The 72,089-nt window shown below is 43.6% G+C and overlaps 2 protein-coding genes across 4 annotated transcripts in view; one reads left to right on the top strand and one right to left on the bottom strand.

The window, feature by feature from the left end:
* Window positions 1–12,978: 12,978 nt before the first annotated feature.
* On the bottom strand, window positions 12,979–48,561 carry HDX (highly divergent homeobox). Of its 3 annotated transcripts, none has more exons than XM_075261058.1 (11): window positions 48,472–48,561; window positions 47,700–47,809; window positions 46,811–46,957; window positions 43,995–45,107; window positions 42,642–42,695; window positions 39,037–39,183; window positions 35,335–35,536; window positions 28,528–28,610; window positions 21,887–21,970; window positions 14,827–14,949; window positions 12,979–13,264 (listed from the first exon to the last, which is right to left on the bottom strand). In XM_075261058.1, exons 2-11 carry the CDS (start codon window positions 47,766–47,768, stop codon window positions 13,139–13,141), a joined length of 2,148 nt encoding a protein of 715 aa, XP_075117159.1. In that variant the 5' UTR covers window positions 47,769–47,809; window positions 48,472–48,561; the 3' UTR covers window positions 12,979–13,138. The 3 variants fall into 3 exon arrangements, with proteins under 3 accessions (XP_075117159.1, XP_075117160.1, XP_075117161.1); XM_075261059.1 differs by having other exon boundaries at window positions 28,528–28,607; XM_075261060.1 differs by lacking the exon at window positions 46,811–46,957.
* Window positions 48,562–68,153: 19,592 nt separating this feature from the next.
* LOC142184425 (connector enhancer of kinase suppressor of ras 2-like) overlaps window positions 68,154–72,089 on the top strand; it is a 193,780-nt gene continuing 189,844 nt past the window's right edge. The window contains exon 1 of the mRNA XM_075259286.1: window positions 68,154–68,671. Coding sequence (XP_075115387.1) covers window positions 68,608–68,671 — 64 coding nt within the window. The 5' untranslated portion in view covers window positions 68,154–68,607. The remainder of the gene's footprint in view (window positions 68,672–72,089) is intronic.

Genomic DNA, 72,089 nt, shown 5'->3' with positions numbered 1-72,089 from the left:
CTATAAGTAGAGCTAGAAAGTGCGATCTCTGTAAGTATAGATAATGTGTTCCTGGCCTCATCCTCATTCCTGTCATTCTTATCATTTCCTGGTGCTTTTATTTCAAAACAACATAATGAGAAACATCTGGAAAATCAGGAAAAAGTGAATATTCTCTGACAGATAGAAGGATGTCTTCCAGCTACACAGCAGCCTCTGGGGACAGGACAGGGATCTTTCAGCCTTCAAATTTTTTAATACATTTTCTCTCTATTGTTTATAGACATAACACTCTTTACATATCACAGTTATGACACAACGATCGCCTGGACTAGCTTAGAGTGTGGACAGATCTTATGAGCATGGCAGCTTATTTGGGAAATCTGGAAATATATCTTTCCAGGGATCAGAGACACATATTTTTGATACAGAGAAACAAATCTCCTGCTTTCGATTACACGGTGATTGGGCTACATGGTAAAAGTCTGTCTGCGTGCAGCTACCACTAGAGAGCGCTAAATACCACTAGTATTGTACTCCTTGGGAGCTTTATGTAGTGCGCTCCCTCTAGTGGACTCTGTATCTAGCAGCACACTGAAACAACCTGTCGGCACTATCCATAACTTAGTAACAACTGATCTTGAAAGCCAACCACTTTCATAACACTGCTGGGGCCGAGATTACTCCATGGCGGTTTTTACAATCTACAGGCAGCTAGTACAAATTTGTCATCTCAAGGGATAAGGGAACTGGGTTAATTAGGAGTTCTCTAAAACTTTAAGGTTTGGCTGAATCAGAAATGTTTCGGGGTTTGCCACCCATGGATGTAATTGAAGGCCCCAGGGAGGTGATTAAAAATAGCCACAGAAATATTTAGGAGACTAATCTTGCACGGTTCACCCATCAGTAGTTATCAGCAGAACCATCAACATCTCCTGGAGGTATCATCCCTACCGAACCATTGTAACATCTCTCGGACGTATCAGACCTATAGAACCATTATAACAGCTCCTTTAGGTACCAAACCTACAGAACCATTGTAACATTTTCTGGAGGTATCAGATCTATTGAACCCTTATAACATCTAGACCAGTGGTTCTTAACCAGGGTTCGATCGAACCCTAGGCCCTATGCACGGTTCATTTTGTGTACCAGTAAAAAAACATATACCTATGTCTTGAATTTGGAAAAAAAATCATATTTGATTTATCACTAAAGAAGGGTTCGGTGAATGTGCATATGAAACTGGTGGGTTCGGTACCTCAAACAAGGTTAAGAACCACTGCTCTATAGGTATCAGACCTGCAGAACCATGGACAGCAGCTTCACCTTCTTTATTCATGAAAGTCACAGCTGAGGGGAAACTACTGGAGCTCAATGTGTCTGACACTGCTTGTGGGAAGCCTAACACACAGATCCCTGACCCTGCTTAGAGCTAATTCACACATGGCATTTACTGCAGATACCTCTGTGATTGTTTTGCACCATCATGACAAAGTCTTCAAAATCCCTATACTTGCTGCAGAAACAGCCCCATCCAGGTAAACAGAACTGATCTACAGTCACAGAAATGTCTGCAACAAATCTGACACATGTGAATTTTCCCTTTAGGCAGCTGTAGATGTGAATTTGTGAATTTGTATATTATAAGTTTGCATCAGAAGCCTGAAATCCACGTCCTGACTTGGTACCTCTCACATCTGAGATTTTACACAGTTCCATCAAGTATAAACACTGCACTTATATGTGCACTACAAATAGCTCTGCTATCCTGATTGATACAGTGTATCAGGGCAGGTAACATGCATCAGTATAGAGATCAGACTATGTGTTTAACTCACAGCAGTTTATCTAATGGTAAGTTCACATGGTAGGTTATGCGGCAGGATTGGCCATGAAAAATTCCAAAAAATGAAGTGTCTGCCACCCAATGAATGGGAGCTGGCAGATCCAGTTTGGTGAATAGGACTAGATCTAGATGGGTTTTTTCAATGGCTGAATGTGATCAAATATTTTACTACTCTACTTCTGAAAGCAAGCAGAGCTCTAGAACTGCTGCAAACACGTAGGACAAAGTCTATGAGGAGGTTGCAGAACTTAAAGGAAGTCCACCACCTTCTTCTTCTCCCCTGATCTGCTCTTATTGGGGCAGTTAGTGGCATAATTGTTACTTGAATGTCTGAGCTTCTACTAGGGGTCCAAAAGATCCTGGCACTTGGACTGGCACTGCCTCAGCTCCACGCAGCATCTCATTATTAATAGCTGTTGTTGAGCGGTCCAAGTGACAATAACTGAAGCTACCTCTCCTAATTGCAACCCTAACCAACCTGGTTTGATATGGGCACAGGGGGTGGTGCCTAAAACTCCATATATTTTAGAAAGCACCTTGGATATGCAGATGTACGGTTTGGTGCAACCAGGCATTTGCTGCACCCACTTAAGCCTCTTTTTTGCCTCTTGCTGCCACCCAGTCCCCCCCAACACAAAGTTTGATAGGTTCCTATGTCTGGACACTGCAGTTACACTGGCCATCTAATTTGCATATGATTAAAAGTTGATTATCTTGGGGTAGTGCTTAGCAGCCGATATGGATGGACATGTGAGCTTGGCCCTCCGGCACTAAGCTGCTGATTGCAGTGACTTTTCTCAGCTTTATTAGCAAAAACCACCCACATTTGATGAAGCCAGCTGTCTAGAACATCTTACGATGACTAAGAACAGGAAACAAGCCCAGACAATTACTTGATTTTTTTCTTATCACAAGACTTGGAGAAAATCCAAGATGGCACCATCGGACAGTCATCATTACCTTTGAGAGCTTCTGGCTCACCTGTCAGGTCTCCTGCACAAGATGCTGATCTTCACCCACAGAGAATCTTATCATCAGCTCCTTCTCTGGGCCCCTGAGATGGTCCTCCTGTTCCTTCTTTTCCTGCTTCTTCTGCAGCTCCCAATAAGTATTTCTCAATCTTTTCAATCCAAGTACCCCCTCATGAAAACAAGAGTACTCTACTATGGACACTGGGGTGTCTGTCATATGACAGATCCTGCTCCTACTCTCCGCACCTATGGCAAATACACAAAAATTCTGAGGGTCTTTTGGATTCCGACCAGCTTTTCACTCATCAGATCTACTCTGCACAGACCACTTCCTACACCTTGACCCGATTTCTTTTGATGCCTGCCTCTGCTTGGTGGCCCCTGTGCCCCAGTATTGAATATGTTGAGGTGTTTGGGTGGTCCTAGCCCCCGAGAAGCCTCAGAACCTGAGTAATCACTCTAGAGTAGTGATTCCCAGTCATGGTGCGTACCCCTGAGACTGTTTGGCGTAAACCCTGGGATGCATGTACTGCAGGTTAAGAATTACTGACCTACACACAGATTGATCAAAGCCGAGAATTCAGAGGTGAGACCAGATGTAATATTTTCCCAACAAGACCACATAGCCTTTCTTGCTGATCATGCTTCATCTAATAACCACCTTACAAAGACTTCTATGAAGGACAATCTAACCGAGACAATAGTCTTTTATGACATCCACTTCACCAGGACATTCAAGATATAGAGGGTAGAACCCATTGTATTGAAACCAAGATAGCTAAATGTTCTGCATCTCATAATGAGTTAATAGACACCCACTATGAGCTAGAATTGGATGCAACCTACCTTAAGGCAAATGTTACAGACCTGGAAGATACAAAAAAATTTGAGGGATCTTAGAAACAGCTTCTCTCTAAGACCTAACTAGTTGTCTGCAGAAGTTGATTCTTACCTTGTTACCTAATTGTTCATCTCTCTACTTGACTATAGACAGAGCCCCCAGACCATCTAGATTGGCTGATACAGTGCCCGGGGATGTGTTAGCCAGAATTCATTTTTACCGAATTAAAGATCAACTGATGACATGACGCAAGATTTAGCAACTTCCTGCGTAATACCAACCTATATTGCTCTTTTTGGATTTATTAGTGGCTACTCTTCAACTGATCCCCTCAACCATCAAAGAGCTCTCCTCCGCCTGATGACTGGACCTATGTGATCGGCTCGCTAAAACACTCAGTTGGAGCTAGTGCTCTACTCAGTTACTTTCTGTAAAACTGGCTCTTAAAGAGAATTTTTCAGGTCCTCTGACATTGGCGGTATTATATACGGCTAGAAAGCTGGCATTGAACTGAATTCAGCTTTGCCAGTATGTGCCCCGATTGCAGAGATATTTGTGCTGTTAGTTTTGGCACTGATATCCCTCCTTTCTCAGAAGAGACGGCCTTACAGCTCAGCATCATTGCTGGGAGGTGAGAAATAACCCCCTGGTGGTATACTCTTCTGTAGCCTTGTACTTTAGGGGCGTTCCTCACAGCCAAGAGATAAAGCTGAGATGTAAGGCCTGCTCTTCTGACAGTGGAGGGTAATCAATGGCAAAACTAACAGCACCCTTATATCTTTGGCAGTGGGGTGCACACTGTGTGTGCATTTGATACACTGCTCTGTAATATTTTCCATATGTTACTATTTTGGCATTTAGCACCGATAAAGCCTCTAGGAGCAGTCCAGGTGTTGTATTGCTTAGCATCTTTATTATGTATATTAGCATCTGCCTGCGACTTCATCTGCGGGTTGGTGTAGGCGCTGAGCTGCGTATATTTAGGCAATTGCTGTTGAGTATGATGCGCCTGCTGCCGCGTCTCGGCTATGTTACATCCCCGCGCTCCCCCAGCCTCCCCACCGCCCCAACCCTGCCCCAATCCTGTGCCACCTGCAACCACACAGAGGCAGCATGTTTGCCACTCGGCTACTCAGACACCATGTTCAGCTGCTCGCTCTGTGTCCGGCCGCTATAGCACTGCCCACAGTAGCGCGCGATCCAATTGGTGAACGGATCAAGGACCTGAGATGACGTCATTTCGGGTCCTTTAGCCTACACCGAGCATACATTCATAGCACGCGGTTGGGAAGCCCAGGGACTGACGGGGATGGTAGGTAGCCTATGTTCTAATCCGGGTGCCATTCTATCTATGTGTGAAATTTGACCGAAATCCGTTCGGCTGTTTTGGCGTGATTGAGGAACAAACATCCAAACACAATTATTCACATTGCTTATCAAGTTGGCCCCTCAAAAAAGTCTTCTATGCGTTCAGTGTCATGTGATTTTTGGAGTACAGGAGTCGCAGATTGTGGCAAAAGATGCTTTTTACATTAAATGCCCTCTTTTCCCTATATATTTCAGTTGATTATGGAAACTGTGTATGTTCCTAAACTACTAAGAATCAGTATAAGTAATGTAAACTGCTTTTAGAGGCCATTTCAATACCACACAACCATTAGTTGAGCAAGACCAGACATCAATCAAATAACACTGTGTCACACAATATTTTATGGAAGCAGGAATTGTGTCATATCTGGAGAGCTTGACATGTTCTATTTGTGGGTCCAAATTACTTCTCCTATTAACTGCTTCAAGCCACACAGCCGGTGTTCTTATCCTGCCAGAGACTTATATCCAAAGAAAACATTTGGGGAAACAACACGTATGTCCCACCCAAAATATAAAGCTTTTGCTGGACAGACCTGCAAGAACATTGTCAAATCCAGTGACATTCTGGATCATCCACAAGACATTTATAAAATTAGGCCACATAGATAGGACATCCAGATTTCTCAATTGTCATCAGATATACAAAAACCTGAAAATCTAAATAAGCTTAAACAATGTAACACAATAGAAAAGCAACTTGTTAAACTTCGTCCCCAGCTCAGATAAGTGTGAGAGTTTTTTCACTTGTGGCCTATTACAAAGCCAGCAATCGGCTGAAGGCTAAACCCACCAGATCTAGGACCCCATATTTGCTTCATCCGCAAAGGCAGAGAAACTTTACAATCCTAAAGGGATCGTGACAGTTTCTAATCATTTCACGAACCCCTTTATAATAATATCCACTTGTTTTCCAAACCCTCCCAATTGGACATACAAACATTTTTATCTTCAGCTAATCCCCCTAAATGTTCTGCCTCACAGTTAGAGAGTCTCATCGCTCCTGTTAGTCCACATGAAATACTGACGGTCATAAAAACTCTTCCCCTCATAAATCACCAGGACCAGAAGGTCTTACAAATCAATATCATAAAACTTTCTCAGCTCTCCTGATTCCTGCACAATCCTTTCTGCCAGTTCTATCAAATGACAGTAAACTCTGTCGAAAAAAAAAAACAGGCAGCAATAGTGGTCAAAGCTGGGTGAGCCCTCTTAAGTCCCATAAAACCTTCGACCCATTTTCTTCCTTTAAAACACATTTAAAATTGTATGTAAAACTCTTTGTGCTTAGCTACATGTCTGCCTTCCATGATATTGTAAAGGGCTGCCAGAGTGCATCATATGAGGACGCCTGGTACAGTTGCAGTGCTGCTGACGGATCCTAATCATATTAAATACTAGCTATAACCTGCGTCTTCGTCCGCGGCCCCCTCACGCTTGCGCGAACCACCTGCAGCGTGGGCCATGGGCCCCCACGCACCTCTACTTGCGGCCGGCACAGGCCCCTCCCACATCATTGTGGGCCGGGACCCCACAGCCCCTCTGCTGCGCTTTCGGCCCTCTCCTCTCCGCGCCCCCGGACCCCCCCCCCCCTTACCCCCACCCGCGTCCCCGGCCCCCTTTTCCCCCTTAGAGATTACAGTCACCTCCTACATCTACCCCTTCCCCCCCACCACCACCCAAATGTGATCCCAGTTACCTTCCCCCCCCCCCTTTCCGCATGTGCAATCCGGCCCCCCCCATTTACCTTCTGCCCTCTGGTCCTAACTCCCCAAAGCCCCCCCCCCCCCGGCCCCCTCCCTAATCCCCAGCACCTCCTCCAAACCACCAACACCCCCCCCCCCCCCTACCCATGACCTCTTTCCCCCCTCCCTTATGCATCCCGCCGATTACTGGACCTGCAGCACTCACCATGTAGATGCTGGGGAGGTCTGTGTGGTCCTTGCCGAGATGTCGGGTTTCCCGGCCGCACAGTACGTGTGTTCGTGCGACTGGGCACGTTAGGCCTGGGCATGCTGCTGCTTGCTACACTGGCATGAGGACCTGTTTGCATATCAGCGGCGTTGGGAAACTTGCGGGTAGCCGCCATGTTGAGCAGAGTGTCCTCGCGCGCTGGGCACGCCCACAATTCGGCGCAAACTTATGGGGCCATTGTGCTGGCTCTCTATCCCACCCACACACAGCCATGCACCAATAGCAGCTGCGTGTAACTCTCAGTGCTGACGTGATGCCCGGGCTGACATTGGAACAGGAGACAACTTTTGAGGGTCGTGGTGGCGTTTTGGGGTGAGTGAGACACATGTAAAGTAGCCTATTTATCCTTCCTGGGCAATATGTAGGTGTGTGTGAAATTTCAAAGAAATCCATTTAGCCGTTCGGGTGTGATTGAGGAACAAACATCCAAACATATTAATTAATTAATAGGATTAAGCCATTAACCTCCCCACGACCCATCCCGATATACATTTAATTGGTATAAAGATAAGATCCAACATTTGTGTATACAGTCGTCCTCTAATTCTGAACTCCTGAGACTCATCTCATGGATTGGTAGAGTGGCAGCTCTTAAGATGATCTTGGTACTTAACTCTTATATTTGTGTAGAGCTCTCCCCATTGCTTTGCCAAGAGCATTTGTTGAATTTCTTCGATGTATAATATCTGTATTTATTTGGGCTTATAAGAGGCCCCTTGTATAGACACAAATGGGTCGGGTGCCTAACATGCTCCATTATTATTTGGTAACTCTGAGATCACAAGATGGTGGTGAGGTGACCTAGTTGTGAATTGGATTAATATAAAATGGTTGTTATTTGCCCCTGTAGATTTGGGCTTCCTGCTACGGCTTTCATTCTGGGGCCTTCCTGTGCCCTGTTCACATACACCAGTTATACAGGCATTCCTTTTTCAATGGTTAAACAAAAGAAAAAAAATCCACTCCATGTAAAGGAATTCTATCATTAAAATGCAATTTTTTCTGGGTACCATGTTGGAATAGCCTTAAGAAAAGCTATTCTTCTCCTACCTTTAGATGTCTTCTCCGGGCCGCTGTTTGGTATAAATCCCGTTTTTCGTCGGAATGCAAATGAGTTCTCTCGCAGCACTGGGGGTGGGCCCCAGCACTCAAACAGCACTGGGGGCGTCTCCAGTGCTGCGAGAGAACATCTTCTTCTGGAACACCCTCTCTGTGTGTCTTCTTCCGTCCTGGGTTTCAATCTTCTAGGCCTCGGACAGAGTCGACTGCACATGCCCGGCCCACAAGAAAATGGCTGCTTACAATACTGTGTAAGCGGCCATTTTCTTTTGGCCGGCAGACATGCGCAGTCGGCTTTGCCTTAGGCCCAAGGCCTAGAAGTTTGAAGCCAGCGCCCGAAGAAGATGCGAAGAGAGAACGTTCCAGAAGAAGATGGAGGTCGCGCTGGAGAGTTCTCTTGCAGCATTGGGGACGCCCCCAGTGCTGTTTGAGTGCTGGGGCCTGCCCCCAGTGCTGCGAGAGAACTCATTTGCATACAGAAGAAAATCGGATTATATACTGAACGGCGGCGTGGAGAAGACATCTAAAAGTAGGAGACAAATAGCCTTTCTTAAGGATATTCCTACCTGTTAGGGAGCCTTCACACGATGTAACGCTGCGCTCATTCTGATCGTAAAAACACGTTCAGAATGAGCGCGTTAAAAGCAGCTCCCATTGACTTGAATGGGAGTCGGCATACGTGCGCTCCCCATTGAAATCAATGGGAGGATTTTTTTCCCTATGCTTTCAATGTATTACGCGCGTATCACATTGAAAGCATAGGGAAAAAAGCCTCCCATTGATTTCAATGGGGAGCGCACGTATGTTGGCTCCCATTCGAATCAATGGGAGCTGCTTTTTACGCGCTCATTCTGAACGTGTTTTTACGATCAGAATGAGCGCAGCGTTACATCGTGTGAAGGCTCCCTTAGTTAGAAAAAATTGCACTTTAATGATAGAATCCCTTTAATCTCAATGTGTGGCATGGATGTCAGGATGGGTTTTATACCTGTTTTTTTGTTTTTAACCATTCTCTGGCTATAAGGTCTTTAAGATAAGACTTAAAACAAAATATTTTCAAACATTCCAAGTGTTTCCATCTTTTCCTGATACTGATCCATTGTGCAGGTGTGAATAAGGCTTCTGTTACTTGAGTTTTCTTAGCTCGTGACTCACTAACCGCTCCACGATGGGAACATTTGGGCGAGGTTTCTGCCCCAGATCACCGCGTCTCACACATTCTTTTCCATTAGATTCCCCAAGTAAAGACAGAATCTGATGCTGCGGCGATGACCATATGCTCTGAAATCTGTTGCTGTCAGGAAATATTGATATGTAACACTGTCATCTTCACATAATATTTTCCTGGTTGGAACGAAACACCAGATACAGGAACTGAGCACAGAGAGGGGATAAGATGAAAAGATGGTTGGGGGCTATTAATACTAGAGGGGGGAGGTAAGGAGGCAACTTAAGGACTTATAGGTAAGTTCTTATATACTTTGAGGAGAACAGTTGCAAAAGATGCTCCAGGATTGTGCATGTTCAGGTCTGGATTGCATACGGATGATAACCAGGGACACATATAGTTTATGAATGAATAAATACGAGTAGGACCTGTCCCGAGTTTTGCTTTTGGGCCACAGTCCCTCTTTTGGAGTGTATGGAGCAATAGATTGACCCAGTGGCGTAACTACCATGGTAGCAATGGTAGCAGCTGCCACAGGGCCTGACACATTAGGGGGCCCGGGCCCCCTCACTAGTTAATACACCAAAAAAAAAAAAAAAATAAATAATTTACTTTGTGAGGCCCGGAGAGCCTCAGCATGCAATGGGGGAGGGGTGGAGACATAGTTCAAGAAGAAGATAGTGGCGGGGGATTCATCTTATGCAGTGAGCAGTGCAGCGCTGAAGTCTTCTGAAGAGTGAGTGCAGACTAATCAATTTAACCCATGTGTGCAGGGCAGGCTGTCAGCACACAGTACTGTGCTGCCTGGGGAAGAAGGGGTTACAATGTCGCCTTTAGTGCTGTAACCCCTTCTTCCCCAGGCAGCAAACTTATTACAGTATTATGTATTACAGTACATAATGAAGTGTGCAGCGGCCACTATAGGGCATAATACTGTGCACAGGGGCCACTATGGGGCATAATACTGTGTGCAGGGGCCACTATGGGGTATAATGCTGTGCGCAGAGGCCACTATGGGGTATAATACTGTGTGCAGAGGCCATTATGGGGTATAATACTGTGCACAGGGGCCACTATGGGGTATAATACTGTGCGCAGAGGCCACTATGGGGTATAATACTGTGCGCAGGGGCCACTATGGGGTATAATACTGTGTACAGGGGCCACTATGGGGCATATTAGTACGTGTGCAGGAAAGCAGCAGAGGGGAGGCGTTCAGTCAGGGTCTTTGGGGGGAGGGGGGGCATGTTAAAAGGTCGCCACGGGGCCCTGCCATTCCTAGTTACGACACTGGATGGACTTGTGTCCTACCCATTAAAAACACAGCTAGCACACTGACAAAGTATATGGTGGTGGGCATGGAGCTTAAGACCAGTATATGAATCCATTGTTAAGATCAAGTCCTTGTCACACAGTTGAGGGTTTGTTATAAGGTACAAAGAGCTAAGTACAGCAGCAGCACAAATCTCTCTCCTGCCCTCAATCCTAGACTGATACATTTTACCTGCACTGCTACATTCTAACAAATCCTCTGCAGGCCTAAATGTTGACGAGTATGTTCACAGTCACATAGTGCTTGAGTAGGATTCGTTTGGGGCAAGGTTTTCAGTCTCTAAAGACAGTTCAGATTTTGGTCAAGTAATGCTTGAGATTGTTTTTTCTTGTGTTTTTCCCAATATCTGGAAATTTTCGACTAAATGTTTCTTGCAAAAATGAGATGTTTAGAGCAGTGGTGGTGGAGGGCGGCCTGCAGTGCGGTCTGCTGAGCCCCACGCCTCGTCTCAATGGAGATTGTTTTGTAGAATGTATGGACTTCTAGTAAGTTCTTACTTTGGGTGGATCCAGTAGGTGGCGCTACCTCAGCTCCAGAGTGTTAGCTGCATGGTCCACCAACCCATCATCCCTAAGACATCCTCCACCTTGGCATTTGTTGTCGCAGTGTGGTCCAAATCGTAACAAAATATAATTACAATCCTAACGTGGAAACGGAGTGGTAGTTAATATTAACCCCATAAAGAGAGCCTTTCATGTCCTTATGCACATGCGGTTTTATGTACTGCTAGAAAGCCGACAGTGAGCTTTCTCAGTTTGTGCCTGAGGCCTGGAGATATCGGTGCTGTTAATTTTAGAAGGGCGTTCCTCATAGGCTAGTGTCATTGCTGGGCAGTGACAAACGCCCCCTTCTGGCAGTACTCGTCCATTGTCTTGTACAAGGGAGGCGTTCCTCACAATTCAGTGTCATCACAGGGCGGGAAGAAGTGGTTACCTAAGGAAACCCGCGGACCTCATAGACTATAATGGGGTCCGTGTGGTTTCTACTTGGTTTCCACACGGAAAATGCGGAGAAACGTTCTGCTTGCACATGCGGATAGTCGAATGGAATGGCCTGAACGCAGATGTGAACCAGGCCTTACACTGTCAGCTCCTCCCGGGCCTGACATGAATGGGGGTCATTTATTATTTGTTTTGCATCAGGTTTCTGATGGGTGACAATTTGGAGCATATTTGGCGCAAGATCTTTTTATGCACCATAACTCCTATTCTGCGCCTCCATGAACGTGGGTGGAGAGAGAAGGCCCAACATCTCTGTACGGTGCAGCTGAATATGTTGGAGATACAGAAGATAAAGAAATAAATAACAATGCATATAATAAATTTGGAGAATCCCTTTAGATAAGATCCTTTCAGGGAATAGTCCGGAGGGTCTGATCACTACGACCAATATGTTCATTACAAGGACCGATGACGTCGTCAATAACTGGATTCTCCTGAACCCTGGAAAGAAACTGCAGCGTGTAACACACAGGACAAACTAAGAAAGAGATGGGAACTGCCTCTGCCTGCACTGAGCCTCAAAGCTGCAGTATAAAGTATGGAGGCAGACAGGCAGCAGCCTGAACCTCTACTGTGACAGGGCAGCTAAGGCCTCGTTCACATCAGCGTTCATTTTCCGTCCGTGGGAGTCCGCATACCGAACGCAACTGTAAGCAGTGTGCCAGTGAAAGCACAGGGACCCCATAGAATATAATGGGGTCCATGTGCTTGCCGCCAGATCTCTGCAGGGATCATGCGAACAGGAGAGTAGTTCACAATCTACTTTCCTGCCCGCATGTGCAGCACACGGACCCCATTATAGTCTATGGGGTTTGTGTGCTTTCACGGCAAAGCGCTTTCAATTGCGTTCAGTATTCCGTTCGGGGGGGATCTCCCACGCGGACTCCCCGAACTGAGCACCGAACGCAGATGTGAACAAAGCATAAGCTGAAGAGTCCAATTATAGCAGTCTCCTAATAGGTGCAGAGCTGTAGTGTAAAGCATGGGAGCAAAGAGCGCAGCATTGCAGGTTATCCGTAATCCTAGCAGCCTATAGCAGTGTCGGAGAATACCATACAAACATGAAGTATGGCAGATCTTCGCTGGCATGGGAAAATAGTTGTCATAGAGAAAAACCACCATAAACTGCGGCAGCGTAGAAAGCAGAGACCAAGGACGTTACTGGAGATTATAAGATGAAACCCTGCCCCCTGCAGGAGGATCTATAAGGGCAAAGCTTGTCATTCAAGACTCTCAGAAAGCTAGGTGACTAGTTGTTTCAGTTGTCATCCAGCTTTCTTTGAACCAGATAAATACATAGAAAGGAGGAGGAGGATGGAAAGACATATAGGAGCATGAACACTCTTAAAGGGCTCAGTCACAAATACAATTGAATCCAGGGAGTCTGCACCTAAAACCCAGATCCGTGTGTAAATCTGAAAAGTCGATTCCTGGTTGTTACACATTTATTTCCTCTGCAATTATATTTCCATGATGCAAAATAGATTCTATTCCACTTGATGAAAATAATTTAAGGGTTTTTAATTTGTTTTTTTTTATTTCTTCTTTTTTCATTTTTGTAAAATCCATCAGTCCTCTTGGCCTGGTTTGGCCACTCACACACTATCCGGGTTGTTCTTCTCGGACATGGAGGAGATGCTGTATGAGGTATCGTCAGGGTCGGGAGACGTGTGGCTGTACTCCATCTCCTCCAGCTCCAGAGGCGGCTCCAAGATCAGAATCTGAACAAATACAGAAGCATTACCTCCATTAATGGTGTCAGATATTACCCAGCTTTCTACAGACCCTATATGGCCTATAAATCTGCACATTCCTCACCCTGGGTGTGTTAGTTTTCACTCTAGTTCTAGTATTCTATTCTCATGTATCAGGCGGCTTAGGCAGAACCAGATAACAATACTGCAGAGCAGGGAATAGTGGGAGGTCACAGCACCTAAATTATAGTATAATACAAGACATGACACAGGATCAGTACAGGATAAGTAATGTAATGTATGTACACAGTGACTGCACCAGCAGAATAGTGAGCACAGCTCTGGAGTATAATACAGGATGTAACTCAGGATCTTTACAGGATAAGTAATGTAATGTATGTACACAGTGACTGCACCAGCAGAATAGTGAGTGCAGCTCTGGAGTATAATACAGGATGTAACTCAGGATCTTTACAGGATAAGTAATGTAATGTATGTACACAGTGACTGTACCAGCAGAATAGTGAGCGCAGCTCTGGAGTATAATACAGGATGTAACTCAGGATCAGTACAGGATAAGTAATGTAATGTATGTACACAGTGACTGTACCAGCAGAATAGTGAGCACAGCTCTGGAGTATAATACAGGATGTAACTCAGGATCAGTACAGGATAAGTAATGTAATGTATGTACACAGTGACTGCACCAGCAGAATAGTGAGTGCAGCTCTGGAGTATAATACAGGATGTAACTCAGGATCAGTACAGGATAAGTAATGTAATGTATGTACACAGTGACTGCACCAGCAGAATAGTGAGTGCAGCTCTGGAGTATAATACAGGATGTAACTCAGGATCAGTACAGGATAAGTAATGTAATGTATGTACACAGTGACTGTACCAGCAGAATAGTGAGCGCAGCTCTGCAGTATAATCCAGGATGTAACTCAGGATCAGTACAGGATAAGTAATGTAATGTATGTACACAGTGACTGCACCAGCAGAATAGTGAGCGCAGCTCTGGAGTATAATACAGGATGTAACTCAGGATCAGTAATGTAATGTATGTACACAGTGACTGTACCAGCAGAATAGTGAGCGCAGCTCTGGAGTATAATACAGGATGTAACTCAGGATCAGTACAAGATAAGTAATGTAATGTATGTACACAGTGACTGCACCAGCAGAATAGTGAGCACAGCTCTGGAGTATAATACAGGATAAGTAATGTAATGTATGTACACAGTGACTGTACCAGCAGAATAGTGAGTGCAGCTCTGGAGTATAATACAGGATATAACTCAGGATCAGTACAGGATAAGTAATGTAATGTATGTACACAGTGTCTGCACCAGCAGAATAGTGAGCACAGCTCTGGAGTATAATACAGGATAAGTAATGTAATGTATGTACACAGTGACTGTACCAGCAGAATAGTGAGCGCAGCTCTGGAGTATAATACAGGATATAACTCAGGATCAGTACAGTAAACAGTTTAATTCTATATGGGACCTATAAGATAAGGTGAATATAGCAGACTCAGAACATTAGGGATATATCCGGGGCTCGCCTGTAGTTTCTGTTCTTACCTGCTGTTGGTCCCGATCATTTGTTCTCACAGAGTGTATCAGGTTCCTGGTGAAGGATTGCAGCTCCGCATACTTCTGCTTGTATCTTTCCAGCTCGCTCTCCATGTATCTCACTTCTTCATTCTGCATTAACAGATTATGCTTAGTGTAAAAACAGAGATAACCCACAACATAAAAAAGGTTAAAGGTTGGTGACCGACCCGACTGCTACTAATAGAAATCTTATCCCCATCTAATAGTCTCTATATTCTATGCCCGTTGTCCCATTAGGTCGACCGTAGTAGATTGCACTGCAGGGCTCACTGTGTCAGTTCTTCTCTTTGATTCCACAATTTTCTTTTATTTGTCAATTCATTCATTATAACTAAATTATCAGCCCAGAAATGCCGTCACTTCTCTTGAAGATTTTTTTTTTTGGTCAGGTCTGTTCATGTAAAAACACTGAAATGTTTCAGTGCTGACACCTAGTGGCCAAATAGTTCACTTGACAGATTCTGTGCTGTAGAATTATCTCATCACGCTTTACAGTCTACAGTGAAATTCCTGTTATAAACCTCCTCGTGCTCCTCGTCCTGCTACTTCCGGAACTTGGAGGATCCAATGTGTCGAACTTTGGTTTCCATGGAAACCGGAACAACATTCCTGTTTTTTCCCATAGACTATAATGTTATTCGATCGAATACTACTCGCTCATCTCTAGTTATTACCCGTCACTCAAGAAAATCCTATTTGGGTTATTGGGGGAGCAGAGGGGCCCCAGGAGGCTGGATATTACTACTTGGAACAACTGCATTACATTGACATGTGATGGTTTCACTAGAGGGAATTCACACTGAGGGGTTCAGTCTATAGGGGCAGAATGGTGGATAAGGGACCCCAATACTGAACGAGATGAGAGTCACAGGCAAAAGATTTCTCTCCAGGAAATTCACAATCTCATCATTATCACCCACAAACCCATCCAGAGAAAATATTCAACAATTTACAATTAATCTCATTATCACATATAAGAAGAGAACAGCAAAGGAACAGCCAAAGTGTAAAACCAGGGGTTAGAGGGAGCAAGGAGCAACTATATACACAATATATGGTAAGCAGTGGAGTAACTAGGAATGGTGGGGCCCCGTGGTGAACTGTTGACACCGACGCTGAAGACCTCGACTCCCTCCTACGCATTCCTGCATGTTCCATTATGCCCCATAGTGGCCCCTTCACACAGTATTATCCCCCATAGTGGCCCCTGCAAACAGTACTATCCCCAATAGTGGCTCCTGCACACAGTATTATGTCCCTTAGTGGCCCCTGCACACAGTATTATCCCCCATAGTGGCCCCTGCAAACAGTATTATCCCCAGCAGTGGCCCCTGCACCCAGTATTATGTCCCCATAGTGGCCCCTGCACACAGTATTATGTCCCCATAGTGGCCCCTGCACACAGTATTATGTCCCCATAGTGGGCCCTGCACACAGTATTATCCCCCATAGTGGCCCCTGCACACAGTATTATCCCCAGCAGTGGCCCCTGCACCCAGTATTATGTCCCCATAGTGGCCCCAGCACACAGTATTATGTCCCCATAGTGGGCCCTGCACACAGTATTATCCCCCATAGTGGCCCCTGCACACAGTATTATCCCTCATAGTGGCCCCTGCAAACAGTATTATCCCCAGCAGTGGCCCCTGCACCCAGTATTATGTCCCCATAGTGGCCCCTGCACCCAGTATTATGTCCCATAGTGGGCCCTGCACACAGTATTATGTCCCATAGTGGCCCCTGCACACAGTATTATGTCCCATAGTGGCCCCTGCAAACAGTATTATCCCCAGCAGTGGCCCCTTCACCCAGTATTATGTCCCCATAGTGGCCCCTGCACACAGTATTATGTCCCACTGTGGACACCCATAAACAATTATTACACTCTGGGGTCTTTTCAGACCCCAGAGTATAATAATCGTAGACCCGGGGGAATAAAAACATAAAAAAAAACTACTGTTTGTTACCTGTCCCCGGCTCCTACGCGGTCTTCTCTGCTGCCGTCCCTCATCAATGACGTCGGACGTCACATGACCCGGGACGTAGGCTGGGTTCATGTGACGTCAGAGACGTCAGTCACCTAGGGATGATGCCTGGCAGGATCGTGGAGAGGTAAGTAACAGTGTTTTTTACGTTCCCTTACCTTTCCCGGTCCGCCAATCATTATACTCGGGGGTCCGAAAAGACCCCCGAGTATAATGGTAGCGGCTGTCACCAGGCCCCTAATGTCCCAGGCCCTGTGGCAGCTGCCTCTGCTGCTATGGCGGTAGTTACGCCACTGATGGTGAGATAGTGTGACGTGTCCAAGACACAGGGGAGCAGTAATATAGTAGTTATATTCTTGTACATAGGAGCAGTATTATAGTAGTTATATTCTTGTATATAGGAGTAGTATTATAGTAGTTATATTCTTGTACATAGGAGGTAGTATTATAGTAGTTATATTCTTGTACATAGGAGCAGTATTATAGTAGTTATATTCTTGTACATAGGAGCAGTATTATAGTAGTTATATTCTTGTACATAGGAGCCGTATTATAGTAGTTATATTCTTGTACATAGGAGCAGTATTATAGTAGTTATATTCTTGTACATAGAAGCAGTATTATAGTAGTTATATTCTTGTACATAGGAGGTAGTATTATAGTAGTTATGTTCTTGTACATAGGAGCAGTATTATAGCAGTTATATTCTTGTACATAGGGTAGTATTATAGTAGTTATATTCTTGTACATAGGAGGTAGTATTATAGTAGTTATGTTCTTGTACATAGGAGCAGTATTATAGTAGTTATATTCTTGTACATAGGGTAGTATTATAGTAGTTATATTCTTGTACATAGGAGCAGTATTATAGTAGTTATATTCTTGTACATAGGAGCAGTATTATAGTAGTTATATTCTTGTACATAGGGTAGTATTATAGTAGTTATGTTCTTGTACATAGGAGCAGTATTATAGTAGTTATATTCTTGTACATAGGAGTAGTATTATAGTAGTTATGTTCTTGTACATAGGAGCAGTATTATAGTAGTTATATTCTTGTACATAGGGTAGTATTATAGTAGTTATATTCTTGTACATAGGAGGTAGTATTATAGTAGTTATATTCTTGTATATAGGAGCAGTATTATAGTAGTTATATTCTTGTACATAGGAGTAGTATTATAGTAGTTATATTCTTGTACATAGGAGCAGTATTATAGTAGTTATATTCTTGTACATAGGGTAGTATTATAGTAGTTATGTTCTTGTACATAGGAGCAGTATTATAGTAGTTATATTCTTGTACATAGGAGTAGTATTATAGTAGTTATGTTCTTGTACATAGGAGCAGTATTATAGTAGTTATATTCTTGTACATAGGGTAGTATTATAGTAGTTATATTCTTGTACATAGGAGGTAGTATTATAGTAGTTATATTCTTGTATATAGGAGCAGTATTATAGTAGTTATATTCTTGTACATAGGAGTAGTATTATAGTAGTTATATTCTTGTACATAGGAGGTAGTATTATAGTAGTTATATTCCTGTACATAGGAGCAGTATTATAGTAGTTATATTCTTGTACATAGGAGCCGAATTATAGTAGTTATATTCTTGTACATAGGAGCAGTATTACAGTAGTTATATTCTTGTACATAGGAGCAGTATTATAGTAGTTATATTCTTGTACATAGGAGCAGTATTATAGTAGTTATATCCTTGTACATAGGAGCAGTATTATAGTAGTTATATTCTTGTACATAGGAGCAGTATTATAGTAGTTATATTCTTGTACATAGGAGTAGTATTATAGTAGTTATATTCTTGTACATAGGAGCAGTATTATAGTAGTTATATCCTTGTACATAGGAGCAGTATTATAGTAGTTATATTCTTGTACATAGGAGCAGTATTATAGTAGTTATATTCTTGTACATAGGAGTAGTATTATAGTAGTTATATTCTTGTACATAGGAGTAGTATTATAGTAGTTATATTCTTGTACATAGGAGTAGTATTATAGTAGTTATATTCTTGTACATAGGAGCAGTATTATAGTAGTTATATCCTTGTACATAGGAGCAGTATTATAGTAGTTATATTCTTGTACATAGGAGCAGTATTATAGTAGTTATATTCTTGTACATAGGGGCAGTATTATAGTAGTTATATCCTTGTACATAGGAGCAGTATTATAGTAGTTATATTCTTGTACATAGGAGCAGTATTATAGTAGTTATATTCTTGTACATAGGAGCAGTATTATAGTAGTTATATTCTTGTACATAGGAGCAGGATTATAGTAGTTATATTTTAGAAGTTAATATGTTAACTCCTGCTCCTTCCTGACTTATGACGGTATACAATATGCATATATATACTGGAGTTTGTCAATAATATTGTTATGATGGGTTAGAACAGGTAACAGAGGATTCTATTGGGTCATTGACAGGTTTTGTGTCTCTGTTTCCTTTGCTATCTGAACCTGTAATGAGTCACTTTGAGCTCGCTGGCATTTCACGACGAGCGACCAGGAGCTTGCGGTGGCATTATGGAGGAGATTTCACCACCCCATCAGCAGGCTGGCAGCTCAGATTTCTCTGCTGTTTCCATGGCTTCCATTTCACTTGGTTTAACAAGGAATGAAAACAGATTCTCCTTGAACGCTCATTATGTAAAAATTTCATCAGAAAAACGCCCAGCAGCCTGGAGCCCAGGAATACCGTAGCCCAATCATACCCAAAGCAGCAGCTATAAGACCAGGTCTCAGAGATTTTATCCCAAGACCAATTTTTTCCTCTTAAGTGTAAATCAGGAAACATCAAATAAATAAATAAATAAGTAAATAAAAATTGTGTTGTGAGACATGAGGGGGTATCTGCTTTTTAAGTAGATAGGGTTTCAGTCTTTTGGGTCCCTAAGCGGAACCCAAGGACAGAAACCTGAACCCTAGTGAGCCAAGCTGTACAATGGTCTACAACATGGAATATCTGAGAAGTGGAGTAAGTTAAGACTTGAGTTAAACCCCTGCCATTGTGCTTGTAGCTTTAGTTATGTCTGGAGTATAAAATATGTTTAACCCAACAATAGAACATAGTAAGTAAGGCAAAACACAAAGGAGCCGATCAGCAACACAAGCAGCGTAAAACAAGAGGTTGTTGAAAGAAGAATTATATTTTAATTAACACTAGAAGAAACGTAAATATATACCGCGCCGGCGACATCATAATCCCATAATCCCGGCTATAAAAGTACAAGATGTTAAGTGTCCTGAGTATGATCTTCACACATTGCAGTCTGCCTGCAGGGAATCCGGACCGTACCATTATAAATCCACTCTGGTTTGGCTCTTCTCAGACAAGGTTAACGCCAGTAGTAGGGATGATCCGTTTCCAGAAATGGGGAAACGGATTGTCACTGGATAATCAGAAAATGTCCCTTGGGATATAGGTAACTATACATTTTTTATTACCAATGTTAATTAGAAAGTAGGATGGGGGAGGGTGTCTAGACTAGTGTAGAGATTTCAAATTATCCTGGACAACCCTTTTAAGGCAGGTGACGTGTTCTTCAGACAAAGGGTTAATGCTCAGCTAACATTTATAATGGTGAGGACATGACGCTCTGCAGGTAACATCACCCAATGGCCATTACTTTCACTTGACATGCCTATCAACTTTAGTATTTTGTATCATTGGGTCATTCCACATCAAGTGGACCAGTTTTTAAAATCGGCCCCACTCGACCTTCTCCGATTTTGCTGAAAATTTATAAGGCTGTACATGTATGTTTGAAACGAGGTTCTGTAAATTTTTAGGGCCAGATATCAAATACCTGGGGCACTGTTGACCTTTCACTGGAGGTTCCACCAAGACCGCGGCTTCAGCTAAGAGAATTTTGCAAACTTTGGCACATAGCCATTAGAGTTCTATACTGGCTATGATGCTGAAATTTGACATACTAGCTCAACTTTTGCTGCTAAACACGATAAAATTATTACCGGCTATCACAAAACAATATATCGGCCGCAATTTTGTGTCAAAGTATCGTATATACTCGAGTATAAGCCGAGTTTTTCAGCTCAGTTTTTGGGCTGAAAAAGTCTGCCTCGGCTTATATTCGGGTCATTACGGTAATACCGTAGTTACAGACCCGGCATACAGACATGGGGGTTGGTGCCGGGCCGCAGCATCGCCACGCTCCTGGCAGAAGTACCGGGGCCTTCTAGTAGAAGTAACGTAAGTACTTATGTAGTTTGTGATGAACAGCATCGCCATGGCGATGCTGTGGGCCCGACACCCGCCCCGGTGTCTGGATGCCGGGTCTGTGCTGCGTAGTCTGTAGCTATAATGGCGACCGCTCTGCTCCAGAGCGGTCGCCATTAGAATCGGCACCTCCACTGTAACTCTTACAGTGGTAATGGCGGAGTTACAGTGGAGATGCCGCCATGCCCCTCTCAAATGCGGCCCTGAAGCGCTGGGGTGATCCCCGGCTGCCAGCAGGAGCGTGTACCTCGGCCACCGGAGCTGAAGGAGAGATCCCCGGCAGGAGCACGTACCTGAAGACCTCGGCATGCAAACAAAAAGCCGGCCGTCAGCAGAAACGCTGAGGGGAAATCCAGGCAGACGAGGATTCCCATCAGCGCTTTTGCCGGTGGCCATCCACAGTTCCCCTTCAGGTCCGGCGGCAGAGGTCTTCCTTCAGGTCCACGCTCCTGCCTGCGTCCGGGGATTCTTGTAAAGGCTCCCCGGCTGCAGTGCTTTTCTTTTGCAGGCTGTTCTATGCAGCCTGCAAAAGAAATGACGATTTTTGCAATGTATTGCAATGCATTAGTATTGTAATGCATTGCATTAGTGATCAGACCCCCTGGGGGTGTAATAAATGCAAAAAAAAAAAAAATTAAGTAAAAAAAATAAATAATAAAGTATAAAAAAATTCAAATCACCCCTCCCCCCTTTCCCTAGAACACATATAAAACTAATACTGCGAAAGGGCCTTTTACATGGCAACCAATAAAATTGGGGCAGTCTGCGTAGTTACCTTATAATCCAGGAGCGATCGCATCTCTTCCACATCAAACTTGCCGATTCTCTCGCTCATCTCCTCCTCTGGAGCTTCCACTTTCTGGAACACAGAAGCAAATCTTCAGGGATCAGGAAACATCAATTAGTGTCCGACCCAAAATGAGGATGTCACTGCAGCTCTGAGCAGGGACTCCAAATTCTGACTACCACAGAGGAGTCTGTGGTAGTCAGAAATACGCCTCATGCCCCAGGAGAGGTTCAGTTCATCCTGGACAACTCCTTTAAGGACACCACAATTTAATTTATTTAGTTTTTTATTGCCACATCCCAGAAATGTGTTATTTTTTTGTTGACATATTTGCATGAGGGCTTGTTTTTTGCGGGATGATTTGGATTTTTCAAAATATTTTATTTTAAATAACTGCCCGAGCAAGATGGAAAAGAAAAAATAAATTAAATAATATATTATTATATTATATAAATTAAATAATATCTAATAATCTATCTATCTATATAAAATTTATACATACGTAGGTTTTAGGCATATTTTTTAAAGTTTTTTGCAATTTTTTAACAACATTTTTATGGGAAAAGTGTTATTTTGTTTAACCCTTTCATTGCCAGGCACGTAGCTATACGTGCTCCCAAGGTGGCACTTCAGTAGTGGAGGACGTAGTTACTACGTCCTCTCTACTAATGCCGATATCTCTGGACTGCATCAACATATCTTGATGCTTTAAAATGCATTTTAAAGAAGAGACTCTCATCTTTAAAATGATACCAGGAACTTGATGATTTTACTTACAGTTTTGGAGTGATTCACTGTTGAAAACACTATTTGGCATTGAGATCCAACTGCAGATCTCAATTCCCGACAGCGTTTCAACAGTGAATCGCTCCAAAACTGTACATCCAATCATCGAGTTCTTGATATCATTTTAAAGATGAGATTCTCCTCTTTAAAATGCAATTGAAAGCATCAAGATATGTTGATGAAGTCCAAAGATATAGAGCTCCAAAGTGTCCCCCCCCCTCCTGTCTAAGCAAGCAATTTGCGATCTTTAACAAGAAAGGAAGAGGGACACGGAGCAGTGCAGCAGAGAGAGAGAGAGAGAGAGAGACAGAGAAACGATCAGACTCTCTGCATAACTTGTATGTAGGAAAATGTTTGTTTTGGTACCGTGTTAGCCAGTGGTTATGAAATATGAAAAAAAAACAGAAAAACTTTTCAAGTCTTCAGTAGGTGATACCTTTTTTAATGGCTAACTCATAATGATGACAGAATATGACGTTTCGAAGCTTCCTCTGAGCTCCTTCTTCAGATATATCTAAAAACACTTTCTAGAGGCTGCATATTTATAACTGGACATAGGGGTAGGGTTACAGGAGGGAGGGGGGAAGAGGCTTATTACTATATACTTATAACAACAAACAATCAATTGCCAGATCCCAGGTTATCTTAATGGCTGTCTTAATGATTTGTATAAAAAGACATAAACCCACGTGAGATGTTAATTCCATTGTCCAGCGTCTGGAATAGGGTCATGGCCTTGTACTCATAAATCAGTCGCTGTTTCCTTGATTTAAAGTTCCCTTTTTAAGATCAAGATTTTCATGTCATTGATGATGCTGTGGTCTTCCTGGCAGAAGTGTTTTGGCACGGGAAGATCAGTTCTCTGTTGTTTGATTGTATGGCGATGTGAATTAATTCTCATTCTGAGTTTCTGTCCGGTCTCTCCAACATACAGATTTTCAGTGGAACATTTGGTGCAAATGATCAAATACACCACATTAGGTGTGTTACAGGTGAACACACCTGGGATTTTATATTCCCTGTTAGAGTTTGGTATCTCTATCCTGTCGGTGGTCAGTATGTGCGGGCAGGTCTTGCACCTCTTCTGTCCACATGGAGATGTTCCTTTGTTATTTGGAGGTGACAGAGAGCTGCTAATAATCATATTCCTGAGGTTTGGTGGTTGTCTGTAGCACAGGAGAGGGGGGTCTGAAAATATGGATTTTAGACGGTGGTCTTTTTGCAGTAGTGGATGTAATTTGCGTGTGATTCCTCTCAGCGTCTCCAGGTGGGGGTTGTATGTGACGACCAGGGGCACCCGATTGTTCTCCTGTTTGGTATTGTATTTTAATAACTCCGATCTTGGTATTCTGGTGGCTCTGGTGATTTGGTTATCAACTGATCTTGGATGGTAACCCTGCCTCAAGAATGTGTTTTTGAGGCCCCCAAGGTGTACGTCTCTGTCTGCAGGGTTTGAACATATGCGATGGTATCTGATGGCCTGGCTGTATACAATAGAGTTCTTTATGTGTTTCGGATGAAAGCTATCCCATCTTAGGTAGGTAGGGTGGTCAATTGGTTTCCGATACAGCGATGTCTCAATTTTGTTGTCCTGTATCTTGATGACTGCATCCAGGAAGTTTATTTCGGAGAAGGAGTGATTGAGCGTCAGGTTGATGGTGGGATGGAACTGGTTGAATAGTTCATGGAAGGTTTTCAGCTGTTCCTCAGACCCGGTACAAATGATTAGGATATCTAAACCCTTAGTGAAGGATACAGCCAGCTACCTTCAGGACACCACAGACCTATTAAATAAACTATCCACTATAGGTCCCCTTCCAGATGGAACCATCCTGGCCACCATGAATGTAGAATCCCTGTACTCCAACATCCCACACCAGGACGGTATAAATGCCTGCCAGTTTTTCATGGAAAAGCGTGGTATGAACGCTGAATCAGTGGTGAAACTCACAAAATTCATCCTCACTCACAATTACTTCTCCTTTGGTGACTGCATCTATTTACAACAGACCGGCACCGCAATGGGGAGCAAAATGGCGCCACAGTACGCTAATCTCTTCATGGCCAAGCTTGAGAGTGACTTCCTATCCACCTGCACCATTAGGCCTCGGGCCTACTATCGCTTCATTGATGATATCCTAATCATTTGGACCGGGTCTGAGGAACAGCTGAAAACCTTCCATGAACTATTCAACCAGTTCCATCCCACCATCAACCTGACGCTCAATCACTCCTTCTCCGAAATAAACTTCCTGGATGCAGTCATCAAGATACAGGACAACAAAATTGAGACATCGCTGTATCGGAAACCAATTGACCGCCCTACCTACCTAAGATGGGATAGCTTTCATCCGAAACACATAAAAAACTCCATTGTATACAGCCAGGCCATCAGATACCATTGCATATGTTCAAACCCTGCAGATAGAGACGTACACCTTGGGGGCCTCAAAAACACATTCTTGAGGCAGGGTTACCATCCAAGATCAGTTGATAACCAAATCACCAGAGCCACCAGAATACCAAGATCAGAGTTATTAAAATACAATACCAAACAGGAGAACAATCGGGTGCCCCTGGTCGTCACATACAACCCCCACCTGGAGACGCTGAGAGGAATCACACGCAAATTACATCCACTACTGCAAAAAGACCACCGTCTAAAATCCATATTTTCAGACCCCGCTCTCCTGTGCTACAGACAACCACCAAACCTCAGGAATATGATTATTAGCAGCTCTCTGTTACCTCCAAATAACAAAGGAACATCTCCATGTGGACAGAAGAGGTGCAAGACCTGCCTGCACATACTGACCACTGACAGGATAGAGATACCAAACTCTAACAGGGAATATAAAATCCCAGGTGTGTTCACCTGTAACACACCTAATGTTGTGTATTTGATCATTTGCACCAAATGTTCCACTGAAAATCTGTATGTTGGAGAGACCGGACAGAAACTCAGAATGAGAATTAATTCACATCGCCATACAATCAACCAACAGAGAACTGATCTTCCCGTGCCAAAACACTTCTGCCAGGAAGACCACAGCATCATCAATGACATGAAAATCTTGATCTTAAAAAGGGAACTTTAAATCAAGGAAACAGCGACTGATTTATGAGTACAAGGCCATGACCCTATTCCAGACGCTGGACAATGGAATTAACGTCTCACGTGGGTTTATGTCTTTTTATACAAATCATTAAGACAGCCATTAAGATAACCTGGGATCTGGCAATTGATTGTTTGTTGTTATAAGTATATAGTAATAAGCCTCTTCCCCCCTCCCTCCTGTAACCCTACCCCTATGTCCAGTTATAAATATGCAGCCTCTAGAAAGTGTTTTTAGTTATATCTGAAGAAGGAGCTCAGAGGAAGCTTCGAAACGTCATATTCTGTCATCATTATGAGTTAGCCATTAAAAAAGGTATCACCTACTGAAGACTTGAAAAGTTTTTTTGTTTTTTTTCATATTTCATAACTTGTATGTGACAGCAGGAGGGGGGTGGCAGGGACTCTATTGTCCCTATTAACCCTTCTCCTGCCAATCAGAGCGTATACTATACATTTGTCTCTGATTGTCACATACAGTTATAATGTAATTCCCCCCTGAGTTTTACTAGTGGGGTATTCTTATGTTATACCTCCTGAACATAACCAGGAAGTTTATTGGCGCTGTGACCCAGGCATTTACCATTGTCCAGGTCGTAGCGCAAAAAAAAAAAAAGTCGCACCAAACACTCACACAACATATACATAAAGTCGCAAATAAAGTTTACATTTCACCCAATCCCTGTCCTGTCTATACCTGAGCTTTCTACAGTAAAATACGTCTCTAGTGATGTCCGCTACACACTAAAATAATAGTAATAACGATTATCACTAGAGATGAACGTATAGATTGCTAAAATTATTATAGGGGGATGGAAAATAACATTTTTATGTAAAGTCCTATTTAATTTGCATGTACAAAATGGGATGGCGCATTTCTGCGATTTTGGCGATTCTTTAACACCCGCTCCTGTAAATATATACATGTTTGGTATGTATAAACTCCTCACATATTGCAGTTTTATGGACAGTACATTATGTTTGCAGAAAGGGATTTCTTGAGCCGCACTTTAGTGGCAAATTTGAAATTTTGCGCAATTTTTGCTAGCAATCTCTGTTTGCCGCAAAGTTGAATGAAGGTGCTTGTATATATAAACTATTAAATTGTGTTTTTATATACGGTATGCTGTGTACTCTGAAAAAAGTTAGATTTTGGTATCACAGTCACAGTTTGGTAGGTGCAGTATAGCTTTTTAACATATTAGTGAACAACAGAAAAATCCTGCTTGTCTTCTGTATTCGTGTTTTTGGGAGTCCGAGCTCTTGTTGTAGTTGATGTTTGCGGTACATATAGTATATTTACACACTGTATACACCTTAAGCTATTATTTTAAAAGTATTTTGTATATGAATGTGAGATTGAACATGAGTTTTAGGTGCAAATATGTGTTTTAGCGTATTTTTTCAAAAAATTATTTGTGTTGGTCGCAAAGTTGCATAAAGGTGGATGTGGCTATCGATGACCCATTAAGACATTTGTAATCTTCAGGTTGTCTACTTTCAAAAAATATATAGGGTTTAGGGGTTCACTTACTTTTCATGGTGTGTATCACTACATTTTATAGGATGATAATTTTTTAACATTTCCAGCTTCAAAGCAGATTTTTGTTCCTTCCAGTTCTAGCGATTTTCTGAAGACACGTGCATGTGGGTTCAGGCCATAGTGATATGTATGAACTCTGCACATGTTGAACTCTTATTTTTAGGAGGTTTGGTGCATTTAATTTTTTGTTTGGTTTCCGCTTTTAACAACTAATATACATTTATTTGCATTTTTTCATAAAACATTCACTTTAAATCAAAATTGCATGAAGGTGCCTGTTCGTATAAAGTACCAAGTGGCATTCTGACAATGCTGCAGCTGTCTACTTTAAGAAAATATATAGGTATGGGGGGGTTGGATGCTTTTTTAATGTTGCAATTTAGGTTTGATTTGTCCATCTCAAAACTGTGAAAATTGCTCTGGCTACTGGAGGTGCAAAATTTCCAGAGACCCTTGGCAGCGAAAAGGTTAAAGATTTGCATTTTATTTTGAATATTTACAAAAAACAAATAATTTTTTTTTATTAACTATATTTTTATTCAGTTACAGCATAAGATTAGAGAGTTAAACTGTTAGACTCTGCCTTTGGCAGGATCTAATGGGTAGGCAAAGATGGTGGTAGACATCCCACTCACTAATATGACTCTGCTGTGGTTATCAATGAGAAAATATCATTGTTGTAACTACTGACAAGGCATCTAACCCCTCGTTCACATCTACATTGGTAATCCGTTCGGAAGAGTCTGCAGGGGACCCCCCGGACGGAATTCCGAACGCATTTGCAAGCTGTGTGCAGTGAAAGCACATGGACCCCATAGACTATATTAGGGTCCATATGCTTGCTGCGAGATCTCCACAGCGAACATGCAGACAGAAAAGTACTTCACAATCTACTTTCCTGCCGCATGTTCTGTATGGAGATTTGGTGGTAAACACATGGACCTCATTATAGTCTATGGGGTCCGTGTGCTTTTACTGCACAGCGCTTGCAAATGCATTAGATAGTCCGTTCAGTGTGTCCCCATGCAGACTCCCCTGAATGGAATACCAATGCAGATGTGAAAGGGGGGTAAGGGGTTGAACACTGACTGCAGACAGCTGCTGCAGGTGTGTGACTGGAGTATCCCTTTAAGGGATTAATAAACATAAGCTTGTATCTGACCGTGAGTCCAATGCACTACTCACCACATTGTGTGGAGGCACCATATCCTGACTGTCTTCCTTGATGGTAATGTCTTCATTTCGTCCGACCTCGTGGACATCATCTGCTGCAGAACAAAAGCAGTGAAAATTTTAAGTATGACTCCTATCATCCATGAAAGCTGGCAATCCCTCTCTGATCTTAGGCCCGATTCACATCAACGTGCGGGTTTCGGTTCGGGAAATCCGCATGTTTCATGCGGGTCTGTGGGTTTCCCATGTAACCACTTTTTAATACATATAGATTTCAGTTCGGGGGGTCCTAAAGCGGACTCCCGGAATGGATGCCCGAACACTAATGTGAACTGAGCCTAACACTTCATTGTATCAGTATAGGTTAGAGCCTAAATTGTCTGATACACTGTAACGAACCCTCAGCTGTTTATTTATTCTATGTATTTATATTATACTAACTTTATTTACATAAAACAGAACAACCCTTTAAGCCCGGCCACACATTTTATATATGTATTACAGCGTACACAGGATTGTCGCCGCCACCATATGATAGCTATGATATCAGCGCCGTTTTTCACATGTATCCTGCCGCTTTAACAGGAAAGACATTTAGCCGCCACTGTAAACAGCAAGAAGCAGAGCGGGGGGGGGGGGGGGAGGAGGAGGAGGATGAGCAGGATGAAAGATGCTGCGCTGAAACAAGGTGTGACACATGTGCACAACACAAGAGAAATCTGCAGAGAAGTCCCCTGGAGTGTGCAGTGACACCTCAGTTACTGCTGTCAGTCACATCAAGGAAACGCCGAGGCACAAAGGAGCTCTCATCTCAGAAATATCCTTAGTTCTGTGATCAGAAGCTGCTGTTAGATCTCTAACACAACACTGTTAGAAAGAATTAGATAAATATTCTCTATTTCCTACTCTTTCATTGTCAGTCTTCACTGCGGTCCTCGAATTCTATTCAAGAAAATCAGAATAAACTAGGGGATAGCTGGAGTGCAAGGGATTGTGGGAGGACACAGAAATGTGGAGTCCGCACATCCAAAGCATAAATCCTGAGCAATGTCTGGCACTCCTCTGTGTGGAGAAAAAAACCCAAAATGTTTACATCACTTTATGAGACACTTCGTTGTTTCTCTCTCAACAATAAACCCTTAAGTCAACAAGTGTGAAGAACTTGAGAAAGTGACATCATTAAACCCCTTCTCAATATTCATTATATCAACATCATTATTACAGTATATCACCAGTGCTCAGCATATGACCCCACCTCTCACTGTGACATCACCAGTGCTCAGCATATGCCCCACCTCTCACTGTGACATCACCAGTGCCCAGCATATGACCCCACCTCTCACTGTGACATCACCAGTGCTCAGCATATGACCCCACCTCTAACTGTGACATCACCAGTGCTCAGCATATGCCCCACCTCTCACTGTGACATCACCAGTGCTCAGCATATGACCCCACCTCTCACTGTGACATCACCAGTGCTCAGCATATGACCCCACCTCTCACTGTGACATCACCAATGCTCAGCATATGACCCCACCTCTCACTGTGACATCACCAATGCTCAGCATATGACCCCACCTCTCACTGGGACGTCACTAGTGCTCACCATATGACCCCACCTCTCACTGTGACATCACCAGTGCTCAGCATATGACCCCACCTCTCACTGTGACATCACCAGTGCTCACCATATGACCCCACCTCTCACTGTGACATCACCAGTGCTCACCATATGACCCCACCTCTCACTGTGACATCACCAGTGCTCAGCATATGACCCCACCTCTCACTGTGACATCACCAGTGCTCAGCATATGACCCCACCTCTCACTGTGACATCACCAGTGCTCACTATATAACCCCACCTCTCACTGTGACATCACCAGTGCTCAGCATATGACCCCACCTCTCACTGTGACATCACCAGTGCTCACTATATAACCCCACCTCTCACTGTGACATCACCAGTGCTCACCATATGACCCCACCTCTCACTGTGACATCACCAGTGCTCAGCATATGACCCCACCTCTCACTGTGACATCACCAGTGCTCAGCATATGACCCCACCTCTCACTGTGACATCACCAGTGCTCAGCATATGACCCCACCTCTCACTGTGACATCACCAGTACCCAGCATATAACCCCAAATCTCACTGTGACATCACCAGTGCTCAGCATATGACCCCACCTCTAACTGTGACATCACCAGTGCTCAGCATATGACCCCACCTCTAACTGTGACATCACCAGTTCTCAACATATGAACCCACCTCTCACTGTGACATCACCAGTGCTCACCATATGATCCCACCTCACTGTGACATCACCAGTGCTCACTATATAACCCCAAATCTCACTGTGACATCATCAATGTTTAACATATGACCCCAACTCTCACTGTGACATCACCAGTGCTCATTATATACAGTCATGGCCAAAAGTTTTGAGAATGATACAAATATTAATTTTTACAAAGTCTACTGCTTCAGTTTTTCTAATGGCAATTTGCATATACTCCAGAATGTTATAGAGAGTGATCAGCTTAACAGCAATTACTTGCAAAGTCAATATTTGCCTAGAAAATGAACTTTATCCCCCAAAACACATTTCAACATCATTGCAGCCCTGCCTTAAAAGAACCAGCTAACATCGTTTCAGTGATTGCTCCATTAACAAAGGTGTGGGTGTTGATGAGGACAGAGCTGGAGATCAATCTGTCATGATTAAGTAAGAATGACACCACTGGACACTTTAAAAGGAGGCTGGTGCTTGGCATCATTGTTTCTCTTCTGTTAACCATGGTTATCTCTAAAGAAACACGTGCAGTCATCATTGCACTGCACAAAAATGGCCTAACAGGGAAGAGTATCGCAGCTAGAAAGATTGCACCTCAGTCAACAATCTATCGCATCATCAAAAACTTCAAGGAGAGAGGTTCCATTGTTGGCAAAAAGGCTCCAGGGCGCCCTAGAAAGACCAGCAAGCGCCAGGACCGTCTCTTAAAAGTGTTTCAGCTGCGGGATCAGGCTACCAGCAGTGCAGAGCTTGCTCAGGAATGGCAGCAGGCAGGTACTGCACGCACTGTGAGGCAGAGACTCTTGGAGCAAGGCCTGGTCTCAAGGAGGGCAGCAAAGAAGCCACTTCTCTCCAGAAAAAACATCAGGGACAGACTGATATTCTGCAAAAGGTACAGGGAGTGGACTGCTGAGGACTGGGGTAAAGTCATTTTCTCTGATGAATCCCCTTTTCGATTGTTTGGGACATCTGGAAAACAGCTTATTCGGAGAAGACGAGGTGAGCGCTACCACCAGTCTTGTCTCATGCCAACTGTAAAGCATCCTGAAACCATTCATGTGTGGGGTTGCTTCTCAGCCAAGGGAATCGGCTCTCTCACAGTCTTGCCTAAGAACACAGCCATGAATAAAGAATGGTACCAGAATGTCCTCCAAGATCAACTTCTCCCAACCGTCCAAGAGCAGTTGGCGATCAACAATGCCTTTTCCAGCATGATGGAGCACCTTGCCATAAAGCAAAGGTGATAACTAAATGGCTCAGGGAACAAAACAGAGAGATTTTGGGTCCATGGCCTGGAAACTCCCCAGATCTTAATCCCATTGAGAACTTGTGGTCAATCATCAAGAAACGGGTGGACAAACAAAAACCTACAAATTCTGACAAAATGCAAGCATTGATTGTGCAAGAATGGACTGCTATCAGTCAGGATTTGGTCCAGAAGTTGATTGAGAGCATGCCAGGGAGAATTGCAGAGGTCCTGAAGAAGAAGGGTCAACACTGCAAATATTGACTTGCTGCATTAACTCATTCTAACTGTCAATATAAGCTTTTATTACTCATAATATGATTGCAATTATATTTCTGTATGTGATAAAAACATCTGACAAACACACAGAAAAACCAGAGGGCAGCAGATCATGTGAAAATAGAAGATATGTGTCATTCTCAAAACTTTTGGCCATGACTGTAACCCCACCATTCACTGTGACATCACCAGTGCTCATTATATAACCCCACCATTCACTGTGACATTACCAGTGCTCACCATATGACCCCACCTCTAACTGTGACATCACCAGTGCTCACCATATGACCCCACCTCTCACTGTGACATCACCAGTGCTCACTATATAACCCCAAATCTCACTGTGACATCATCAATGTTCAACATATGACCCCAACTCTCACTGTGACATCACCAGTACTCATTATATAACCCCACCATTCACTGTGACGTCACCAGGGCTCACTATATAACCCCACCTCTCACTGTGACATCACTGGCACTCCTGTTGTGTCTCTCAGGCCTGAGCTCACTGTGGGTCTTTACCATAGACCTCTGTTCTCTTCTATGGAGAATGCACTTTACTGTAGGCTGTAATCGGAGACGCTTTCTCCTGGAGCGGCCCGAGGATGAGATGGTTTGGCCACTAGATGTCAGCACATGAGAAAACGGTGAATGTATTACTAAATAGAAAGAAGAAGTGGAGAAGGAAAGGTGAGGCCGTAGCAGAAGACAATCGCTGAAACAATCATTAACACCAGGACAAACAACATGGCGGCACCTCTTGGGTTTCCTTGTTTAACCCTTTGCTTGCCTCGGCGCAGCCTCTTTATCTGATACAGTTTATTTTTGGGAAAATATCCAGGAAAAAAAAGGAAATTAATACTCTATCAATCATCCCCCGAGTAATGGCAAATTCAATCATCTGCTGGACGGCGGACAGAAAAATCTGTGCGGCGTAATGAAGAGCGCTCATGTACGAGAACGCCGGAGACATCTGTCATTTTAATTAGTGCCGACTAAGTGATCCGGGCCGCGCCTGATTTCCCAGCACAGAAACGGCCACGACAGTGCCAACAGCAACACTTCATTTACTGAATCAGCCACGTACTGGGCGCAGGTGAAGAGATCTCCCCTCACTGGTGTCCAATCACATGAGACCCCACACACGAGGCACAAAACCTTGGACCAGACCTTGCCTTCTTAGGGTCCATCCACACAGAGTTTTTTGGCAAGGAAAAAATCTGCTTCAGTAATTAGGAAATGGATTTTTCCTCCAGCACAGTGTATGGACCTTGAAAAAAAACGCTAGCGGTTTTTCCCAATTCCACATGGATTTTCCACTGCCCACTGACTGCATTGGTTTTTGCAGGCGGAATCCGCCTGGAGGAAGCTTTTTTTCTGCTATCTGAAAAAAAAAGCTAGTGGAACACATAGAACTCTATGGGGAGGCGTTTATTCCACGTGAATTCTGACACGGATTCAGCGCCAAAATGGACCCTGACCTCATCTCTGATTGCTGTCAGTGACTGGGAAGTTACGGTTTTCTGAATAATTCTCACAGCTGAGGGTTTGTTACAATGTATCAGAGCAGGAAATCCTTCTTGAGGTACATACAGCAGCAACAAAAAATTCTCTCTTGTTCTGTCTGTAAGGGTATGTTCACACAGAGTTTTTTGGCAGAGGATTTTGACGCGGAATCCACCTCAAAATCTGCCTCCAAAAATGGTTCAATGGGAGCCGCTCGCTTTTTTCTTCTGCTAGCTAGTAGTGGAAAAAAGAAGCAAGATGCCCTATCTTATCGCAGAGTCCGTAGCTCAAGACACGCTCCTGTTTAGGCCCATTCATTCAGACCTAAACAGGAGAGGAATGCTGATGCTGCATCGGCATCCCGCCACGGCTTGCTGCACAGTATTGTTCACAAGACAGAAGAGGTTTCTGCAATCTTTTCCTCCATGTGAACATACCCTTATACAGTGCAGGATATTCAGCTCAGTGAAGACTAAACACAATTGTGACAAATCTGCAGATAAATGGAAACAGCAGGAAGACAGATAGATAGATAGATAGATAGATAGATAGATAGATAGATAGGAGATAGATAGATAGATAGATAGATAGATAGATAGATAGATAGGAGATAGATAGATGAGACAGACAGACAGACAGACAGACAGATAGGAGATAGATAGATAGATAGATAGATAGATAGATAGATAGATAGATAGATGAGACAGATAGATAGATACAAGGCAGTACAAGGCATGCTCTGCCGTTGTGCATTATGGGAGATGAAAAATTCCATCATTGTATGGTAGATAAAAGAACTACAACTTCCACAGTGAATAAGAAGAACTAAACTAAACTAAATTAGCATTGAAAGGCATCCAAAATGTGTATGCAAACTGGATGTAACTGGAGTATAAGAATTGTGAATGCAGCTCTGGATGTAACTGGAGTATAAGAATTGTGAATGCAGCTCTGGATGTAACTGGAGTATAAGAATTGTGAATGCAGCTCTGGATGTAACTGGAGTTGTGACCACAGCTGTGGATATGCCCGTAATATATATCACAAATGCAGCTGTGGATGTGAATGGAGTATAATAATTGTGAACGCAGCTCTGGATGTGATTAGAATATAATAATTATGAATACAGCTCTGTATGTACCAGGAGTATTATAACTGTGAATGCAACTGTCACTGCTAAGGATGTGACTATAATACACATTATGAATGCATCTATGGATGTTACTGGACTATTAAGAATTCTGAAAACAGCTCTGGAGGTGACTGGTTTATAGTAAATTCTGAATGCAGGTCCTGATGTGATTGGAGTATAATACATTGTAAATGCAGCTCTATATGTAAGTGGAGTATAATGCATTGTAAAGCCACCGTGGATGTATAATACATTGTGAATGCAGCTTTGGATATGACTGGAGTATAGGAAGTGATGCTACTTAACATTCTGGAGCTTTAGTTTTGCATTTTTGTGGCTGGGCTTCTCACCTTGGGAACTTTCCTCAGAAAGGCAAATAGAGACTTCATCGTGCCGGTCATTTTCTTCCACCACCCCAGCAACAGGATCTTCAGAGGGCGTCAAAGATGAGGCAGATTCTAACTGTTCAGGGAAGTTAGCGGGGCCCCCGCGGGGAGGTGGGACCTCAATACCCATCAACCGATACTTCCTTCTTCTGTTTCCGATCCACGTCTGTAGAAATAAGACAATGAAATGACAAAGAGCAGTGAAAAACATCACAGAGAAGGAATACAGAGGAGGATACTCAGGTGGAAATATATAATCACCCCCCAAATATATCGCTGGTATCAATAGCTGCCTTTAATAGTGACATCAGTGATGGGAGGAGGTGCTTGTGCTGATATCTATAGAGGAAGTATCCAAGCACAACATCGCATGCAAAAGGCGTAATACAGCAAGAAGACATAACCAAGGCCAATAAATACAGAGACCAATAATACTGCACCATCTCCCAGTCACATTAATAGACACGTTTGGTGTGTGCTGAGTGCAGTCTTTTCATGTCCTATAGACGCATGTGATGATAAGCAGTCACTCTGCTGATCGATAAACCCCCCTCACCTGCAGCGAGTGCCTATATATAGCATCACAGACAGGATGAGTAAGTAGATTCCAGGATGGTTATTTATTATAGAAGACAAAAATCTATTTCAGGCCGAAACCTCATCCAATATTAAAGGGATTTCTAGGAGAAAAAATTCACGTTCAGCTACAAATGTGCTTTATGTTCCCTTAACCACAGCCTTGTGAGCAAACCCTGCAATAACTCCTGTATCCAATGAGCCCTGATCTGGACATCAAGCCATTGTGACATAGCAGAGCTGACTGAAAACTTTCCCCTATATACGAGAATATGTACAAGATTACTACTATAATACTGCTCCTATGTACAAGAATATAACTACTATAATACTGCTCCTATGTACAAGAATATAACTACTATAATACTGCTCCTATGTACAAGAATATAACTACTATAATACTGCTCCTATGTACAAGAATATAACTACTATAATACTGCTCCTATGTACAAGAATATAACTACTATAATACTGCTCCTATGTACAAGAATATAACTACTATAATACTGCTCCTATGTACAAGAATATAACTACTATAATACTGCTCCTATGTACAAGAATATAACTACTATAATACTACCTCCTATGTACAAGAATATAACTACTATAATACTGCTCCTATGTACAAGAATATAACAACTATAATCCTGCTCCTATGCACAAGAATATAACTACTATAATACTGCTCCTATGTACAAGAATATAACTACTATAATACTACCTCCTATGTACAAGAATATAACTACTATAATACTGCTCCTATGTACAAGAATATAACTACTATAATACTGCTCCTATGTACAAGAATATAACAACTATAATCCTGCTCCTATGCACAAGAATATAACTACTATAATACTGCTCCTATGTACAAGGATATAACTAATACTACCTCCTATGTACAAGAATATCCTATTAATATTATAAATGTGAAAGTTTGTGAGTTTGGATGTTTGTGGGTTTGTGTGTTTGGATGTTTGGATGTTTGTTCCTCAATCACGCAAAACCCGCTCGACCGATTTGGCTGAAAGTTTCCACAAACATAGTCACTACACTCGATTGCGCAATAGGCTACTTTTCGTCACAACAGCGCACATACGTTTGTGCCAGGACCCCCACAAAACCCAAACTCACACCACCATCTCTGCAATCTCACACACTTTGGACCATAGCAAGCCACACAATTCCTATTGCCCTCTACAGCCTCGCCCCTAACCCCACACAATCACATATACATATACTTTACCACTTTGCCCCTCCCCTTACCGATACTCCAGGAGGCTCTCTTTAACGCTCCGGAGCAGCCATGTTTACCGACCCCCACCGCTCTGACAATCTGCGACACCGCCCACCCATGTCAATACCCCTAGGAAGTCTAATAAATGCAAAAAAAAAAGTTTAAAAAAAAGTAAAAAACATATAAAAACAAATAAAAAGGATTAAAAATTTAAATCACCCCCCTTTCCCTAGAACACATATAAAAGTAGTTAAAAACTGTGAAACACATACATGTTAGGTATCCCCGCGTCCGAAATCGCCCGCTCTACAAAGCTATATAAATATTTTTCCTGTTCGGTAAACGCCGTAGCGGGAAAAATGGTCAAAAGTGCCAAACCGCCGTTTTTTCACTCTTTTGATTCTGATAAAAATTTGAATAAAAAGTGATCAAAGCAATAACATTTCCCGAAAATGGTAGAACTAAAAAGTACACCCGACCCCGCAAAAAAAGACGCCCTATACATCCCCGTACACGCACGTATAAAAAAAGTTATGGCTGTCGGAATATGACGACTTTTAAAAAAAAAATGTTTTAACACAGTTTTGGATTTTTTTAAGGGGTCAAAATGTAAATAAAACCATATAAATTTGGTATCCCCGGAATCGTAACGAAACACAGAATACAGGGGACATGTCATTGTGGCTGCACAGTGAACGCTGTAAAACCAAAGCCCCTAAGAAAGTCGCAGAAATGCATTTTTTTGACAAATCCACCCCATTCAGAATTTTTTCCCTGCTTCCCAGTACATTATACTGAATAAATAATGGTGGCATCATGAAGAAAAATTTGTCCCAAGAAAAATTAAGACCTCATATGACTCTGGGAGCAGAGAAATAAAAAAGTTATGGGGTTTAGAAGGAGGGGAGTCAAAAATGAAAAACCAAAATCAAAAAATGCCATCGACGGGAAAGGGTTAACTTCAAATACTTCTGTCCCAAAGTCACTATGTAAAGTTTCTCACAACACCGTATATATAGCAGCTCAAATACAAAGTAACTTCAACACAAAAGTCTCATGTATTCTCTGAATTACAGCAAAAACAAGATACAAAGTTACATTTCATATCCCATACCTTATACACAGTACGAAAACCTTACCCGCGCCTGTATATACCCACTTCTACAATCACCGCAGACGAAGTCGCGGGTACCAGCTAGTAACTACTATAATACTGCCCCCTATGTACAAGAATATAACTAATATAATACTGCTCCTATGTACAAGAATATAACTACTATAATACTGCCCCCTATGTACAAGAATATAACTACTATAATACTACCTCCTATGTACAAGAATATAACTACTATAATACTGCTCCTATGTACAAGATTATAACTACTATAATACTGCTCCTATGTACAAGAATATAACTACTATAATACTGCTCCTATATACAAGAATATAACTACTATAATACTGCTCCTATGTACAAGAATATAACTACTATAATACTACTACTATGTACAAGAATATAACTACTATAATACTGCTCCTATATACAAGAATATAACTACTATAATACTGCTCCTATGTACAAGAATATAACTACTATAATACTACTACTATGTACAAGAATATAACTACTATAATACTGCTCCTATATACAAGAATATAACTACTATAATACTACTACTATGTACAAGAATATAACTACTATAATACTGCTCCTATGTACAAGAATATAACTACTATAATACTGCAGGTAAGTGAAGTATGCTACATTGTTGGTCTTGCTATGTGTAAAGCTGTAGATGGCAGATGTATTAGGGTCACGTGATCCTCCCCGGTCCTGCACCCCTATCACTCACCCTCACTATTTCACAGTCCACATTAAGCTCGGAGGCCACGGCTTCTATCTTCTCTCTGCACACAGAGCCCAGGCTGGTCATCCCATTGTCCCAATATTTCTTCAGCATTGCGAGGTCATGGTCACTGAACTGAGTGCGGTCCTGGAGCTGAGGAAATCACAAAGCCTTTTATTAGCTACTAATAGGAAATGATACCAACAAACACATCTAGGAAAAGTAACAGATAAAAGAATTAAAATAAAAAAGAGTCGCCGTGTTCTGAGAGAACAGACGATACAATGTATTCAGTCCAGACTGTCCTGTAGAGCTACATTTAATGTATCAGCTTTGGGTATAAATAAGAGTGTTCCCAGTTACTGACAGCAAGCAGAGATTGTGGGAGGAAGGATGACACAAACTACTAGAGACTTGTGAAGCATGTTATGATGGATGTGACAGCAATGAACTGAAGTCTTCCCTGATATCTAAGATATTTGCTCTGCTCTAAGTAATAACATAACCAGGCTCGGTCTGCGCAGCCAGCTCTTGGCCTTAACCTCTCGCTTTCCGTGTTTTTGTACACACCTCTGGCTGGATTTCTTTGCACTCAGCGGAGCGTCTGGCAGGGAAATAAGAGATCCGTGTCTGATTATTCTGTATAATGTGCAGAGCAGCGGGAAGCAATCTTATGTTGTGGAGGAACGAGCTGCGGCACAATGGAAGTCGGCGAGGATTTCTATAACCGCAGACTAATCCGCCTAATAATGTTTTACCTCCCGTCACAGTATTTTCCCTTTTCCACTGTTATTTACACAGATCAGTGGCACATAAAAGACCGCCATTAATTCACGCAGCGTCCTGGGCGCAGCGAGCATAAAGCACGTAAAGAAACCTGCACCGTGCATCCAGCGCAAAACGATACAAAACAGATAGGACCATGGAAAAATCGGCAGAATCCAACGAGATCCTGGAAAAAAGATTTACTTCTCATTTTGGACGGCAGATTGTGCTCTAGATATCCGTCTGTAAATCTCGAGATCTGCAACATCTGTAGAAGTTTCTCCAAAACCTTTTGGATATTTTGTACCTGAAGCACATGTGCCAACATTATACTGGGGGAGGGCAATGGGATCCAGAGGTAGAACAGGAGGTTCCTACCTCCCCACTCCATGTGTCATGTATAATTCTAGAGGTAGGGGGTGCTACATTCTCCACCCCTGACAGTATCAAAACATGGCGTCATCCCTTCCACTCCACTTGCGTATTTTCAGTTTTTCATCTGAATAACGAAAATACTGAAAAAAGTTGGATTCTTGTAAAGTGTCTGGTGATTCATGCGGCGCCCCCTCCTGATAGTCAGAGGCAGTGGGTTGTTGGGATTCATCTGGTATCTCTAGATTTGGTGTGGGTGGAGAGTCTGGCGTTGGCGCCACCTGCATATGTTATCTGTGCGAAAACAAAACCTCAGAAACCTTCACCAGAGTGCAGATGCAACATGGGGTTCTGTACTGACAGCTCCAGGGGCGGCTACAAAGACAGTGGGTGTGGCCTAAGATGCACAGGTCACACTCCAGATAGGGTTAATAACTAGTAGTAAAAGGCCAGCTTTATCAGTCCGCAAAACTTTTTTTTTAAATATGGTGATTAGAGATGAGCGAGTACTGTTTGGATCAGCCGATCCGAACAGCACGCTCACATAGAAATGAATGGACGTAGCCAGCACGCGGGGGGCTAAGCGGCCGGCCGCCGTCAAAGCGGAAGTACCAGGTGCATCCATTCATTTCTATGGAGCGTGCTGTTCGGATCGGCTGATCCCAACAGTACTCGCTCATCGCTAATGGTGATGAGTGGAAGGTGTAGAGTTTGGCAGTCTTACACCAAGCTGCCCCCTCCTCTTCTCAATTCACGTCTAGCATCCCCGGGGCTTTGATCAGTCATGAATCCTCTATACACAGCACTCACCATCAGGATGGACACCATGGGGGTCCATTACAGCCACCTCACACAAAATCAGCCATTTCAAGGAGGTTGCAACTTGTAGAGCAGAAGTGATGAGGAGTGGAGAGCAGTAGACAGAAGATGAGGAGAGATGTACAGAGGCCAAAACAGTGGCACAGACACCAGGGCAGGGTTACGGATACTACTGCAAGGGCACAGACACCAGGAGGGGGTTACAGTGGCCATGGCAGAAGCACAGACACCAAGGTAAGGGTACAGAGGATGATGGTGCAGGGATACTGACACAAGGGCAGAGGTATAGAGGCAGGGGCATAGACATCAGGGCCGAGGTACACAGGCCAATGGAACAGGAGTGTTAGCACTGGGTCATTAATGGCATGGCAGAGGAACAAATGCCAAGGCAAATATTTATTTATGTGGATCTATTTACAGGGGTCAGGACAAAATAACATGAACACACTTATTTTTTATTGTCAACCCACCATCACCTGTAACAACCCCTTATTTTGTCAGCCACATAGCTTATATCTTGGGTCTAAAATTCTGTTTATTTATTATAGGGGTGCAATGTCTGGTGGCTCAGTGGTTAGCACTGCAGCCTTGCAGTGCTGGAGTCCTGGGTTCAAATCCAGCCAAGAACAATATCTGCAAGGAGTTTGTATGTTTTCCCTATGTTTGCATGGATTTCCTCCCATTCTATAAAGACATACTGATAGGACAAAAAAAAATGTACATTGTGATCCCTATATGGGGTTCACAATCTACATAAAAAAAAGAACTGACAGGAATGATTGTTGGTGTTGCTGAGCTGATGGGTGTGTTGAGCTCTGCTGTTTCCGTGATCACATCTCAGTATGTAAAGACCGGCAAAACAGCTGCAGACAGAAGTTGCTGTGATCAAAACTCAAAGCTTACCTTTGATTTGGCTACTGCAGCATTACCAGGGATATCATCTGTATTCAGTGTACACCTGACAGTATTGGCACCCTTAAACTTCCATTCAACTCTGCAGTATTTTGAGGGGCCTGAATTTCGTGTTTTGGGGTTACAGTTTGATAAAGGGATCTTCTGTCCCTTGCAACAAGCTTTGAGTTGCAACCATGATGGATTCTGTCTGCAGATGTTCAGCCAGTTTTGCATACTTAGATGTGATTAGTGGTTGCGGTGACAGGTGTATCAAGAAGTATCGAAGTTTGTGTTATTTTGTTCAGCGCCAGTATAAATATACGTATCTGTGTTTATGGATGTTTTGTGCAAATATATAATTTCTGGATTGTAGAACAGAATTAGTATCGCTGCACTTTCCTTCCATGATGCTTTACACTACAGCTCTCCTTCCTTACACAGACTCAGCAGGAGGTCAGTAACATTACAGGAAGGACACTTACTAAAACTTATAGCAACAAAGGAAAAGAAAAGAATTGGGGAAATGACGCACATACACGGAGGGTGGAGGAGCCTCAATCAGGGGAGGAGCCTCAATATATCTCAACAAGGATAGCTGGAGGTAAAGTAAGAAACCAGTATTCCATTTCTATACGCCAGCTAGTGAGGTCTGTGTAAAGAGAGACCCCACAGGTCATGGGGAGTACTGCATCACACACTACAATAAAATAGGAGTGTAAAATATCTAGGGCCACAAATATTATAGAATTAAACTCACTCACTGTTCTTTTCCGAGAACATTCCGTAATCCAAGGCACGGTGAGGTTTCCTGATATCTGTGAGAGAAAGACACAAGTTACAGACAGTCCGGACACTCTCTGCTCTTAAGCTGTATATATGAGGACTAGAATATTCCAAGAACTTCCTGTGACGATCAAAGACATTTAGGCAAATCTCAGACTCCTCCTCTCCATATCAAGCTGTCCCTAAAATACTGTTAAAGGAGCATGAGTGCAATGATATAATGTGTAAGTCCATACAATGGTTAGATGTAGAGTTCTAAAACTGTCTATGTTATATATTGTGTGTGCTGTGTGCAGAATCTCCAGTGTACCCTATGTAATACAGCTTCACACTGCTCTCCCCTGCCCATCTATGCTGTGTGCAGAATCTCCACTGTATTCTATGAAACGGAGCATTGCCCGGTTCTCAACCAACTCACAGTACCTGTCTATATTATTTGTTACAATACAGAGGACACTCTACACCAGGGGTCCTCAAACTTTTTATACAGTGGGCCGGAGGCAGAGCAGGTCGCACAGACATTGGGAGCAGTGCCCTCCAATAGGTAAAGTGAAGTGCGCTCCATGGCCTGGCCCGAGCTCCCAAGGAGCTTCATTATAAATGCACGCCTGCCAGCATTGTCGGTGGGGCCAGACAGAAGTGCTTGGCGGGCCGCATGTGGCCCTCGGGCCGCAGTTTGAGGACCCCTGCTCTACATACTTACAAATAATACAGACAGTCAGTCAGATGAGAACTGGGTAATGATCCATCTAATAAAATACAGTGGAGACTCTGCATACAGTACTATGAGAAGAGTGGTACACTGCCTACTATATTATCTGTAGGTGTGCTAAGTACAGAATCTCCAGAGTATTTTGTAAGATGGACCTTTACACTGCTCTTCTCTGACTCACACTGCCTGTCTATATTATCTGTGAGTGCTGTATGCAGAATCTCAATTGTATTTCTTTAAAATGTGGCCCCACACTGCCCTCTCTTGCCACCTAATTTTAAGAGCTGATAAAGAAATCCACAAGGCATACACTAGAGACTTTACATTATTTTTCATAACGTATATAACAATAAAATCACAAATTTTCTTCTATGAAACTCTCAGCCTGTGATCAGCACACTTTTCTCCTGAAATACTCTGTGCTCCTAGAGAGCCTGCTCCTACCTCTATGTAACTCTCAGTCTGTAACCTCCCACAAGATCATCCCATTCCACTCCTTAAATATTATGTGCTGCTGTGAATAGTCAGATTTGAAGACCCTACTAAAATCTACCCCACAGTAGTTGAAACACAAGGGTCCCTCCAGCTTTTGGCCCCTGTCTTTATGATAGGGGTTTACCTGGTAGTTGTTTGGGTTGGGCACCATCCCTCCGGGCTGAGTGGCTATGCTGTAATGTCGGTGCATGCTGTTCCGCGCTGCGTTGTGCCCAGGGTATTGTGTGCTGCTTGTGTTGTGCACTGAGGTATTGTGGGACATGTAGTAGTCACTGTTGAGATACACTGGATTCTCTGCTGGGTCTCTTGTGTTGGGTTGAAGCATTTTGGCACTTCCTGTCCTTACAGGGACTGGCGACAGCGCTGACCGGTTTTCGCGTGGTGAATTGTTGCTTTCCCTAAACCTTGAGCAGAGCTGGTTCTGGGCCCCCATGGACGCCAGCTCTTCCTCCCGGGCGTACTCATCATTCACATCTCCAGTCTCCATAGCAATAGAGAAGCAGGTACTTTCAGGCGGTCGAGGTCTCTCCTCTAGTCCTGCAGTCAGGGTCCTTGAGGAGTGTTCCCCAGGCGCCAAGGAAAACACCTCCCGGATCTCCAGGTTCTTCAGACCACAAACAGACTCTCTGGGCCGCTGCCCGCTGGAAAGGTGAGGAATGGGACTTAAATTTGGCTGTTCAGGTTTGTGCAAGCGTTGCCCGCCAGGAGCCTCTGCTACATTTTTCACGGGCCAAGTCATAGTCTTTTGAGGGGCCATTCTCTCGATCATCTGTCCAGACCCCACAAAGGTTTTCTTGGCAGTGTACATGGAGTTGGCTGTGTTTGCCACATTTTGCTGACGAGATAAAATCACAGTCTTATCATCAATGGGCTGCAAGGAGGCTTTGACCACAGGAGGCTGTCGCTGCACCGGAGCCTGCAGCTTGTGATATTCAGCCTCAGTCCTCACTGGCGCCCTCTGCAGGGCAGGCTTCAGTAGATCGGCCTTAGGTGTGGTGGTCTGAGCTGTGGTCCCTTGTCTAGTAGAGGAGTTATTTGGACTGTACACACAAGTCATGATGAGGTCCCCTCCGGAGGAAGTCCTAGGGGGCTGCTGGTTGCGGGGGATATTTGGCACATTTCTAACAGCCGCCTCTTGGGGACGTGACGGTGAATTAGACACAGAGCCGGGTAACTGGCCTCCACTCTCTACGTAGCTCTTACTGCTCATCTTCCTCCTCTTGTTACCTACCCAAGTCTAGAGAGACAATGGAGATGGGTCAGTTATATGATGCTGGATGGCGGGATACAAGATGGAAAACAAAGAGATGAACCATTCTGCTGTAGTGCATTGTGGGAGAAGTGGAAATACTCTTCTGTCTGGTTCTAATCCTACATCAGGCACAATACAATGTAGAAGAGACATACAGCGGCGCCCCCTAGCAATTAATGGAGAGCTGTAGATGTGACTTTTATACACAATTTACAACAAACCACACAAAACAGTATATAGTTAGTGATGTTACAGCTGTGACTAAGGAGCCTGATCCAAAAACCAACTAAACTGATAACTGTGGAAGGGGACCCTGCTCATAAGGAATCACAATTTATAAGGGAAGGTAGTAGGCACAATAGGTTGCTCATATAGTGGCCTTGTGTCAGCAGGATGTGATTGTGGGGGGAAAGTCTTATGAAGTGTGGTAATACATCCCAGAGTATGAGGGAAGCACAGGAGAAGTCTTAGTGGAAGATGAAAGAAGAGCAAAGCAGAGCAGAGCGAAGAACAAGGTCTTGTGCGAATCAGAGATTACGTGTGAGGAGGTATCAGGAGATTAGGTCATGTATGGAGAGGACAGGTTGAATATACAAAGAGCTACTAATATATGATTTAGTGAGTGAAAAGCTAGTTGGAAGCTTAAAGACCCTCAAACCTTGTAGGGGCCCCTACAAGGAAAAGGATGTGCCTGATGTGCATAACGCACCAGTTTTAATTTCCCCTTGTGATCGGGAGCAGGATCTGTCACAGTGTCCATTGGGGAAATAGGTCTGAACTTGTTTCACAAAGGGGGCTTGGAAAGGTTGAGAAACAGGGTGTGGTGTGAAAACAGGGCAGAATAAAAGGTTACCCTGAGGCATAGGACTTGTGAGACTGATAAGTAGGGGGCAATAAGAGATGGGGGAAAGATGATAAATTCAGTTTTATCCATATTGTGTATTAGGCGGGAGGATAAGAAGAGGGCTATGGCTGGCACTATAGATAGCAGAGTGGTAATGTCTGGGCCTGGAACGTCATCATCGTACCATGATTACAATTGTACCCAGTCAGATCAATCCTCTGGACTTCAGGCTGATACAATGTAAGGAACGATGTGGTCAGGAGAGCGATTTGTGCTTGTATCACAGAGGATTGTCTAGACTGGATATTACTGTGAAGTGTTAGGTCAGGATGGGTTACTTGTGGATGCAAACAACTTTTCTAGTCACTAGGGTTAAGCGATCGAGAAAGATCGGATCCCGATCGTCGATGGAGCAAATTTCACGATCGTGATCAGGATCGGCTGGAAAATGATCGGAAATCGGATTTTAAAATCGATCCTGAAATCTCAAGATTGGCTCAACCCTACTGTATATATAATATACAATTAGGGTTGAGCAATCGGGATCAGGAAAGATCGGATCCCGATCGGCGATCGAGCAAATTTCACGATCGTGATCGGCTGGAAAATGATCAGAAATCGGATTTTAAAATCGATCCTAAAATCTCAAGATCGGCTCAGCCTGACCCTACTAGTCACTGATAGCTAGCGGAGATCTTAAGAATAGTAAAGAATGGAACCACAAAGTATATTAAAAAGCCGCAGAATCATGGGGACAGGTTATGTTTATGTGAATTTAATTTTTGAGGCTTTTTTTGCCCCCGACACACTCACAATTGGATGGGATTTGTTTGCGGCCACTCACCCTGACCACACTGAAGTCCAGCTTTGTCTCCTGTGCACACTGTAATATCAGTTGGAAGCAGCTTTTGCTCTGATTCGTCATGCCGTTGTCATAATATCGCTGTAATATTCTCTGCTGCTCGGCAGTGAACACGGAGCGCAGGTTCATCTGCAACAGGAAAATATAGGAAACTGATGGAAGATCCGTAGCAACAACGCGCCAGAAAGTCAACAAACAGCAAGTCGACGGCGGATTTGTACAGAATTATGGAAACTTGGCACATTTTTCCAAAAATATAGAGCCACAAATTGTGTGTGGTATTGCATCTGGGTCTTTAGTCAGTTTATTAGAAGTGTTATATGGGGAGGGAGTTCAGAAGGGCAGTACGCTGACAGTCAGACACTTGTGCTGGGCTCACTACTAAACATACCACGTGTTAGGGCTGACCGAGTGCGGAATAACTGGGAGCGGCTCTGTGGGGCTCATTGGCTGCCATAACATGTACAGGTTTGAGCAAATCTCTCATCCTTATGGAGTTTAGGCAATGGATACACCGCGATACAATGTAACCGTTCCTGATTTCCATTATGACTCTCCTGTGACACTGGAAAGGGCAGTTTTAACCCGTCTACCCCCTTCAGTACACCCCTTTACACCTTATGTGAGTCCTGCTCAGCCTCCAGCCCAGGGCTATACAATCTGACACAGACTGACAACCTCATATCAAGTGTTACGTAGTGTCCATATCAACTAGGCTGTCAGACACAGAATATCCACAGCAACCAGACTGTCAGACAGCAGCTCAGGGCTGACAACAGAGAACAGTGGCGGCAACATGGGCTCAGTCTGGCGGACCGGCTGCAGCGTTATTCAATACACATTATTTTTGTAATTAAGAGAGAACTCCGACCTCCGGCTGATATCCCTGAGACCCGGTAGAGGTGACTTCCCCCACATTCGGGGCCACGGTTCCCTCCATTCTACGACTGGAACAGGATTTGGTGCAGATTTTCTACAGCCCTAATGAAGAAGAAAATCTCAGGTTATTTCTGCAGAATGTTACACAGAATACATTGCTGTGTGTGTGTAATATATATATATATATATATATATATATATATATATATAGTGACTTGTATATACATATATATCTAATCACTGTTAATTATATACATGATGTCACTGTGTATTGATAAATGTCACTTTAGTACAGTAAACTCGTGGATACGTGACGTCACATCCGTACACAGGCACGCCTCCTATGATGGTTCCATGCACACAGCAGCCCCGCCCCCTCCTGGTCACGTGCTCTGTATCAGTGCGGCCTGAGACAGGTGCAGTGCCTGAGAGAGAGCGAGAGGAATACAGTGCGCATGCTCGGGCAGGGGGGGAGGGGAGGAAGAGACGTAGCTCCCCCCTTCTCTCCCGTACACTGAGGCCGGGGAGGGGGGGCCGGATGATTTCTCATTAACCCCTCGGCTGCTGGAAAGCAGCAGGACGCGTGCTAGGCGGTGCAGGGGTTAGAGAAGCCCCGTGTGGCCGAACTCTGCCTGCATAGGCTGTGGGGGAGGGAGTGCTGGCAGCCCCTCGAGTATCCCTAGTGCCCGCGCCCGCTGCCCCAGCCCCCTCCTCCGGCCTACCGACCCTCGCTCTCCTCCCGTTGCCCACAGGCCACCACCTACCTCCCCCCGCCGCTGGGACCCCCGGGCCTGGCCGGCTCTGCTCCGCTCCGGCTCCAGACAATGAAATCAGCGCGTCCGATCATCAATTCTCATCATGATTGTGACGTCACGGCAGACAGCAGCCAATGGGAGGGCGAGATCAGGGGCCTGACATGGGGGGGATGGTGATCTATGAATAATGAATGTGAGTGTGTCTCACACCCAGCCCAGAGTGTCACACACTGTATCGGAGCTCAGCTCTACACACACTGCATATGTGGCCTCTGGGGTCAGTACTGCAGGCAACATATACATGGCCTGTGCTGAGGTCACTATAGGAATGTATATGGCACATCTATGGCTGTGCTGAGGTCACTATAGGAATCTATACCGTGTATATGGCACATCTATGGCTGTGCTGAGGTCACTATAGGAATGTATACAGTGCATATGGCATATATATGGCTGTGCTGAGGTCACTATAGGAATCTATACAGTGTATACGGCATATATATTGCTGTGCTGAGGTCAGTATAGCAACATATACGGTGTATATGGCACATATATGCCTGTGCTGAGGTCACTATAGGAATGTATACGGCATATATATGGCTGTGTTGAGGTCACTGTAGGAATCTACAGTGTATACGGCATATATATTGCTGTGCTGAGGTCACTGTAGGAATCTATACAGTGTATAGGGCACATATATGCCTGTGCTGAGGTCACTATAGGAATGTATACGGTGCATACGGCATATATATGGCTGCGCTGAAGTCAGTATAGCAACATATACGGTGTATATGGCACATATATGGCTGTGCTGAGGTCACTATAGGAATCTATACAGTGCATACGGCACATATATGGCTGTGCTGAGGTCACTATAGGAATGTATACGGTACATAAATGGCTGTACTGAGGTCACTATAGGAACATACAGGATTAGGCAGGGAGGTATGGATCATATGAAATAACAGTTACACACTCATTTTTCAACAAAACTCAAATTTTATTTTTTCAATGTGTAGCTTGGATGTTGCCATTACAAAAATCAAAGAAAAACAAAAGAAAAAAGAAATTAAAACATTGCTTACGGCCGAACGTCCAGGGCTGGCTTTAATTGCTTGACGCACCCTTTTGATGTTTTCGGGGTCCGTACTGCTCAGTCACCTCCTCTTGCAGTTCCGGGTCTCAAAGAACCTGTTCATTGAAAGTGATTCACCCACTTCATTATCGTGACAAACTTCGGAACACGACCATGGCGGCCAACGTAGAAATGATTCCGGAAATGTCTCTGTGTTTGAATGACAGAATGGCCCATTTCAATAAAGGTGTTTACACGAACACACGACGCTCTATCGACCACGTCTCTATTGCTACTGAAATGGCGGCTCCTGACGAGGAGATACCCCCACTCGTTATCCACCAAGGTTATCCCCACCTTGCGTGGCACCTCGTTCATATCATCCATACCTCCCTGCCTAACCCTGTAAATGGCTGTGCTGAGGTCACTATAGAAATATATATATACAGTGTAGATGGCACATATATGGCTATGCTGAGGTCACCATAGTAATATATACACTCACCGGCCACTTTATTAGGTACACCTGTCCAACTGCTCGTTAGCACTTAATTTTTAATCAGCCAATCACATGGCGGCAACTCAGTGCATTTAGGCATGTAGACATGGTCAAGACAATCTCCTGCAGTTCAAACCGAGCATCAGTATGGGGAAGAAAGGTGATTTGAGTGCCTTTGAACGTGGCATGGTTGTTGGTGCGAGAAGGGCTGGTCTGAGTATTTCAGAAACTGCTGATCTACTGGGATTTTCACGCACAACTATCTCTAGGGTTTACAGAGAATGGTCCGAAAAAGAAAAAACATCCAGTGAGCGGCAGTTCTGTGGGCGGAAATGCGTTGTTGATGCCAGAGGTCAGAGGAGAATGGCCAGACTGGTTCGAGCTGATAGAAAGGCAACAGTGACTCAAATAGCCACCCGTTACAACCAAGGTAGCCAGAAGAGCATCTCTGAACGCCGCACAGTACGTCGAACTTTGAGGCAGATGGGCTACAGCAGCAGAAGACCACACCGGGTGCCACTCCTTTCAGCTAAGAACAGGAAACTGAGGCTACAATTTGCACAAGCTCATCGAAATTGGACAATTGAAGATTGGAAAAACGTTGCCTGGTCTGATGAGTCTCGATTTCTGCTGCGACATTCGGATGGTAGGGTCAGAATTTGACGTCAACAACATGAAAGCATGGATCCATCCTGCCTTGTATCAACGGTTCAGGCTGGTGGTGGTGGTGTCATGGTGTGGGGAATATTTTCTTGGCACTCTTTGGGCCCCTTGGTACCAATTGAGCATCGTTGCAATGCCAAAGCCTACCTGAGTATTGTTGCTGACCATGTCCATCCCTTTATGACCACAATGTACCCAACATCTGATGGCTACTTTCAGCAGGATAATGCGCCATGTCATAAAGCTGGAATCATCTCAGACTGGTTTCTTGAACATGACAATGAGTTCACTGTACTCCAATGGCCTCCACAGTCACCAGATCTCAATCCAATAGAGCATCTTTGGGATGTGGTGGAACGGGAGATTCGCATCATGGATGTGCAGCCGACAAATCTGCGGCAACTGTGTGATGCCATCATGTCAATATGGACCAAAATCTCTGAGGAATGCTTCCAGCACCTTGTTGAATCTATGCCACGAAGAATTGAGGCAGTTCTGAAGGCAAAAGGGGGTCCAACCCGTTACTAGCATGGTGTACCTAATAAAGTGGCCGGTGAGTGTACGTTGTATACACATAACTCCCAACTTGTTACCCCACAGTATGATATCCCTCTCCTGGTGCCTTAGTTTAAACTGGTGTAAACTAGAGGCAGACATGACCCCCCCTCCAGCTACCAGACGCCGATAAGTTGATACTGGGACAGGAGCCGGAATCTGGGACGGTTGGTAGGTATCTATACAATATACTGTATATGTCCTGTGCTGAGGTCACTACTGCACATCTGCTAACTTTCAAAGGATATAAAGAGGGAGAAGATGTTTAGCGCCCAATTTCGCTCTACCCATTTTTAGGTTGACTCTGCGCCTTGTCATTCATGTTTCTATGTGCCCCCACACAGTATAATCCTCTTACGGTCACCCTAACATTACATGAACTCACATAATGTTCCCCTCATTATGAAGTCCCTCTACCACTGCTATTAGGGGAAATTAGAGAGGGCAACCAGAGGCAGACAAGTCACCCCCCACCCACTCTGGGGTCCCGGAGCACAGAGGAATGAACCTCACACAGGGCGGTGAAGCAGGGACAGGACCTGTAATCCAGGACGGTTGGTAGGTGTATGCTACTGCTCTTTCATTTTACCGCAGCACAGATATGTAAATATCCATCCGCCTCCATCTTCTTCTATCGTTTAAGGTCTGGCCCATCTGTGGTTTTTTTTTTACAAGTTTTTTTTCTTCATTAAAGGGATTCTACCATTAAAAACCTTTTTTTCTCATTGATACATAGGAATAGCCTTAAGAAAGTCTATTCTTCTCCTACCTTTAGATATCTTCTCCACCTCGCCATTCAGTTAAAATCCCGTTTTTCACCGGTATGCAAATAAGTTCTTGCAGCACTGGGGGTGTCCCCAATGCTGCGAGAGAACTCTCCAGCACCGCCTCCATCTTCTTCAGCAACGGGGTCTTCATGCGGCTTCTTCTGGGGGTTGGATTCAAACTTCTAGGCCTTGAGCAAAGCCAAATGCGCATGCCCACCGGTCACAAGAAAATGGCCACTTGCACAGTATTGTAAGGTGTGTCTGTGAGGGGGCGTGGTCAACTAATTTGGAAGCCTTAAATCCAGCTGGTGTAGCACCTGGAGGCCAGTTGTGCAGGAGAACAGTGGTATGGATAAGTGTGCTGCAGAGGCTTGGAGATCGGCTGGATTTGTATGGTAGATTCCCCCCTTTTACTTGCTCTTAGCTTTGACTTTGGGGCCCCGTGGCAGCTCTGAAGGTGACTGTTCTTATAGTGAGATCTGTGCCTGATCGTTATTAAAGATCTATGCCTTGGCGGGTGTTATAGAGAGCTATGCTTGCCAGTTCTTCTTGAGAGTAGATCCTGATGGGTTTGGCTGTCTGTCATTGTGTTACTGTGATATTTCGGTGGGTTATTACTATAATGCACTGATGGAACCAGCTTCCCTTAGTCCTAATGGCATTAATAGGTCTATCCCATAGTCTGGCGGTCTCTACTGCTTTGTCATTGTGTTGTGTTAATTTGGTGGGTTATTGCTTTAAAGAGGACCTTTCACCATTTTGCCCACAGGCAGTTCTATATACTGCCGGAAAGCTGACTGTGCGCTGAGTTCAGCGCACTGTCGGCTTTCCCGATCTGTGCCCGGTGTGAAGAGCTTACGGTCCGGTACCGTAGCTCTTCTATGGTCAGAAGGGCGTTTCTCACACTCAGTCAGAGACGTCCTTCTTCACAGCACAGCCAAACGCGCTGTGCTGTGAGAGCTGGGAGGAACGCCCGCCTCCCTCCCTGATAATGCTCGTCTATGGACAAGTACTGCGAGCAGAGGGAGGGGGCGTTCGTCCCGGCTCTCACAGTACAGCGCGATTGGCTGTGCTGTGAAGAAGGACGTCTCTGGCTAACTGTCAGAAACGCCCTTCTGACCATAGAAGAGCTACGGTACCGGGACCATAAACTCAGATGTTTTGTATTAAATATTAAGGTTGAACTTAATGAAGGGGGCCCATGAAACTGGGGGGCAAATGGAGGGGGGGGGGAACGGCATGAAACTGGGGACAGATGGAGGGGGCCCAATGAAACTGGGGGGCAAATGAAGGGGAGGGGGGTAAGCATGACACTGGGGCAGATGGGGGTGGGGGGGGTGGAACAGCATGACACTGGGGCAGAGACGGGGGACATGAAACTGTGGGCAGATGAAGGGGGAGAACGGCATGAAACTGGGGACAGAGATGGAGGGGGGGCATGAAACTGGGGGCAGAGGAAGGGTGTATATGAAACTGGGGAAGAGATGGAGGGGGGGCATATAATTTATGGGTGACTGTAGGAGGGTTATACTGTGTGGGAGCACATGATAAATGAATGAGAATGGGCGGGGTCAACATAAGTGGGTGGAGCACATTTTGCCCCACTTTCTGCTCTTTAAAAATTGGGAGGTATGGCGTTGGTGACGCCACACTCCTGCATGACGTCACTCACTTCATCTGCAACGCACAGTGTCTCGACTCCCCCACCTCCTTTACAAGGGGGCCCACTGAGGCTCTGTCGCCCAAGGGCCCATAAAAACCTGGAGCCGGCCCTGGTTGTAATACTACAACTCCCAGCATGCATACTTGCTCTGCTGTAATTGGAACTTCCATGGAAGTGAATGGAGCATGTTGGGAGTTGTAGTTTCACAACAGCTGGAGTGCCGAAGGTTGTTGACCCCTGCCATATAGCAACACGAAGCAACCATAGTGGAGGATCAGAGCAGTATTCAAGAGTCAGATCCAGGTGTGCTTGATCTGGCGTCTGTTTTGTCTGTGACATTCACCGTTCAGGACGCCATACTGAAGCCCTGATATTAGGAAGAAAGAGACTGTGGAGAATAAGTAGCGCTCCTCAGTCTTTGTCATTATTACTTGACTTTGTATTTACTGGTAATGCAGGTTTATTAATTCTCATTCAAGGATGATGCAGATTTTGATAACCCACAGTATATGGAAGTATGAAAAGTGACGTGATGAAATGTCCCCAAGGTGGACATGATTTAATTTCTGTTCTGCTGGTACTTGGACTGATCTGCTGATATTCCCTTTACCACATGGAAACATTGTCCACCCCAGATATATACGAACCGCTAGTGGTGTTGGAAGCTGGTCTGTGCAGCGCCCCTATACTGCCCCGTGTACTACTGTTGAATATAGGTCCTTTTGACGTTGCATCAGCCTGACAGAATAAAGCACCTTCCCCGGGTGCCCTGGAGTTTACAGCAATGGTGCAAATACCGGGGTAGTGGCTGCCACAGAGCCCAGGAGTAATCGCAGCAGGTAACAGGGCCTATTTACTTACCAATCCCTGCTCCTAATCACGGCCTTCTGCAGATGTGGCCGTAATAAGGAGCAGGGATTGGTAAGTGAGGTCGTGGGGCCCGTGAACCCCAACAAAACACTGCTTTCATTATTCTCGGAGAACTTTTCAGACCCTGGAGTATAAGGGGAGGTAAGGGTACAAAAACATTCTCTCCTGCGCTCTGACAGTCTGCTGGCCAAGCTGGCATCATTATGTGTAACAGTATTAGTGTGTGTGGCAATGCGTTTTTGCAGGGGGGCGGGAGGGCTCATTTCAAATGTTGGCCTTAGGGCTGTCCACATAAATAAAATGAGACCCAGAGACCAGACCCAAAAATTCAGACACCACACAGTTAAGTAAATTCTGATCAGATGTGAAAGAGGTACAGACCCTAGAATTTCTGCAGATCCCGGACCAGACCTTAGAATTACTCCATACCCTATAGAAACCTTTAATAACTTCAGACGTGAAAGAAGTATAAATCCCAGATCAGATCCTACAAGACGTACAGACCCCCGCCATCAGCAAGTAGGATCTCAGGGCTCTTCCTATGGCTTGTGTATGGGTTTCCCTCATACATGGATGTCCAGCAGGTCTTTTTGTAATATTAGTATTATCTCGTCCTCTCACATTGAGCCGCTGCTGTATCACCAGCTCATGAAAAGCAAACAAGCGATTAATTAGAAGCGCGGTATTAAAGTGTAATAGGAGTCCAGATCCGCAGCTTCTAGATGATAATGAGCGGCCTGACACTCTGACAACTGTAATTACAATTATTACACCAATTACTCTGTAGGAGAATCACAATGGCCTCTCACAGATGATCCCCGCATACAGCCACTTGCTGGAAAACAGCAGATAGGACCAAAATGTGAACGACCGTCTGTAAGCAGAATCATAAATGTGGATATTGTACGTAGCCTCTCAATTTCTAGGAAAGGAGAGAGTTAATAGTAAAGTCTTGAGATTACAGCAGCCTCTGCAATGTGAGCGGGGTGTGATCACAGGATAACAGAAGTTATAAGGGAGAAGAAAAGAGCAAGGAATGATAAAAGTAATGGCCTTTCACTGGGGTGTAGCTAAACTATATCGCGATCCCTGGTTATATAAGGAGATAATATTTGAGGACTGTATGGCGGTTTTATTTCAGAGCTGCTAAGCGGGATTGTATGACGCTGTCGTATGTGTGTTGTCTAGCAGTGGTTAAGTATTGCATGGTTCTGCTACAGTGCAGTATATAGATCCTATATGATACTGTACGGTTTCATACAGGGCCAATATATTGTAACAGTATGCGAGACCCTGTATGATACTGTACAGTATGTGGGTCCTGTTTGACACCGTACAGTAAGTGGCACTGGGACAGTCCCGGATTGTAGGTCGTATCCCCCTGTCCTGGTTGGCGGGAGGTATTTCCCGGATTCAACTAGCCTGTGTCTGGACTGTCGTTCTGTTTGCTTTGTCAGCCTGTTGGCCTTGTTGTCAGTCTCTACGGCTGTCGATACTGCTTTGTCTTGTTTTCTTTCTTTGCGTTATTTTATAGACGGTTCCTGACAACTCTCCGATACTTTGTCCATAGTCATTAGTTGGATCTTTGCGAAGCTGCAGTTAATGGCACAGAACAAGACGCGTCACTCCCCCCCCCCCTTCCCCCAATGTGTGCTTTACTAACACAGAACATAATATCATATTTTATTATTATATATCCTACTAATATTATAAGTATGAAAGTTTGTGTGTTTGGATGTTTGTGAGTTTGGATGTTTGTTCCTCAATCACGCTAAAACGCCTGGACGGATTTGCGTGCAATTTTCCACAAACATAGTTTTCCCTTAGGATTGAGTCACAGGCTACTTTTGGTGCCACTAAACAACATGGCTTCCTAGAAGGAGACTCACAAAAGCAGGACTCCTAGCCCCAGCTATAGACTCACACACTGCCTGTATTTCCTGCCTCAACCTGCCTGCACACTCCTTACTGTCACCTCAGGAGTAGCCCTCACTCTACTCATTCATATTTACATATAGCCATTGTCTGTATCACTACATACACAATACAACACATCACATTGTCTGTATCACTACATACACAATACAACACATCACATTGTCTGTATCACGACATACACAATACATCACATCACATTTGCTAGCCCACCAAACTTTTTAAAGCACTTTTACAGTTTCACACGTCTGTGTCCGCCCAATTCTCAAATCACCGCAGACGAAGTCGCGGGTAAAAGCTAGTATATATATATATATGTAGAATCAAAGGAGCTGACTACTACTCCTATCATCATGACCACGCACATTATGCAGATCATAATTATGAAGTGTGACGTTTAGGGCAACTCAAAGAAATATAATGTGTAGGACGTGTCAGAATATTCATATATTACTGCCATATAATTGTCACAGTAGTCCTCTGATATTGCCATATGACAGCGCCATGTGACACCTATGCATCATATAAAGTGTAATTTATGGACTCAGTGGCGTAAGTACGACCGTAGTCATTGATGAGGTCCAAAAAACAGCAGGGAGTCGCGCTGGAGCACAGGAGAGGTGAGTTATGTTTTTCATCTCCGCAGAAGTGAGTTTGTAAGGGTTGTACATGAAATTTTTGCCACAATTTCAATGAACACTGTAGGGGCCACCATGGGACATTATACTGTGTGCAGGGCCTACTATCAGTGCTGCACCTCTAATGAGGCGAGGTGAGGCAGCCGCCTCGGGCAGTGGACCGGAGGGGGGCGGCAGCCCGGGCATTTTTTTTTTTTCCTTTGAACCAGCGCAGGCGAGCTGCCACTCTCCTTGCGCTGGTTCAGATGTCTACATATCAGCTTAGGTGGCGTCATCACGCCACCTACGCTGATACGTAGACATCTGACTGCCGAGAGAAGAGTATCACGGAGGCGGAGCAGCAGCAGCAGCGAGATCGGTAAGTATAATAACGTTTTTTGTTTTATAATAGGCCGCTACCTGCTGGAGATACTCCAGCAGGTAGCGGCCTATTTACCAACCTCCCCGGATCTGCTCACTGCCGCCCCCGCTTCCCCTTGTACTATAGGCCGCGGAGGCCAGCAGTGAATAGGCCCGGACCAGGCCGCGATCCCACTGCCGCTATTATTATACTCGGAGGTCTTTTCAGACCCCCGAGTATAATAATCGGAGCCCCAGGGAAGGTGAGGGAACATAACAAACACTGTTACTTACCTCTCCGGGATCCGATGTTAATCCTAGCAGGCTTCGGGCCTATATGGTAATGCCCAGATGTCACGTGGTCTGGGATATTACCATATAGGCCCGAAGCCTGCACTAGCAGTACCATATAGGCCCGAAGCCTGTGCTAGTAGTGATAGCCTGTTACTGCTACCATACAGGCGGGTGAAGAGCTATTGGTGCCGGTACTGTAGCTCTTCACAGTCAGAAGAGCGTTCCTGACAGTCTGTCAGGAACGTTCTTCTTCCCAGCAGCCCCTATAGTGCTGTACAGTGTGAGCGAGGAGGAGGGGGCGTTCCAGCAGTATATAAAACTGCCTGTGCCCCAAACCCATGAAAGGTCCTCTTTACCATCGGATCCCGGAGAGATGAGTAACAGTGTTTATTATGTTCCCTCATTTCCCCTGGGGCTCCGATTATTATACTCTGAAAAGATCCCTGGGTATAATAATAGTTCATGGTTGTGCAACTGTGGGGCATAATAGAGCTCGAAGGGTCCACTGTGGCCCCTGTAACCTCTATTATGCCCCCGCCCCCCTGCAGCCTCTATTATGCCCCACAGTTTATTGTGCCACTGTGGGGCGTAATGTGTGGAGAAGTGAGGAGTCAAAGATGTCTGTGTTGCAAATTTTACAGAGTCAAGTCACAGCTCAAAGAAATGGTCATGGCGGTCCAAAGGGAAGAGATGGGAGATGTGGGGACACGTCTCCTACATTGTATTTATTGTAATGTTCCCCCCCTGCTGTCTGAGGCGGACAGTCAAAAGATGAACAACACCCCCCTCCCCCGAAGTCAATCTGGGGGGGGGGGGCGTCTTTCGTTCGTCCGCCTCAGGCAGCAGAGAGGCTAGGTTCACCACTGGCCTCTAAGGGATATTATACTGTGTGGAGAGGCTACTATGGGACATTATACCGTGTGGTGGGATTGCTATGTGATATTATACTGTCTGGAGGCCACTTCGGTTCATTATAGTGTTTCTAAATGAGGCGCTATACTTTATGGAGACCAGGAAAGGGGGCGCTATGCCAAGGGGATGGCTCAAGTCTAAAGTTTGCTATGGGGCTCAGTATTTGCTAGTTTCACAATGTTCACGGTGCCCATATAATAGTGTAAATTGTGGTGTAGTGTATGGTAGGTATATAGTAGGGGATAGTGTATGGTAGGTATATAGTAGGCTGTAGCATATGGTAGTTCTATATAAGGGCTCCATGCACCTTCCTCTGTATACCTTGGGTATCTCTGTGTATTGTATGATGTGTATACACGTAATATGGACTTTCCTGACCCCCGATGCCTCTAATCTTCCCCTAGTAACCACGGCCACAAGCTGTGGCTGATCAGAGCTATGCGGCTGTGCCCACTGTGCGCGCTGCGCTATCAATGCTCGCTAATAACCGTCTTTATAGCAGAGTGTGGGAGATAACCGCTCCCTAATTCAGCGGCAGCTGTGCGCCATTGCTGCTCCGTTGACTGGCGTGTTAAAAGATTCTTGTCTTAATAACACCTGAAAACCTTGTAATTGTAGAACAGTTTGAGATCCGCAGAATATTGGCGGTAAATGATAGTTATTAGGGCTCCGGCGCTGCGCGCTGATCTAATCGCAGCTCTCTGAACCTCTCAGCGTTCGGTGAATTAGTAGAGTCATTATTGTTTGGGGATCATTCACATACTTGTCATGTGATTGGTGGGATTATAGCTGCCTAGGAAAAAGCCTTCCCCCCTAAAAGTTACAGAGCGCAGCGTTGGAGCAAGCCCCGGCTTCTGTCTGGAGCACATACATACCTCCCAACTTTCAAAGGACAGAAAGAGGGACAAAATACATATAGTGCGCTGTGGATAATTTAGCTCCACCCACTTCTAAATTGACTCTGTCCATTCTGATCCATTTCTCTTTGTGCTCCCCACACAATAACCCTAATAACCCTGGCTCTGGCTGCCTTCAGCATCTTCCTGACGCCTCTGCCAAGGCCTGTGATTGGTCCTCAGTGGTCACGTGGGGGCACACTAACTTCATTTAGGGCAAAGCAAGTCCCACGGATGGCAGAATGTGGTGGGCGACACACTGTCCTATTCGCAGTTTCAGGTCACCACCCATTGGCAGACCTTGTGTGAGATCTAGTCGGGAGGTCATGATGGAGCTGGTACGTCATTCCTTATCTGAAGAAACCTGGCATGGTCACGTGTGCGTTATCCGACTGCTCTGGCGGTAAAGTATAGAGATGAGCAAACACTGTTCGGATCAGCCGATCCGAACAGCATGCACCCATAGAAATGAATGGAAGCACCTGTGACGCTGACTTTGCCGGTGGCCGACGTCACAGGTGCTTCCATTCATTTCTATGGGTGCGTGCTGTTTGGATCGGCTGATCCGAACAGTGTTCGCTCATCTCTAGTAAAGTACCCTTGGAGGAGGCTCTCTTTCTGGACGTTACGATTCATTTATTGATGAGTTTACGTGCCAGAGAAGCATTGGCAAATGTGGCAAAGAAATATCTGGTTGGGTTTTCCTTCATGTTGAAGCTCTTGTTCATTAGTGATGTCCCCAAACAGTTAGCCATTTGTCAAGCTTTGAAAGACTGGAAATAAAAGTCTGTCCAGTGTGAGGCCAGACAATTGTTACAGAGTCTAATGTCCATGTTGTCGTGGTCTGTACAGATAAGATCAGATAATAAGATAAGATAATCCTTTAATAGTCCCACAGTGGGGAAATTTCAGTATGTTACAGCAGCCTAGTAATACAGATACAGGATAATACACAGTAATATAATACAGACGTAGGCACACATATGCTGAGAAGAGAAGATATAGTAGGAGTCCATAGCAGCTAAGGAACAGAGGAAGGAAGACTTTATAATCATTAGTTTTCTGTACAGAGTGATCTTTGCTGGTGAGGTTCGCTTGTTTTGGAGCGTCCTTTGCCTCGGCCTTTTTTGGGGCTCTGCAGATTGGTTAGCCGGTTAGCACCAGCAGTAAAAAAAAAAAAAAAAAAAGTTGGAGGTCTGTCTTCAAAGGATGTGTTGATCGTTGCGCACGAGGTCTGCATTTGCATTCGCGGGTCATAAATTTACATTTTTGGCAGATGGACTTGGCTGACCATTCGTGCATTGGGGGACACCTTCTGCCGGTTGCACTGGTTCAGGAATACACCAGTCACAGGTAATGCTTTAGTGACGCCCTCTTAGCACACAGGTTGGACAGCCTGCTAACTAAGTTCTAACTTATTTCTATCTTTAAGAGGTGTCTTTTGAAGCTGGGGCTGGATCCAAAGATTTTGGTTCCCACTCCTCCTGGATCGGGGCAGTGACTGTTGCCTGTGGTATGGATATGGAGGAAGTGCTGTGCTTCAGGAGATGGAAGTCAGAATGTAATAAATCCTACACCTGTTTTGATTTGTTAACCTCTTAATTTTCCCCTGCAGCCTGGCCCCCACCCCCATTGTAGCAGTTTGGTGCAGCGGGGTCTGTGGTGGCACCAAATTTTGCCATCGGTTGTTTGCATTAGCTGGGATTACAGAGAAATAGAGACTGAGAATTCTGACTTGCTGCTTTGGGATGTGAACCCAATTAAGAATGACATTTTTCACTTGGGGTTGCAGGATGGCTCAGAGAAGGCCCTCTATAAAAGCAGGAGTTTTGGCAGTTTCCTGGTCTGGAGAATTCAGTTGTTTGGTTAACACCATGCCAAGGAGGAAAGACATCATCAATGAATTGTTACTGCCATTAATCTTGGAAAGGATATAAGCTGTTCTCCAAGCAAACTAAACTCCATCATTCAATAGTGAGAAATTGTTCACAAGTGGGAAATATTCAAGACAGTGGTCAATTTTCCCAGCAGTGGACGTCCCAGTAAATTCACCCCAAGGGCAAACCATGCAAATACTGAAGAATAACATCCAGAGGAGTAGCTAGTGTTCATTACAGGGGGAGCAAACAAATCCAAGTGGGCTCCTAACATGAATACTTTCACTATATAGTGACCATATAGTGGTACATGCCAGTTCCACACAGGACTCTGCAGGCAATATAAGTGAATACAATTGTTCGCATTTAGTCTCTTCCTTCTGGACCTGACTGTCAGGATCGACTTCTCCCATCTTCCATCTTTGACTTGTATCTTAAAAGTCTACAGCACAGGTATCTTTGGCTCTTCATTTTGCCAGCCAGTCAGTTTTAATTACCCCTCTTAATACCTATAAGTGCTCGTTCACATCTGTGCCCGGTCTCTGTTCTGCAGGTTTCCGTTTCCTGCACAAAACTGAGCAGGAGACGGAAACCTGCAGGACTTTCATACCGGGGTTTGAAAGATGTCTGGTTGTGAGCGCCGGTGAGTGTTATATGCTCTCCGCCGCGAAACTGATTTTTTAAAATTGGACACAGTCAGACATGCAGTACTCTGTGTCCGGTTTAAAAAACCCGGTTTTGCAGCGGAGAGCATAAAACGCTCACCGGCGCTCACGGCTGGACCTGGTCTGCATGCAGAAGACGGAAAGCTCAGAATGGACTCCAGGCGCTAGTGTGAACCTAGCGTAACTAAGCTTAAAAAAAACTAAATAAATAAAAAGTTATGCTCCCCTTCCTGCGATCCTGACGAATGGAGCTGCCTCCTCCTCCCTGCTCATGCGCAGGAAGTCTATGTCTCAGCACAGGTGGCGTGATGCTATGACGTCATCGGCGTTACTCACCAATCCCCGCTCCTGCGTTCGGGTCTCCACTTTCAGTTTTCGTCTTCTGCATGCAGAAAACGGAAACCTGTCATGCCGAGTCTGCCTGTGAGCGCCGGTGAGTGTTTTATGCTCACCGCTGCGACACTGTTTTTTTTAAACCGGACACAGAGTACTGCATATCTGACTCTGTGTCCGGTTATAAAAAAAACTGTTTCGCCCTGGAGAGCATAAAACGCTCACCGCCGCTCACTTTTCAAACCCATTCAAATGAATGGGTTTGAAAAATGCCTGCAGCTCCCCTGAAACTGGGCAAGAAACCGAAACCTGAAAGTGGAGACCCGGGGCGCAGATGTGAACGAGCTCTTATTGGAACGCCTATGTATTGATATGTGCTGACTTTCACCTTGCAGACCCTTGAGAAAGCAGGGTCAAAATGCATGTTGGGGCTGGAGGTGGAGCTCCTGCACAATCCCTTGGATGAGCTGCCGTATTATTGGTGTTTCTTACTGATGTGTACTTGTTTGGGTCTAGGTGTATCTATTTCTATGTATCTGATATAACTGATTGTTACTTTGCATCATATTGGCATAGCTGTTTACTGATCCCAGTGTAGTTGCCCAGCCTGCCGCCATATGCTTTACGCACTCATGTTCTATTACTCAAATTTGCACTAACACTTTCCCTGGAGACTTCTTATATTTATTAAGTGAATATATTATGTATTTATTTACATCATTAATTATGATTTATGTGCTATGATTTACATCTGTGCGGTATAGTCATCATTTATTTATTATTTATTTACATATCTTATTTATGATATATTATGCTACTCTATGAAGTCGGATCTCTTTTTTGATCAGTGAGATACTTTGTAACTTTTCTTGTGTATTGGATTTGCCATAACCTCCGCCCCCTTTTTGGGTTGCTCACATTCAATTTTTAACTGTTTTTATTCAATTTTTGGCTTTGTAATAATAAACTTGTTTTTGGTATTTTTCTTATGTTATTATTTAGAACAGGGGTGCCCAATACGTCGATCACGATCTACTGGTAGATTGCAAAGGACGTATGGGTCGATCGCGGGATGCAGGGATCCCTGGTGTCTGCTTCTTCACAGTGCAGGCTGAGAATCATCTCCGGACACTGGCAGGCTGGGGATGCGGCAGCCCCGCCTGCCAGTGTCTGTAGATGACTCTCAGCCTGCGCTGAGAAGAAGCAGACACTGGGGATCCCTGGGCAGCCACAGAACGCCGCTGTCTTGCTCTCGCGATCCGCCCGGCCCCGCCCACATGCCTGGCCCCACCCACAGACACACCCGCCCATAAGCCTGCCCAGTCCTGCTCATAGGCCCGCCCTGGCCCCGCCCTAGTAGATCTTTTGCCTTGGTCAGCTAAAAAGTAGCTCACACTCTGAAAAAGTGTGAGCACCCCTGATTTAGAAGATCATCAGTATACCTTATTATTAGTTTATTGTTGTATTTTCGTTACTTTCCATAATTGGATAGAAATGTAGGATTGCTATATAGTCCTAGGAGCCCTGACAGTGTCATACACTATATTTTATAGATATATATAGTCCTAGGAGCCCTGACAGTCTCATACACTGTTTTATAGATATATAGTCCTAGGAGCCCTGACAGTGTCATACACTATGTTTTATAGACATGTAGTCCTAGGAGTCCTGACATCAGTGGTGTGCGTAGGAGCATTATCCCCAACAAATGCTCCTATTGTTCTTGGAGGTCTCTTCAGACCCCAATGTATAATGATCAGGGGTCCAGGATGAGCGAACTTAATAACCAGTGTTACTCATCTCTCCTGGGCTCCAGTGTGATTCCATGCTGTCATCAGGATTCTGTAGTGACGTTACAGACATCACATGGGTCAGATCGGCATCGCGGCACATAATGATGTCGGCATAACACACGTCTGTAATGTCATTGAAGAGCACCAAGATCAGCAGGAAGTCACACTGGAGCCCAGGAGAGGGGAGTACCACTGGCTTTTAATGTTCATCACCTCCCCATGACCTCTAGTCATTATACTCTGGGGTATTCTTATAGGGGCTTTATCATTTAGAAAAGTCATTTTAGAAAGGCATAGCTTTCAGAAAGGCTATTCCACACATACCTTTTGTATGTAAATTCATATGCTAATTAGCCTTCTCCGTGCATCGGAAGTGTCTCTGTGCACCCTCTATTCTCTGTGTGTATGAGAACAGAGAGGCTGCTGTGCTGATGACTCATCTATCTGCTCTCATAGCAGACTACTGAGGCGATTTACATACAAAAGGTATGTGTGAAATAGCCTTTCTACAGGCTATACAAGTATGTGCTTAGCTAAAAATGAATTTTTCCAATGATAAAGCCCCTTTAAACATAGTAGCCAGTATTATAGTAGTTACATTCTTATACCAGAGCAGTATTATACTAGTTATATTCTTGTACATATGATACAGTATTATAGTAGTTATATTCTTGTACATAGGAGAAGTATTATACTAGTTATGTTCTTGTACATAGGAGCAGTATTATAGTAGTTATATTCCTGAACATAGGAGTTAGTATTATAGTAGTTATATTCTTGTACATAGGAGAAGTATTATAGTAGTTATATTCTTGTACATAGGAGCAGTATTATAGTAGTTATATTCTTGTACATAGGAGCAGTAATATAGTAATTATATTCTTGTACATAGGAGCAGTATTATAGTAGTTATATTCTTGTACATAGGAGCAGTATTATAGTAGTTATATTCTTGTACATAGGAGGTAGTATTATAGTAGTTATATTCTTGTACATAGGAGCAGTATTATAGTAGTTATATTCTTGTACATAGGAACAGTATTATAGTAGTTATATTCTTGTATATAGCAGTATTATAGTAGTTATATTCTTGTTCATAGGAGACAGTATTATAGTAGTTATATTCTTGCATATAGCAGCAGTAGTATAGTAGTTATATTCTTGTACATAGGAGGTAGTATTATAGTAGTTATATTCTTGTACATTATAGTAGTATTATAGTAGTTATATTCTTGTACATAGGAGCAGTATTATAGTAGTTATATTCTTGTACATAGGGGCAGTATTATAGTAGTTATATTCTTGTACATAGGAGGTAGTATTATAGTAGTTATATTCTTGTACATTATAGTAGTATTATAGTAGTTATATTCTTGTACATAGGAGCAGTATTATAGTAGTTATATTCTTGTACATAGGAACAGTATTATAGTAGTTATATTCTTGTATATAGCAGTATTATAGTAGTTATATTCTTGTACATAGGAGTAGTATTATAGTAGTTATATTCTTGTTCATAGGAGACAGTATTATAGTAGTTATATTCTTGCATATAGCAGCAGTAGTATAGTAGTTATATTCTTGTACATAGGAGGTAGTATTATAGTAGTTATATTCTTGTACATTATAGTAGTATTATAGTAGTTATATTCTTGTACATAGGAGCAGTATTATAGTAGTTATATTCTTGTACATAGGAGCAGTATTATAGTAGTTATATTCTTGTACATAGGAGCAGTATTATAGTAGTTATATTCTTGTACATAGGAGCAGTATTATAGTAGTTATATTCTTGTACATAGGAGCAGTATTATAGTAGTTATATTCTTGTACATAGGGGCAGTATTATAGTAGTTATATTCTTGTACATAGGAGCAGTATTATAGTAGTTATATTCTTGTACATAGGAGCATTATTATAGTAGTTATATTCTTGTACATAGGAGCAGTATTATAGTAGTTATATTCTTGTACATAGGAGCAGTATTATAGTAGTTATATTCTTGTACATAGGGGCAGTATTATAGTAGTTATATTCTTGTACATAGGAGCAGTATTATAGTAGTTATATTCTTGTACATGGGGGGTAGTATTATAGTAGTTATATTCTTGTACATAGGAGCAGTATTATAGTAGTTATATTCTTGTACATAGGAGTAGTATTATAGTAGTTATATTCTTGTACATAGGAGGTAGTATTATAGTAGTTATATTCTTGTATATAGGAGTAGTATTATAGTAGTTATATTCTTGTACATAGGAGTAGTATTATAGTAGTTATATTCTTGTACATAGGAGTAGTATTATAGTAGTTATATTCTTGTACATAGGAGTAGTATTATAGTAGTTATATTCTTGTACATAGGAGTAGTATTATAGTAGTTATATTCTTGTACATAGGAGCAGTATTATAGTAGTTATATTCTTGTACATAGGAGCATTATTATAGTAGTTATATTCTTGTACATAGGAGCAGTATTATAGTAGTTATATTCTTGTACATAGGAGCAGTATTATAGTAGTTATATTCTTGTACATATGAGGCAGTGTTATATTATTTTTACTTCTGTACATAGGGAGTGTGATTATTGTAGTTATATTCCTTAACATTGGGTATACTTTTGATCATTGCATGTACAGTTCTTAATAGTATTACACATTCAGATATGAGTTTGGAAGATGCATTTTCTGCACAAATGTAGTAATTTACATTGATATTAATTCTTTATATATTGTCCTCCTATCTAATTCACTAAATAGACACTCTATATGGAGTGATATATTGGTCCCAGCTTTTCTTCATTGTATTTAGCCCCATTGCTCCAGTGTGTACTATACCGCCCTTCTCCCTGCAGTCATCTATACAAACATCAGTGACATAATGGCGGGTTTTCTTGAGCTTACTGAATTCCTGCATGGTTCAGTCATAGGAGCCACTGCTACAAGTCACTTACTGAAATTTCTTCTCACCTAGATATCCCACTATCACCTGTGAGCGATATTATGGAGAAGTGGAAGGAGCCGCAACGATGCAGCCAGGCCATGAAAACTTAGAGTATGGACAACACCGGATGACGTGTGTAGTGCAGAAGAGTATCTGGTGGACTGATGGACCTGTCTGACAGTCGGGGGATCGTGACCTGCCTGCCAGTTGTAAAGGTTGGTGGAGGAAGGATTTATTTTTGAGGGGTCAGTCCAGTAAAGGAAATCTTGAATGTTTCAGCAGACCAAGAGATTTTGGATAATTAGTCTTTTCCAATTTTTGGGAATACTTTGGGCCAGGAAGGCTTCTTTTCTGCTCCAGCATGACAGTGCTCAAGCTGTATAAAAAATTGTTGGAAGAAGGAGTTAGGTGCCTTTCACACCTTACTCCTTCCTCCAACCATTTTTATTGTACAAGACTTGACAGAGCCCTGACCTTAACCCAATCCAACCAACCAGGGTCTAACTAGAAGAGAGATGATGAGCCGGGCCTTCTCTGGCCTCACCAATGGGCAAAACTTCTCACATTCTCCAAAACCATGTAGAAGACTGGAAGAAAAGGGGAGAACAACTCCATAATAATGGGATTTAGCACCTGTGAGTAGAATGTGACCCTGTCCCAATACTTTTCTGGTATACTGAGAATGTTTCTCTCATCTCTCTGATGTTTTTAGGTCTCTCTATATCAGATGATTTATTTCCCTCCCTCCTATCTTGTGTCTTTCGTTTCTTATCAGATGTTTTTAGGACTTTTATCTTATTGGTCCTGTAGGCTACGAGCTGGAATGTCCACCCTGCCAGCCATAACCCTCCTCTGCCATCCTCAGCATCAGCCAATGTCCCTTCATCAACTCTCGCTGGCTGATTCCCCTCCCCTTACTGGGTTGGGTTGGGTAGATCCCCCTCCCCATCTCTGTCATTCCTCTTCTAGGGGGTGTCCAGTATGTGTACTTTGTGGAGCGGAGGGTGTCAGGTCTCCGGCAGGGGCTGAGCTGCTGCCATGTTCCTGCCCTGTGCATTGCTTGCACACACATGCAGCGGGTGGCGGTTGTAGTAGTAGTAGTGGTGGCGGTGTCATGAGATGCTGCTGTGACTAGAAGCATGAGCACACATTTGCACTGTACTGCAGCATTGCTCTCCTCACTCCCTGTGCTCCAGGCAGCCTGTGTGCAGTGGGGGAGGTGCTAGAGCACATCAAGCGGTGTAATTTTATACATTACTGAATCAGTGCAGGCGAATCCTGGAGGGACAGGGCTGCATCTTGGCTGTAGACTGCATCCTCTGTGCTCTCCCATCCAGCCATGCTCTGAAGAGACCCTGCTATCTCTGTGCATTGCCGCCGCTGCCGCCTTTCTCTCTGCATCTGGGTGACTAATAAACTCACTGTGGGATGGCTTTAGTAATGGAACCCATTAGCAAGTGGAGCGCCAAGCAAGTGGTAGACTGGATGAAAGGTACGGTACCATTTTCTTATGCTGCTTTACACTGTGACCCCTCTATGCACCATGGGCTCCTGCGTGCATGCTGTGATGTGGGGCTATATATAACCAGCTCATAGACCTGGAGTGATGATGCCACCTTGGTGCCCCTGATGAGAGTGGGGGTAGGGATCCTGCATGCAGCATGAGCAGGTCTTATGGATCAGCACCCTGGACAGCGCTCAGGCTGGAGACTATGGAATAAATACATTGCTGTCCACTGGCAATCTTTGGGGAAATACCTGGAAGTCACAGAAATTGCTGTGGTTGTTGTAGGGTTGGCGCTGGGTGATATAATAAGTGGCAGGTGATAATTGGCAGCTCCCTTCATTGGATACATGACATATCATATAGTGATTGCAGCGGCTGTCATTGGCTGCCTGACTGTGTGGGAATCTCCAGCTCAGAGCTGCTCAGGGCTGCTAGATGTAGCAGTGTGGACAGTGTATCTGGCCATCGCTCCAGCTATATACTGGCTGTAGGAATCTAGTGTGTGGACAGCGCTGCGGAATATGTTGGTGCTATATCACTAATGAATGTAGGATAATATAAGAAATATACATTATATATCTGTCTGCAGCTTAGAAAAGACAGCATGTGATGATATGTGTATATTATGTAATATCTGAGTGACCCAATACAGATAATGGTACCAACCTATAGAATCTAGAATGTAATGTAACACAATGTATATACAACCAACTCATGTTATATATACAGTTACACTATCCCTGTACAATCTGCTGATGCCTGTGGGTCAGTAATAAGGGGGTGGGGTTAGTGTCCCCCTGGTGCTCTTGTCTCACATGTTTTGGGGGGTTGTCAGTGTATGATATGGGATATACATGGTAGATGTTGATGTGTGAACTATCCTCTAGTGACACTTACCCCCCTGCTGTAGATATTTGGTGGCAGCAGCTGCTCTGGCCATTGATGACGCTGCGTGTGGAGTTATTATTATACCGCCTTATAATAGTGTGCACTGTGTATATACCGTGTATACTAACGACAAACAATCACTACTAGCAGTGTGTATATACCGTATCTTATATAGGGTTCTGTCATTCTGCTATGTGATGTGTTATATTGCTCTGCATGTGTTTATGTTGTCTATTATATCTATTACATTGTATTATGTAACATGGAATAATTACTCTGTGTATATTATATATCATGCTGTGTTTACAGTATATTATATTATGTGATATTAGATGATTTTTTTCCTCTGTGTGTACAGGTTTGGACTTTTATTGTATTATTATATATTATATGATATCGGGTCATCTTTGCCCTCTCTGTGTGCTCAGGTTTGTGTATATGCTATATTACATGATAGTGAATTATATGATATCCCAGCTCATTTTTGCTCTCTTGGTGTGCACAGGTTTGCAGGTGTGTATATTATATTACGTTGCAGTATATTAGTGTATCGCAGGTGATATGTGCGTGTATGTTGTGTTACATTGTAGTATACTAACATATTATATAAGATCACATGCCATTTTTGTGTGTATATACTCTAGTATATGAAATAGCAGCTCATTTTTGCTCTCTGCACAAGTTTATCTGCATATTATATTACACTATAGTATTATATACATTTTCGTGTGCGTTATATTAGAATATTACATTATAATATATTATGTGATATCACAGGTCATGTTTGCTCTCTATGTGCACAGGTTTGTGTACGTATTATATTACATTATGGTATAATATATCGCAGGTTGTGCGCAGGTTTTTCAGTGTGCATATTACAGTATTACATTATAGTATATTATATGATATCACAGGTCATGTTTGAGTATTTTTGCTCTGCCTTTTTGCTATTAATAGAGCATCTTGCTAAGACTTAGCCTCTTGTGTGATCTGGAGGGTTCTCATCTCTATTGGTTCTCATTGCTTGGGACATTCTGGTCTGGAATACTGATGTTTCTGCACTGAGATCGTGTAGTTTGTGTGTTTGTATGTTATTACACCATAGTATATATTATATAATACCGCAGGTCATGTTTGCTCTCTCTGTGCACAGATTTGTGAATGTATATTATATTAAATTATAGTATACAATGTAATATCAAAGGTCATGTATACTCTGTTATATGATAACACAGGTCATGTTTTCTCTAAGTGAACATTTGTGTATGTATATTACATTATAGTATAATATTTCATATCACAGGTCACATTTGCTCTATTATATTGCAATATTGTATGATCTCACAGATTTCTATGCATATTATATATCACATCACGTTTGTGTATGTACAGTATATTATATTACATTATCATATACTAGATGATCTCCGAGGTTTTGCCTTCTCTCTATGTGCACAGGTTTCTGTGTATATAATATGATATCATGTATACATTATATTACCATATATGATATGATCTCCGAGGTTTTGCCTTCTCTCTATGTGCACAGGTTTGTGCGGATTTACGCTCAGCCCTTTTGCTATAAATAGCGCCTCTTGCTGACGGTGTGATCTGGAGGGTCTTCATTCCTATTGGTACTCATTGCTTGGGAAATTGTGGTTGGGAATGTTGGCGTTTGTGCGCTGGGCTCACGCAGTTTGTGTGTCGACTCTCATTATGGTCATTACCTATCTGGCTGGTTATCAGGATTTGTTAACTCAAAGCGGATACCCTGACAATCTGTCCATCACTGACAACCCATCACATAGATAAGAGGAGAGGGCTCGCCCTGTGTGGGTGGTCCCGGGAGCTGGGGCAGTCAGCTCAGCCTGGAGGTAATACTAATTATATCCAGTGTTTGTGGGACAAGTAGGAGAAGTAACATCACAGGGGCAGGGGAAAGGGTTAATCTAGCGGATCCTGCACCAGGTGGTGAGCGATAACTATAACAAAGAAATATCCATCACTATGTGTGTGTATGCAGCTTTGGAGGGGACTAAGAGCTGCTCATGTGAGATTTTACACTTCACAGTTCATGGCTGTATTGCATTGTGAGAGATGTAATCCTTCATCTCCATCACACAGTGCAGAATGTGTCCATTGCAGCGAGATCTGAGGCCCTGCAGTCTGACAGCTCTGGATGTGAGCGGAGGACATGACGCAACTTTCACAGTACAAATGAACTTTGCTGAAACTTTATATTGAACTTAACTTTACTTTAGTATCAAAGGTGCTGCCAAAATTCAGTCTTTGGAAACCGCGTATCTAAACCTTGTCATTGGATGTACAAGATAAAAGCTGTAATCTGTGTCCACAGTGTAATGTAACAGGAAAACAACAGAATTGTAAATGCAGCTCTGGATGTGAATACAGTCATATGGACCATGCTGGTATAACCTGGGTATATAATTATATATGTACAGCTATACATCTTCTTGTATATAGTGATATAGACCATGCTGGTATAACCTGGGTA

The sequence above is a fragment of the Leptodactylus fuscus genome, chromosome 11 (genome assembly GCF_031893055.1).
Source record: "Leptodactylus fuscus isolate aLepFus1 chromosome 11, aLepFus1.hap2, whole genome shotgun sequence".
NCBI lineage: Eukaryota > Metazoa > Chordata > Amphibia > Anura > Leptodactylidae > Leptodactylus > Leptodactylus fuscus.
Note: the sequence above shows the minus strand (reverse complement) of the source record. Positions and strands in the feature narration are given on the sequence as shown.

Bases quoted from the DNA above. Each gene is read 5' to 3' on its own strand.
- HDX (XM_075261058.1), bottom strand. From the start codon at position 47,768: ATGGAGGGAACCGTGGCCCCGAATGTGGGGGAAGTCACCTCTACCGGG. The intron at 42,696-43,994 runs GTAAACCCCTAT...TTTCTCTCACAG, and splicing joins CCAACCCAAACAACTACCAG to ATATCAGGAAACCTCACCGT. The intron at 14,950-21,886 runs GTAACTACGCAG...CTGTTAATGCAG, and splicing joins GATCGCTCCTGGATTATAAG to AATGAAGAAGTGAGATACAT.